The 72,075-nt window shown below is 40.0% G+C and overlaps 2 protein-coding genes across 3 annotated transcripts; one reads left to right on the plus strand and one right to left on the minus strand.

Moving 5' to 3' along the window:
- Positions 1-12,980: 12,980 nt before the first annotated feature.
- On the minus strand, positions 12,981-19,078 carry ATG12 (autophagy related 12). The gene is made up of 4 exons (XM_034774784.1): positions 18,882-19,078; positions 18,341-18,477; positions 13,775-13,837; positions 12,981-13,227 (listed from the first exon to the last, which is right to left on the minus strand). The coding sequence occupies exons 1-4, from the start codon at positions 19,048-19,050 to the stop codon at positions 13,168-13,170; spliced, it is 429 nt and encodes a 142-aa protein (XP_034630675.1). The 5' UTR covers positions 19,051-19,078; the 3' UTR covers positions 12,981-13,167.
- Positions 19,079-19,182: 104 nt separating this feature from the next.
- Positions 19,183-60,191, plus strand: AP3S1 (adaptor related protein complex 3 subunit sigma 1). 2 transcript variants are annotated; one of them, XM_034774783.1, is made up of 7 exons: positions 19,183-19,401; positions 25,872-25,963; positions 30,409-30,520; positions 39,600-39,671; positions 49,112-49,219; positions 52,621-52,662; positions 59,599-59,730. In XM_034774783.1, exons 1-6 carry the CDS (start codon positions 19,333-19,335, stop codon positions 52,654-52,656), a joined length of 489 nt encoding a protein of 162 aa, XP_034630674.1. In that variant the 5' UTR covers positions 19,183-19,332; the 3' UTR covers positions 52,657-52,662; positions 59,599-59,730. The 2 variants fall into 2 exon arrangements, with proteins under 2 accessions (XP_034630674.1, XP_034630672.1); XM_034774781.1 differs by lacking the exon at positions 52,621-52,662 and having other exon boundaries at positions 19,186-19,401; positions 59,599-60,191.
- The last annotated feature ends 11,884 nt before the right edge of the window (positions 60,192-72,075 follow it).

The following is a 72,075-nucleotide window of genomic DNA, read 5'->3' on the forward strand; positions in this document are numbered from 1 at the left end:
GTGGATGCAAATCGACATTGTTGGCCTCCGGGAGCTATCCCAGAGTGCTCCAATGTGACTGCTCTGGACAGCACTTTCAACTCTGATGCACTAGCCAGGTACACAGGAAAAGCCCCAGGAACTTTTGAATTTAATTTCCTGTTTGGTCAGCGTAGCAAGCTTAGCAGCACAGGTGACCATGCAGTCCCCCCAGAATCGCAAGTGAGCTCCAGCATGGAGCGAATGGGAGACACTGGATCTGATTGCTGTATGGGGAGAAGAATCTGTGCAGGCAGAACTCTGATCAAAAAGAAGAAATGCTAATTTATATGCCAAAAATCACACAGGGCATGATGGACAGAGGCTACAACAGCGACACACAGCAGTGCTGCGTGAAAATCAAGGATCTTAGGCAAGCCTACCAAAAGACAAAGGAGGCAAACGGTTGCTCTGGGTCAGAGCCACATACATGCCACTTCTATGATCAGCTGCATGACATTCTGGGGGGGGGGACCCTACCACTACCCCACCACTGTCCATGGACCCCTGCAAGGGGGAAGTCTCATGCAACACGGAGGAGGATTTTGTGGATGAGGAAGAAGGAGGAGGAGGATAAGGAGGAGAATGCGCAGCAGGCAAGCGGTGAATCCGTTCTCCCCAGAAGCCAGGACCTTTTCATTACTCTGGAGCCAATACCCTCCCAAGGCAGGATCCCCGACCCTGAAGGCAGAGAAGGCACCTCTGGTGAGTGCACGTTTGTAACTGCAGTACAGAGTTTAAAAGCAATAGTGTTTAATGGTTGATTTGCTCTGAAGACTTGGGATGCATTCATGGCCAATACAGCTACTGAAAAAATCTGTTAACATGTCTGGGAATGGAGTGGGAATCCTCCACGAATGTCTCCAGGAAGCTCTCCTGGAGGTACTCTGAAAACCTTTGCAGAAGGTTTCTGGGGAGGGCTGCCTTATTTTGTCCTCCACGGTAGGACACTTTACCACACCTAGCAAGTAATCTGGAATCATTGCAGCACAAAGCATGGCAAGGAATGGTCCTGGGTTTTGGTTGCATTCAAGCAACATTAGGTCTATATCTTTCTGTGTTAGCCTCTGGAGAGTGATATCATTCATGGTCACCTGGTTGAAATAGGGGAGCTTTTGTAAGGGAACAGTAAAAGGACCCCATTCATGCTGAGCTGTTTTCGCTTGGCTAAAAGGGATCATCCTTGAGAATAGCCACGCGGCGGGGGGGAGGGATGGAGGGATCATCCCAAATAGCCATGCAGAGGGGTGGGGAGAGGTGTGTGCTGCGTATCCACCTGAAAACCACAGCCCCTCCTTTTAAAGGGCAAACCCAACCCGCATTGCTTGGGAAAGGAGGGCTCTGCAGTTTGAAAACATTCCCACATGTTATGAAGGCATTAGAAGCCAAACCCATGTACCCTTTGGCTTACCATGGCTGCCTGGAAACCGAATTCTGTTGCCCAGCTGTGTGTGATGTGCCACCATACTGGTAGGCACTCAATATAAAAGGCAAAATGCAACCTTGTACCTAAAGCACATGTGCAGTCTGCTGTGAATTGCTTGATTCACTGTGAAAGAGTCTCCCTTTTGTTCTCAGAAATGTATCATCTTAAATTTTACTCTCCCGTTTTATCCCCCCACAGCTGCAAATGTTTCTATGCTCCCCCTATCATCTCCATCCCTGAGGTTATCTCAGATTAGAAGGTGAAAAAAAACACATTTGCGATAACATGATTTCTGAGCTCATGCAGTCCTCCTGCACTGATACAGCACAGCTGAATGCATGGAGGCATTCAGTGGCAGAGGTCAGGAAAGCATTAAGTGAGCACGATGAGAAGAGGCAGGATGCAATGCTGAGGCTAAAGGGAGAGCAAACGGACATGCTCAGGCATCTGGTGGAGCTGCAGGAAAGCAAAGAGCACAGACCACTGCTGCATCCACTGTACAACTGCCTGTCCTCCTTCCCAAGTTCCATATCCTTCTTACTCAGATACCCAAGAACGTGGGAGGAGTGGGGGCACTCCGGGCACCCAGCCACTGCACTCCAGAGGATGGCCTAAGCAACAGAAGGCTGTCATTCAAATAGTGCTTATTGCAGCCACACTATAAATCAGAAATGTGGCCTTGTCCTTCCCTCCACCTCTCCTCCCGCACCCCACTTGAGATACCTTATCAATTATCTCCCTTTTTTTTTAAATTAATAAAGAATGCATGGTTTCAAAATAATAGTGACTTTATTTCCTTTGCCAGCTGGGGATGGTGGTTGGCTTACAGGAAGTTAAAATCAACAAAGGGGGCGGGTTTGCATCAAGGAGAAAAACACACAATTGTCACACCATACCCTAGCTACTCATGAAACTGGTTTTCAAAGCCTCTCTGATGTGCGGCGCACCTAGCTGTGCTCTTCTAATTGCCCTAGTGTCTGGCTGTTCAAAATTGGCAGCCAGGTGATTTGCCTCAACCTCCCACTCTGCCATAAACATCTCCCCCTTACTCTCACAGATATTATAGAGCACACAGCAAGCAGTAATAACAATGGGAATACTGATTGCACTGAGGTCTAACCTAGTCAGCAAACAGTGCCAGCGAGCTTTTAAACGTCCAAAGGCACATTCTACCACCATTCTGCACTTGCTCAGCCTATAGATGAACTGCTCCTTATTGTCCAGGCTGCCTGTGTATGGCTTCATGAGCCATGGGAGCAAGGGGTAGGCTGGGTCCCCAAGGGTAACTATTGGCATTTCAACATCCCCAACAGTAATTTTCTGGTCTGGGAAGTAAATCCCCTTCTTGCAGCTGCTCAAAGAGCCCAGAGTTCCTAAAGATCTGAGTGTCATGCACCTTTCCCGGCCATCCCACGTTGATGTCAATGAAACGTCCCTTGTGATTCACCAGTGCTTGCAGCACCATTGAGAAGTACCCCTTGCAGTTTATGTACCGATTGGCAAGGTGGTCCGGTGCCAAGATAGGGATATGTGTTCCGTCTACCGCCCCACCACAGTTAGGGAACCCCACTGCAGCAAAGCCACCCACTATGACCTGCACATTTCTCAGAATCACTACCCTTGATAGCAGAACGTCAGTGATTGCATTGGCTACTTGAATCACAGCAGTCCCAACAGTAGATTTGCTTACTCCAAAGTGATTCCCAACTGACCGGTAGCACTCAGGCGTTGCAAGTTTCCACAGTGCTATCGCCATTCGCTTCTCAACTGTCAGGGCAGCTCTCATCTTGGTATTCCTGCACTTCAGGGAGAGGGAAAGCAACTCAGAGTTCCAGGAAAGTGGCCTTATGCATGCGAAAGTTTCGCAGCCACTGGGAATCATCCCATACCTGCAACACTCTGTAATCCCACCAGTCTGTGCTTGTTTGCCAGGCTCAGAATCGGCATTCCACTGTATCAACCAGCCCATTGCTGCCATGATGTCCCAACTGCCACAGCCCATGCTTTCAGGAACGTCTGTGTCCATGTCCTCATCACAATCATCCTCACGCTGATGTCTCTTAGACAGGTTCTGCACATATTGCAGTATAATGTGTGAGGTGTTTACAATGCTTGCAACAGCAGCGGTGAGCTGAGCAGGCTTCATGCTTGCCATGCTATGGCGTCTGCATGGGTAACCCAGGAATAAAGGCACAAAATGACTCTCTGCAGTTGCTTTCACTGAGGGAGGGAGGGAGGGGAGACTGATGACATGTACCCAAAACCACCTGCGACAATGTTTTTGCCTCATCAGGTATTGGGATCTTAACCCATAATTCCAATGGGCAGCAGAGACTGCGGGAACTGTGGGATAGCTTTCCACAGTGCACTGCTCTGTGAGTCGATGGTAGCCATGGTAATGAGGATGCACTCCGCCGACTTAATGCGCTTAGTGGGGACATACACAATCTACCGTATCAAATTGATTTCTTAAAATTGTCTTCTATAAAATCGACCCAATTTTGTAGTGTAGACATACCCTCAGGGGAACTGACTCTAAGCTAACCCCAACTGGTCAGGACTGGATTTTCCCGCCTTTGGGCTCTGGACATTCCATCCGTTTTCCCACCCAAATCCCTGAAGGTTCTATCACCTCAGACTTGCTTGGTATTTCTATTTGGAACAGTCCAATTTTTCCCGCCTTAACATCTATAAAAGACTGACCCCCTATGTGGATGCGGGGCTGTCCATCTGAACTGTGCCTGTGCGCGGTGCGGTATGAGTCTCATTGTGGTTCTGACCATATCGATGAGAGTGACACCTATCCCGAAGACTCTGGAGAAGACCTTCAACACTTACCTTATCCTGCTGTTCCATCTCCGGAGGGCTTCTCTTCCATGGAGATCACCATCCATCTGTTGGACTCTTCAGAGTTCCTCCTTGACAGCTTTCCACTAGCCTGATGGTCGTGCTCAGGACCTAAACTACCGCACACAATTGAGCAACTAGATTAAGTAGGAAGAAATCAATCTCTGTTATAAGGTACTTGGCCAAGGGAGGAATTTATCTGGATTTGGGCTTTATGCCCCATTGGAAGTCACTGTCACTATTGTTATTGGTTGTAAACCACAAACACAAACCAATATATTTCCCCCTTCCCTATTAATTGTATTCTTATCCCTAAAACGCATCTCTTTGCTTTCACCTTACTTACCTGTCTCCTCTTCATTATACACCACACCTTTCCCTCTACCACACCTGATTTAGTCTAAGAGTTACACCTTTCCCCCCCTTTAAAGGCAACACCTCTACTGATCATTATTTACCAATAATATCAAGTCTCTATAAATTCACTCAAGATTCTATATATTTGCAAAAGAGGCATAGCCCCTTCTGCCCAGTCAAGCGCAATATGTGAGTTCTTATCAGTTTAAGATAATGTGCCTCAAAGATTCTGGGAATACCACAGAATTCACTGTAAATAAGCAAACAGGTATATACAGTATAAAACATTTTATCAAGCAGATAATAAAAATGAACATATGTAAATAATATGCTACAGAGAATATTTCCTTATAAGTAGATGGTATTCTCCAGTAAGGCTCCAAAGCACTACATCTTACAATGTTGCTGTAATGTTTTGGACCCTTAATGGAGAATACTTTTTTTAAAATAAGGGCTGTACTAATAAAATTGAAAGTGTTTTGATTTACACCACACAAATGTCTGTGCCTTTTATCTCACATAAGGGTCTGCTCTAAATTCCTGTGGATGTCATTTACATAATGTATGATCCATTCGGTGAGAACCAGAAGCAAATGAAGCATGTCAGGGGCTGTTGCAAGCATAATTAAAACTCTACTATTCAGAAATATATAACAAACATCACAAGCATACTCAGTCACATAAGGAAACAATCACGCTATGAAACATATACATCACATAGTGTGTGTTGTACACGCTTCACTAAGTCATGCTATATGTTGAATCATGTATTGCCCATTGAAACAGATACATTCACATTGATATATGCACTGCTGAGCGAAGCAAATTGGAGAGTTGTGATTTTCAGCTCCAGGCCCGCCCCCAGGACTATCCATAGCCATCAGTTTGTGCTCAGTCTGGGGATACATTATCCTGCTGGAAGTATGTGGTAAACCTTAGGTTTTCACTTATGTTTTTTTGTTTAATGAACATTGTGAGAAAACACATTTTTAAATAAGATATTCCACTCTCTCAATTTGCAACAGTTAAATAATGAGAAAATCAAATCTCCCTAAGCCTTCTCTCTAGAATAAAAACAAGGAGTCTGGTGGCACCTTAAAGACTAACAGATTTATTTGGGCATAAGCTTTCGTGGGTAAAAACCTCACTTCTTCGGATGCATCCGAAGTGAGGTTTTTACCCACAAAAGCTTATGCCCAAATAAATCTGTTAGTCTTTAAGGTGCCACCAGACTCCTTGTTGTTTTTGTAGATACAGACTAACATGGCTACCCCCTGATACTTTCTAGAATAGTTAGTGTGTGGTCTTCTATTTGGAGCCCCTCTTCTCTGCTTTGCAATTTTGCTGTTTTAGAAATTAACTTCTTCCTGTGCATTCCACTTCCCAGAGAAGGCAAGGATTATTAGCTCCGATACCAAGCCTAGAGAGTGTCAGATTTTTTCCCCCCATTTTAACTTCCCATATTGATTTTTCATTTTGATGTAGAAGTTGCAACTTTGATCTATTGTTTTGACATTTTTATGCTGCAGCACACCACACCATCTTTCAATACAGATATTTAGCAATTATATATAAAGTTTATTTAGATTAAGTTGACAGTTGTGAATGGGTATTCCGTAAGAGCCTATGAAGCAGGCAAGCTAATGTTAACTCACTTCTACCTGTGTCCAGTAGGTCAAACTCATCTGCTTAATTGATTTACATGGAGATTGCCCCAGGACTGTGGTAAATTTAGCGATGGAAATTATATTACTTTATATTATGTGTACTGTACCTTTAACTACCTAAAGACTATTTACGGACAGGCAGCCATCTCCTGTTCTGGCAGAGGAGAGACACAAACATATTGTGCTCTCTCATGGGGACTTTACTTTTGTTCCTTCTTGGTGGTCTTTGATTAATATAAAAGTCACTTATGCTGAAAGTATATCTTTGTTCTTTGCATATGGAAAAACATACAAAGTTTAACACTGACTAACTTGCAGCTCATGCTGTTATCAAGGCTGATAACTTTGCTAGCCATCCTCATCAATGATCCATGGACAAGGAGCATTCCCTATTTTTTGGGGTCATTTTTCTAGAACCACACTTTAAACAGGGTTGAGAAGATCTTTGCTCAAGTTGGCACTGAGTTGACATTAATACTTATAGACCAGTTGATTCTACACCTCTCTATTAAGAAGGTTGTAATTGAGGCAATTCCAGTTTCATTCAGTACCTCTGATTACCTTGTTTGCTATTCATTTAAATTAGTTTATATTTAATTTAAAAAACTAAATAGTACAACTTAATTTCTTATATAAGAAAATACTTATGGAATATTCATTCATATATTTTGACAAAAGGCAGGTGGCTTTTGGATAAAAGGCAGGTGGCCATACTGATTTTCTTAGGATACAGGAGCTGGTAGAGGATGTATAGGGCTGTTCAGGGAGCTTTAAAAGGTTGACAGGAAATTACTCCTTCACCTAGTCAGAGGGTGGGTAGGTACTGCTTTTATCACTGCTTCTTTTTAAGATGCAAGAGGCTGTAAGGGGCAATCATCAGATGATTGGAATTCCAGTAGCATCAACAAGCTGACAAAGAGGATCTAGACTTCATTAGCTGGAAACTGAAATTATTTAGGAGTTGTAAGGAACAAGTTAGGTCCCTGGAGTCTGCATAGGGAGGAAGCAGTTGCTAGGCACAGAGTGAAATGTAGCATTTCTGTTAATTTGGAAATAATAAGAGGAAATATAAAAATACTTTACACCTTTAATAACACATTCAGAATATACTAAACCAAATGAAGTAGTTTAGATATTTACATCAACATTACCATCTGTGCAGATATAGCTGAAATACTGCACTATCAAATACTATTCCCGTAAGAAGTGACAAGGGGGAAAAATGGTACAGAGACTGTCACAGCAAGGCAAGATCAGATTATATTACCCTGATGCTGTATACCAAGTGAACTTCCATAGTCAGAACTACAGTTTAAAGCAACAAACAAGTTGACTAGGAAACAGTGAAAGTCAAATTTGATTTGACACTTGTCACACTTTTTTAAACTTTTCATAGATTCTAAGATCAGAAGGAACTATTATGATCATTTTGTCTGACTTCCTGCTTCATACATTTCATTCTGTAATTCACCCTATAATTCTACATCAAGCCCATAACTCCTAATTGAGCTGGAGCGTCTTAGAAAGACATTCAGTCTTGACTCAAAAACTTCAAGTGATGGAGAATCCATCACATTCCTAGATAAGTTGTTCCAATGACTAATTACCCTCTTGGCTAAAACTTTACACCTTATTTTTAGTCTGAGTTTGTCTAGTTTCAACTTGTAGCCATTGGATCTGGTTATACTTTTGCCAGATAGTAGTCTGGATTGAAAAGCCTTATATCAGAACCTTTTCCCTATGGACCACAATGAAGTCACCACTTAGCCTTCTCTTGAATAAACTAAATAGAATTTCTTCTCACCGTGAGGCAAGTTTTCCAGACCATTCACGTAGAGCTCTTTTCTGAACTCTGTCCAATTTGTATTTTTAAAGTGTTGACACCAGAACTGAAAACATTATTCCAGTAACTATTTCACTAATGCTACACACAGTAGTAATACCACTTTTTCCTTACTTCTACTCTATATTCCTCTGCTTACACATCCAAGGATCGCACTAGCTATTAACCACCACATCACATTAACAGATTAAGTTCAGTTGATTATTTACTGTGGCCCCAAGTATTTTTTCTGAATTACTGCTTTCCAAAATACAATTCCCCATCCTATAAGTGAGACCTGCATTCTTTGTTCATAATGGTTAGTATGACCTTACACACCTTTGGCTCCCCTTTAGCTGTGTAAAAAACAGCAAACAAAAACATCATGTTGTTCAAGGTTCAAGTGAACCCAGTTTACCAAACAAACCAGATTGTTCTGTAGAATTGAGCTGTCATTATTTACCACTTTGTGTCACTTGAAAATTTTACCAGCAATGATTTTATATGTTCTTGCTGATCACTGATAGAAATATTAAATAGCTTAGACCAAGAACAAATTCCTGGATGTACCCCGCTAGAAACACCCCCTTAGACGCCTCCCTATTTACAATTACTTTTTAATATTTATCGGATATTAAGTTTTTAATTCATTAATAGATCTATGGATTAGGTATAGTGGTATTTATTAATATCAGAATATACATGAGAGAGTCATTTGACTTACACGCATCTATGTATAACATGTAGGTATAGTTACTATATCAATAGTTACCTCTATCAATTCAGCTTTTAATGTCATAAAAAATAGTTTGACAAGATGTACTTGACATAAAACCATCTTGATTGCATCAATTATACTACCATTCTTTCTTTCTTTCTTTCTTTTTTAACTGATTGCATCCCGTATCAGCCTTTCCATGTTTTTGCCTTGGATCGATGTCAAGATAACTGGCCCATAGTTACTATGTAGCCTTTTTTTTTTTTTTAAAGTTTGGCAAGACATTAGCTTTTTCCCAGTCTCTAAAACTTCCCCAATGTTCCAAGATTTGTCAAGAATTAACATTACTCAACAGTTCTTCAGCCAATTTTTTTTAAACTCTTGAATGAAAGCTATCTAGTTCTGTAGATTTAAAAATGTGTAGGTTAACACATTAAATATTAAATTCATATCAGTTTCCAAATTATTTTGTCAGTTTTTCTGATATTTTTAGCCAAAATTTGAGAATAGAAGTAATTTCAGCATACAACCTAGTACTTGTTGGTCCAGATACATGAAACTGCACAGTAATGCCATGACGCCCATAAATTGCTCAGGCAGTCACATGACTATTGTATTTTCCTTCCATGCATTAAATGAACTTGGATTTTGAGAGGCTATATCACCACAGATACAGTTCTAGTTAATATCGTTTATGAAATGTATTTAAATAAGAAAAATGAAAATATGCATATTTTCTCTTACTTCTATTACAGTTTATCTTTTTTTCCCCCACTCATCCTACAACCCAAATGGATTCTAACGTTTTATTTACCCACACTGGTGAACACTCTTGAGAGGTGGAGATTACCCATAGCAAGAAAAGGTGCATAATCAAGCTCCATGTGATTAAGAGCTTTAGGACTGGGCCATGATGTGTAAGATTTCCCTTAATTCCTCACAGATTAAGTCTGCCACCCCATCCTAGTGTGATGTCAATGGTCCCAGTCATCAACCTTCATGGTTTAATTTTATAATAAACCCTATCTAGTTTAAAAATATTTCAGTTTGTCACCTCTCACTCATCACATTTCATGATAAAGAAACTTTATCACTATTCTTATTTCCTTTACCATCTGTTGCCCTAGACTGTACTCCCTCCAATTTAGCTATGTATTTCTTCAGTTATACTGCATTAATTAACTCAGTGTCATTTAAACTATACATAGCTGAGATTATTTTACAATTCATATTTCACCTCTTGACTAGATGCCTGATCTATCAAAATTATCCTGCCATACAGTTACCTCCCGTGTTTCTTAACCACGTCCTTCATTTTAGGCTCATCTGCAAATTGAGATATTACACATTATATTTAAATTGGTTTAGTCAAAGCTATATTTACTGTGGGGTTTCATTCCTTGCCAGATTCCACAGACCACACACTTCTGACTCAGATTCTTCTACCTGCTAGCCATTTATTCACTCACCTTAATAAGCTATGTGATTCACCTTTAGGAAGTTTATACAATAATCCATAATTTCAGACAGACTCAGATAAAGAATTTCCCCTTTTAGGGAGGAGTTGCTATCCTGAATGGTGGCATATGGATCACTGGTAATCTTCAGAGTGCTTTATTGTGGTCAATGGAGAGCTGGCCACTTGACCACTGCTAGAAGCAGCTGAAAAGAGGACCACCAAGAAGCCTCCCGGCTGTACCCTTGAAGCAAAATGCTGGTACATGTGAAGAGCTGTACTGAAAGGAGATTAAAAGACTAGCACTACCTCTCAGTGCCAGAAAGACAGAATAAGAATGAATTCATAGGAGAGGAACCAGAGCGAATAAGGGAATCACCCTAGACCCCACCAGTTAAGAGACAAAAAACTAAACATATTTTTTAGCTAACAAGTGGGGGAAGAAAAGAACAACTGTCTAAGTCTATAAAAAGTGCAAATGCAAGGACAAACAGGAATGATTTAGTGTGGTTTAGTCCTGAGGAAAAGCACATTTTATCTAAATAAATGAGATCTACCTCCTACCGCATCTTGGCAGGGGGTAGACTAGATGATCCTCACAGTCCCTTTTAACCCTATGATTCTAAATTTGAAATAGGACAAAACTGAGCAAATTAATACATATGTTGAATGCAAGGAAACAGACACCTAACAATGAGGTCTATTACCACTGTAAAATAGCCCCCGAGGAAGCAAGAGAAGCCCCATCCCTTGCTTCATTTAAAACTCAAAAGGATAAAACTGATAATGCAGCAAGACGAACAATCCTGCAGTGGTAGGTGGATGGATAAGATGACTTATATCTCTTCCGCCTCTCATTTCTATTCTTTCCTTTTCTGCTTCTCGCATCATTCCACATGTCCATATGCACCACACCAGTAGTTTGATTAATTAAAACAACTGAGATGAACAGGCTCAGTCTAAAACTAATTAGAGAGAGCCAGGGTTGTGGTTTATCTCTTAGCCAACCACATTGCCACATAGAAGCCACAAGCTTGAGAGAAACCTAATCACATGTGTTTAGCAGGCAAAATGGGAATACAAAATCACTTCCAAAATCTATTGAAAAATGTGCAAATCTTTTTATCGTCAAGTACCCTCTAGTGGCTGTTCAAGGTTACAATTGCTTCAGAGCAACCCAATAGTTGGCTCTGAAAGAACAACAGGAATTTATTTTTCTGGTTTTGAATTTTAATCAAAGGGGCACTCATTTAACTATTTTAGAATGTTTTTGTATTTATTGGAAGACGCCATTTCATAAATAAGGAATTATAAACTTGTGTGCATCAGTTTTCTAAAAATATAGTAATTATTACTAAAATAATTCATTTGGAAACAGATTTAGAACACACCTATTCATAATCCTTCAGAATTCTGATTGTCTAAATATAGACAGACACTTAAATACTCAACACATTTGCATAAATTAGAGATGGTTGCAACTTGATTAGCTGAAATCAAAGAATTTTGATTTAGCTTTCAACATGAAAAAAGAAATATCGAGTTTATTAAAACAGCCTAAATAGAACAAAAATTATGCATGCAGAGGTTATAGCCACACTTTTGGGTAGCATATATTAGCAAGCAGCCAAATTTACAATTACATATTAATAGATTAGCAGACTGCGGATAATTCTTTAGTTTTCCTTCATGTTAATAAAAAGGGGAAGTGATTTGGTAGAGGAACCTGATTAAGCCTTTGCCCATCCCCTAAACAGAACTGTTTGGCACACAGGGTAGATGTCAGTGCATGGGTGGGATGAAGACTCAGTATCCTTCTTCCCGTTATTGTGATAGGAAGTCCTTTTCTTTCAGGAGAACCATTTCCTGTGATTACTTTGTGACAGTTATCAAAATATCCCAAAGTGGTGTTCCATTTCTTTTGATGGAACAGTGACAATACAGCAGATGAAGCAGGGGACGAGGAGCATAAGTGGAAGTATGCTTATAGTAGGCTTTAGACATCCAACATTTATTTCCATGAAACTGAAAGAGTCAATAGCTGGGTCACTCTCTTTCTGCTGTTGCTGGTAGGTGAGAGCTGCCAGGGACATTTTTCCAAGTATATTATAGCTTTGGTGAAAATATTAAACAAATAGGAAAAAGGTAAGAAACATGTGTCCTGCTATTGCTAAAGGGAAAAATTAAAAAAAAAAGGTTCAGGAAACGCAGCTGTATCAAATACTCTCATAGCTTAAGGTGTGAGAGAGTATACAGTATGAAAATACTCCTTTTACCTTGTGTACAACTGTTTATATATGTTACTTATGAGACAAACCTATAAAATACTTGCCTGAAGTAAGGCATAAGTGAGACACTACACATTCAAAGTAAAGACTTCACAACAGGTAAGAGATTAAACTGCACATAATAGAGATGAACATTATGTCAGAAGTAAACTGAATCCCCGTGCACAAGTGCAATAAGTACCCTTCCTAATAAAGGAAAGCTATATCCTCAATACAGTATTCAGAGCAATGGAGAGTTATGCAGTTCACAAGACATGAAATAATGTCCTTTCATAAGGAGCTCTGCAGCAGGAAAGATGGCTCTATTCTACGGATGGCACATGCAGTTTTTCCCCCCACACTACAAATGACACAAGGAAGAAAGGCTACTCAGCCACATAATTCTATGTAGCTCTTCTTTTATGCAAGTCATCTGCATCATTTTGTAGATAAATGCACAGAATAAAATAAATTCATAGGCAGTAATATACAATTCTCTTCAGCATGTCCATGGGCATTGTTTCTGAAGATTATCAGAGGCCTTTTCCTTTCTGAAGGCCAGTCCTGGGCATCAATGGCTGCTTACCATTCATCCCCACGCTTGAGATTTGCAGTAATGCAGTACAAGTTTGCCATCACTTCCAAAACACTACAGGGAAAAGAAAAGGGAGTGGAGAAAGAGAAAACATAAGAACATAAGAAAGGCCGTACCGGGTCAGACCAAAGGTCCATCTAGCCCAGTATCCTGTCTACCGACAGTGGCCAATGCCAGGTGCCCCAGAGGGAGTGAACCTAACAGGCAATGATCAAGTGATCTCTCTCCTGTCATCCATCTCCGTCCTCTGACAGACAGAGGCTAGGGACACCATTCCTTACCCGTCGTGGCGAATAGCCATTAATGGACTTAACCACCATGAATTTATCCAGTTCTCTTTTAAGAAAAGCAACAAGGGGTTAGATTACCAATGAAGCAGTCCATTCATGAATTAAACTATTACTATTGGACAAACGCATCATGAAACAGTGTCGCCTGTTAACACATTTCATGCAATGTTATCCATGATGTTACAGAAATTCATGATGTTACCACTTTGGGCATGGGCAGGCATATAGCAGATTTAAAAAGGCAGACAAGGGTACAGACAGTTTCTACTAAACAAATATTAAGAAAGTACAACACTCAAAACTAAAGTCACCTCATAGAGTGTCCCGACTTCCTGGTCTGGAGAAGGAGCAAAGGACTGATTCACATATATAAACTGTGAGGGAAGAAAACAGAAGGTGAAAAAATCTGCCTGGTGAGTTATCTTCCTATCTACGAGGAGCACCTCTTTGACCCTATGGCCCTGTCAGGGATGGGGTGAAGGTTACCTTCTGTTCACAGTATTTACCTCTCTTTACACCTTCAAAGTTCTGCACAGAGCCACCATCATTTATAGAGAGAGGTACTGCATGGAACCTAGAAATTCTGTTCTTTAACTGGCCAACTGGGTCTTTGTTGAAATAATGTGAGACAACCTCGCTTCCCCAGGTCTGAGCATGCTACGCCATTCGTACTAGGACCTGCAATCAAGCACTTGTCTTGCACACTGCCATCAAGCCCATGGTCTAGTCCTCGCTCTTTTGCTTTGAATATCCAACACCAAGACCTCCTGTCTACTGCAAAATTTTCTTGCATCGAACATACCCATGGAAACTTATCTAGGGGTGAAAGTAACATACAAGTCTTACTGGTACTTTCAGGGCCTTGGAGGGGAAGGGGCTGGAGGGGGGTAAGCCTCCCCAAGCCAGCCAGCCCTTCTGCGCTGCCCAGTCTGCAACGCCCGGGGCTCTGGCGGTGATTTAAAGGACCTGGGGCTCCGGCTGCTGCCAGGGTAGCAGCAGCCGGGAGCCCCGAGCCCTTGTAAATTGCCAGGCCCCGGGGCAGCTGCCTATTTTGCCCCCCCCCCCCCTTCCCTCTCTAGTGAAGGCCTGTTAAATTGACAGCAGAATGCCCTCCGGTCAACTTCAGTACTCCACCTCTCCGAGAAGAGTAAGGTAAGTTGACAGGCAAGAGTAAGGTAAGTCTCCCGTCGACACAGCACAGTGAAGACACCGCGGTAAGTTGACCTAAGCTACATCGACTCCATTTACGTTATTCACGTAGCTGGAGTAGCATAATTTAGGTTGACTTATCCCACTAGTGTAGACAAGACCTAAGTACTGAAAACTTCTAAGGGTACATCTACACTACCTGCCGGATCAGCGGGTAGTGATCGATCTATAAGGGATCGATTTATAATGTCTAGTGTAGACGATAAATCGATCCCTGATCGCTCGGCCGTCGACTCCTGTACTCCACCACGGCGAGAGGCGGAAGCGGAGTTGACGGGGGAGCGGCAGCAGTCGACCCTGTGCTGTGAGGACGCGAGGTAAGTCGATCTAAGATACGCAGCTTCAAGCTACGAGAATAGCGTAGCTGAAGTCGATGTATCTTAGGTCGATTTCCCCCCCCAGTGTAGACCAGGCCTAAGAATATTAAAAGAAAACCAGGAACTGGCCTCCAGGGGAACAAGAGTGTCTGAGACTGATGGTAAGACCATAGATGTATGTATCTATATTATTACACTGGTCTACAATTTTTGAGAAGTCGTCTGCTTCAGAGATAAAATGTGCTATTTATTATGTATTTTGATGTGCTGAATTCAAATATGACAACTAAAACAACTGATTGGCTACTGTTTCTAAGATATTTAAGTTTTTACATTTTATGTCTATGTATATTGTGTAGATAGTAGAGTTTTAATCATAAATTGTAAACCTAGGTCTTTTCATGTGTTTATGGTTGCTTTACATATTTCACCTGTCCTGTTTATGTAACACTTTAAAAATCAGCAAAAGGGTTATATAAATAAAATTTATTATGAAACAAAAGGCAAAAAACTATTATGTACACAGTTTAGTCCTATTCAATGTCTACTCGGCGCTTCTTGGCTTGTCTCTTGTATTCATTAAACGGAGCATCTCTTGTCACTGTCCAGCAATAGTCTGCAAGCATTGATGGGCTCCATTTGCCCTGATGGCGTTTCTCCATTGTTGCAATGTCCTGGTGAAATCACTCGTCGTGCTCGTCGCTCACTGCTCCGCAGTTCGCTGGGAAAAAAAATCTAGATGAGAGTGCAAAAAATGTATCTTTAGTGATATGTTGCAACCAAGGCATTTGTATGCCTTGAGGAGGTTTTCCACCAACAACCTGTAGTTGTCTGCCTTGTTGTTTCCAAGAAAATGTATTGCCACTAACTGGAAGGCTTTCCATGCTATCTTTTCCTTGCCACGCAGTGCATGGTCAAATGCATCATCTCGAAGAAGTTCACGAATCTGAGGACCAACAAAGACACCTTCCTTTATCTTAGCTTCACTTAACCTTGGAAATTTTCCATGGAGGTACTTGAAAGCTGCTTGTGTTTTGTCAATGGCCTTGACAAAGTTCTTCATCAGACCCAGCTTGATGTGTAAGGATGGTAACAAAATCTTCCTTAATTCAACAAGTGGTGGATGCTGAACACTTTTCCTCCCAGGCTCCAATGACTGTCAGAGTGGCCAATCTTTCTTGATGTAGTGGGAATCTCTTGCACGACTATCCCATTCACAGAGAAAACAGCAGTACTTTGTGTATCCAGTCTGCAGACCAAGCAAGAGAGCAACAACCTTCAAATCGCCACAAAGCTGCCACTGATGTTGGTCATAGTTTATGCACCTCAAAAGCTGTTTCATGTTGTCATAGGTTTCCTTCATATGGACTGCATGACCAACTGGAATTGATGGCAAAACATTGCCATTATGCAGTAAAATAGCTTTAAGACTCATCTTTGATGAATCAATTAACAGTCTCCACTCATCTGGATCGTGAACGATGTTGAGGGCTGCCATCACACCATCAATGTTGTTGCAGGCTACAAGATCACCTTCCATGAAGAAGAATGGGACAAGATCCTTTTGACGGTCACGGAACATGGAAACCCTAACATCACCTGCCAGGAGATTCCACTGCTGTAGTCTGGAACCCAACAGCTCTGCCTTGCTCTTGGGTAGTTCCAAATCCCTGACAAGGTCATTCAGTTCACCTTGTGTTATGAGGTGTGGTTCAGAGGAGGATGGGAGAAAATGTGGATCCTGTGACATTGATAGTTCAGGACCAGAAGTTTCATCCTCTTCCTCGTCTGACTCAAGTGAGAATGATTCTGGTGCATCAGGAACCGGCAGTCCTTCTCCGTAGGGTACTGGGCGTATAGCTGATGGACTGTTTTGACAATGCACAGTCCACTTTTTCTTCTTTGACACACCTTTCCTAACTGGAGGCACCATGCAGAAGTAACAATTGCTGGTATGATCTGGTGGCTCTCTCCAAACCATTGGCACTGCAAAAGGCATAGATTTCCTTTTCCTGTTCAACCACTGGTGAAGATTTGTTGCACAAGTGTTGCAGCATATGTGTGGGGCCCACCTCTTGTCCTGATCTCCAATTTTGCAGCCAAAATACAGGTGATAGGCTTTCTTAACCATAGTGGTTATACTGCGCTTTTGTGATGCAAAAGTCACTTCACCACAAACATAGCAGAAGTTATCTGCACTGTTCACACAAGTACGAGGCATCTCTGCTCACTTTGGCTAAACAGAAATGTGTCCCTTTGCAAAATCAAACACTGACAAATAAGAGAGCACGACACTGTATGATTTCCAGAGCTGATATAGGGCAATTTGTTCAGCAGAGTGATGTAAGCTTCGTTGTGATTGCCTCATCGATGACTTCTAGGAATAACATGATGCAATTCATATCATGTATGATGCAATACCAGCTTCAGATTGCATCACTCATTGTTTTGCCTAAAAAGCAAATACTGTCCAAACCCAGACATAGATTTATTCATAGATCCAGTCAAAGATGTATTTTAGTCATTTCTGGTTTAAATTGAGATCCCTTCCCTTTATAACTCACTTATCCTCCGCCATTCCCAAGTCAAGGGTTGTATATACTGACCCAATAGCACATCTTGAAAACTAGTGCCAGTCAACAATTTTAAGCATCATTTTCGTTCTCAGTGACCCAGAATTAGTGAAGTTTGACTACATTTATTTCAGAAGCATTTTGGCTGTAGAGCAGTGTTATTTATCACTTGTATTACCATAGTGCCTAGGAGCCCTGGGACCTCGGTGTGCTAGGCACTATACAAATACATAAGGAAATGCAATAGCTTTTATTTAATAGGAGGTTTTTGAGATATTTTTCCTGTATGCACTACACAATGTGTGTTTTCCTTATGTTTTATTATATATGTATTCCACTTCCTGTTAGACAGCCGAGTTTGTGCTTAGCATAGTTAGGCTAACCTCACAGCTATGTCAATGGAAAAATGCTTCTGGTAAGGTAGCTAACTTTGTTTTTGGAACTGGTGTTCCTACACTGATGGGAAAAAAACTCTTCTCTAGTGCAGGCTGTGTCTACACTCAGCTATCATTGCTATGCCAGTATAGGCTCCATAGTCAGCAAGTACAACAAGCCCCTTTTGTTCTTAAGTACCCTGTGGAGAGTTACCTCATCACCATACAAAGCAACTTACACAATTAAGAAGCAGGCAACATGATGCCATCACTGATCGCAGCCTTGCCAGCTCCACACGTCCCGCACTTCATCACCTAACTGCTATCCCCTTTTTCACCCTGACACCAAGCAGCCCTAGGACCTGCCGCTTCTTTCCCCAGCTTAGAGGATACAGGTCACGTACCAGCTGCTCCGAGGCCACCAGCTTGAGGAACTTTTTGATGAAGTCAACGAGCCCCTGGATGGTGCGGGTCCTCTCCACGGTCCACTTCTTGGTCTTCATGATCGGCGTGTCCCCCACAGCCTTCAGCAGGACGTCAACTAGGGCGACAGCAGAGACTGAGCGCGGTGGAGGGGGCGCGAAGGAAACCAGCCGCTGCGCACCTGGGCAGAGGCAGGAGCCCCGCCCCAAGCCATAGGCAGCCCGCCTCAGAGACAGCTCAGCAGCTACAGCCCCAGCCCCGCCCAACCCTTCGTGCCGGGAGAAGCTATTAGCCGCTGTCCTACCCGCGGCCGGGAGATACCAACGCGCCCGTACAACAGGCCTGGAGCATTTCCTCCCCTCCCCCGCCGCACACGATCTTATCCTCTGCCTTTTCCTAATTGGTTAAGCTAGCTGAAGTAGGCGGCTCACTCTTTCCCCCGATTGGCCAAAGCACCTGGCAATCAGAGCGATCGACCGTTCTCACCCCGCCCCCCAGGGCAATAATTCCTTTTCCTATTACTTTTCTTCTTGGAGTCCTCGGCAGGTTCCTCGGTCACCAGGGAGCCGGCTGAAGGGGGAGCCGGCTCGGCAACCCCCACCACAGCTCCCCTATCCGGGGGCTCTTCTCCACACTCGTTTCGGCTACCGTCCTGAGGAGAGAGAGGTAGCTGCTCCTCCACTTCCGCCATACTGCTTACGGGCAAGTAAGGGCGGACGTGACGTGAACCATATTAACTCCTGGCAGTGGCCACTGAGAGCACGTGACCGTAGGGTACTACTCCTGGCGGATGTTGACACTCTCAATGAGCTGCACCACCTTGTCGGGTGACTCCGTGTCACGTGGGTAGCGGGAACGGTTCCGTTTCCGCTCTGGGCGCGAATAGCGGGGGAGCTGCTGCTAGTGTGAAGGGGGAGGGGCAGAGCTCGCAGTGACCCGGCCGGCTGGAGCGGCCACCTCCCGCCGCCTCACCATGATCAAAGCGATTCTCATCTTCAACAACCACGGCAAACCCCGGCTCTCCAAGTTCTACCAGCGCTATGTACGGGGGGCGAGCGGGCGGGGCCAGGCCTGGGCCCAGCGGTTATGTACGATGGGGTCTCTCTCTGAGGTGGTCCCGCACTAGGGGAGCGGCCAGTCCTGGGCATCAGGGGGGCTGTTGAGAGACGGGGTGGAGATGGGGATACGGGCAGTAGCGAGGAGAGGGAAGGGCAGGGTAGTGGATTTGTGCCTCGGACTGCCTCCCCCATCAGGGTGTAGCCCCTGCTCTGTGGGACGGTGCAGTTATTAGCCGGCAGGCCTGTGGGAGCGCAGCTCAGAGGTGACCCCTTGTCACTCTGCCCCCTTCCCAGCACCTGCTGGTCTGAGCTATGGGTCTAGGCGGCTCTTGTGCAGGGTGGCTGATGCAGGCTCCCTGTAGGCTGGGTGCGACTTCTCACTGGTAGGTAGTTGGATATTGGAGGGTCTTGGTGTCAGCAGGCATTAATGTGCTCTGGGTCTCTTTGGGGTTGGTGGCCCATGCCTGACTTTAGGGCTTGTCTGCACTAGGAAGTCTTAGGCCTTGGCTACACTTACCCGCTAGTTCGACGGCTGGAAATCGAACTTCTGGGTTCGACTTATCGCGTCTAGTCTGGACGTGATAAGTCGAACCCGGAAGTGCTCGCCGTCGACTGCGGTACTCCAGCTCGCCGAGAGGAGTACCGCGGAGTCGACGGGGGAGCCTGCCTGCCGAGTGTGGACCAAGGTAAGTTCGAACTAAGGTACTTCGAACTTCAGCTACGTTATTCACGTAGCTGAAGTTGCGTACCTTAGTTCGAATTAGGGGGGTAGTGTAGACCAAGCCTTATTGCTTAAACTGTGTGGGTATAATTAAAGCAGTAATTCCTCTAGTGTAGATGCAGTTAAACTGGTATAAAAGTGCTTATACAGGTATAGTTTATTCTGTATTCGGAAGGGAAATAAATTTTACCAGTTTTAGGCATCTTTGTACTGTTGTAACTGCATCCATAGTGAGCTTAAAATAGTATCAATATAATAATACAAATCACATCCCTATCTGGCATACCCATAGTGTAGTCCAGAGCTTAAAACTGTATCTACAATACAGTAGTTGATTATGGCAGTGTAAATTAGCCGAAGTCATGTGTGACCAATACTGAGCTCCCAGTAACACTGATTGATACTGACTATGTGATAAGCTGGGACGATTTTCCAGTACATTGATTAGATGCAGACCTGGACCTGAGCTAAATATCCAATTCTGACCACCTTTTAATTTTTTTGGGGGGTTGGGGTCTAATTCATTTCCAAATTTGGTAACTCGGGATCGCTTATAATTTGGGGTAAAAGGCAATGTTCCCTCTAATTTTTTACATCCATGTGCTGAATGAATTTTGTAATGTGCACTAATATGGAGATGATGTGTGGTGGGGGTGGGGCCAAGGGGTTTGGAGTGTAGGAGGAAGCTCGGGGTGGGGAGTGGTGAGGGCTCCGGCGGGGTGTGCGGGCTTGAGTGGGGCTAGAGGTGTGGGCTCTGGGGTGGGGCTGGGGACGAGGGGTTTGGGTGCAGGAGGGTGCTCAGGTCTAGGGCAGAGGGTTGGGCTTAGGGTGCAGGGGGGTGAGGGCTCTGGCTGTGGGGGTGGGCTCTGGGGTGGGGCCAGAGATGAGGGGTTTGGGGTGCAGACTGCCCTGGGGCTGTGATGGAGAGAGAGGTGTTGGACAGACAGAGGATGGACACTGATAATAGGTTTTGTGTTAAGGTTTTTCGTGGAACTGTGGGTTTCTAATATTTCAGACATTAAAACAGTAGTCTTAAATACTCATTTAAAATAGTTATGTCTGTGTAATGTGTTTGAATCGTAATTCTTTTAAAAATTTAAAATTAATTTAAAAATCATGATGGGTGATAACGTGGTTTATACTGTTTTCTTCTGATATGCCATACTGTCTTAAAATTAAAGGTGCGATGTAGAGACGTTATATGTTCTTCTTTGAAATATAAGAAAATATATTCAAATCAATTACTTTTCCCAAAGTACTTTTTTAACCTAATTGATTCAGAGCTGACCAAATTTATAAAGAGAGAGAGCTCAGCCATTTGCTGTTCCTTTTTGCACACCATCCCAAAATATTGCACCAGCCTGTATATGAAATAATACTGAGCAGCTTATGTCCAGTACTGTTAAATAATTATTCTAAACCAAGTGGGTTTTTTTGAGAGATGACTTTACAAAAAAAAAAAAAAAAAAAAGACGCTTTCAAGCTTTCCCTCCCGCCCCCACTGACAATTTTGTTTGACCAAAAATCATTCATACGCTACTTCTGTCGTAAGTAGTTCAATTTCAAAACAAAATTTATTTTAAAGGTGAAGGAATGTAGAATTCTGACTTCCAATAAAAGTGATTTACAGCTTTAACTGTGGAGTCATTACTGCAGATTCATACTAATTGTCTAAAATATTGAAAAAAGAATTAAAATCTTAGATAATATGCTTTGGAGAGTTCTTTTACGCTCCTTTCTGTATCTCTTGTGCAGCATTATGTGCCTCTTTAGTGACCGAGATGCTAGCATTGAGAAGGTGAGAAAAAGGCTTAAGGCCTTTGGTAGCGGTCAGTCAGCAAATTTTTTTTCTGTAAACTCCTATAGTATTAGAAAAGTGATGATTCTCATACAAAGGAAAAAAAATAAATGAACAGCAGCAGATGCACATATATTTTTTTAATCTGTGAGAAAGTGAATTTCTTACCAGCTGAAAGTGAAGTTTGTGCAAAATTCTATGTAAATATGTGCTTTGGAGTCAGACATTACCACCGCAGACTTGATCGGGGAATTAACAAAAGAGTTAACCCAGGATAAAACTAAAGGATAAGCTTTTAAGCTGTGTGCTGTATTTCCGAGCTGTGGAGTTACCATTGGATGTAGAGAAATACACAAGAACATTGTTGTCTTTAGCAAAATTACATAAATATAGATATTAAAAGTACACCTCTACCCCGATATAATGCGGCCTGATATAACATGAATTTGGCTATAATGCGGTAAAGCAGTGCTCCAGGGGGCGGGCTGTGCACTCTGGCAGATCAAAGCGAGTTCGATATAATACGGTTTCACCTATAATGCAGTAAGATTTTTTTTGGCTCCCGAGGACAGTGTTATATCGGGGTAGAGGTGTAGTACCAATTGAAAGAATTTCACTTTTGACATCTATAGCTAGTCAGTCAAATACACAAAGGTTGCATTGTTCAGAATTATATAACTTCATAAGTTTTACTGTTAAAAATATGTTTTATCAAGGACATACCTTTGCAGAAATGACGACTATGGCTCATTGGGTTGCACTTCCAGTGTTTAATAAACGAGTACATTGCTGTCAGAAAACCATTCTCTCTGAGTGAGAGAATTTCATCCCCTACCCTGGAAAAGAGAAGCTGGCGAAACTATAACATGGGTCAAGAAACCCACTACCTCTTCTTAGCACCTATCATCCAGCAAACTGATTATCTTGATTTATCATTTCAAAATTAAAATGTATGTGAAGAGTTTCAGGCTGGCTATGTCTGTAAGACTTTAATTTCATTTTTTGTGTGTGTGAATCTTTCTTTCCTTTTCCCAATTTCAAATGGGGGATTTCAGAAATTTCAGGGAAGAGATTTTTTTGTTTTCTTTTATCTGTCAATCTTATGGTGATTGTTACTTGGATTGGTAGCAGAAATGGACTTGAATATAGGAAACTCTTACTAAAATGAAGCAATTCACTTCTATTTTCTCTTTCCTATCCTAAGATTTATTTCATCGCTGATTTTTGTGTGTGTGTGTATGTCTCCTTGCTATTGTCCAGACCTGATGCAGCTGCAGCAGTGCTGGGAAAAGTAGGGGGATGGTTTTGTGGTTGCCCACCTTTTTCTGAGCTGCATTTGTCCAAAGAATTGAAGGACAGTGGGGTTGCTCCCACTTGACATGGACTTGTTGCTGTCCCATCCTGTTAAGTAGGATTATTTTGCCTGAGGAGCAGTAAAATTGTGGGAGCATTTAAAAGATTCACAATTCCAATAATCTTGCAGCAACTGTAAAACACTAATTACTTTGATCCATAGTTTAGTGACAGTAGAATTTACGGTAGACTCTCAGAGTTACGAACACTTTGGGAATGGAGGTTGTTCGTAACTCTGACAAAATGTTATGGTTGTTCTTTCAAAAGTTTACAACTGAACATCAACTTAATACAGTTTTGAAACTTTAGTATGCAGAAGAAAAATGCTACTTTCACTATTTTTTTAGTAGTTTACTTTTAACACTACTGTACTGTATTTGCTTTTTTTGGGTCTCTGCTGCTGCCTGATTGTGTATTTCCAGTTCCAAATGAGGTGTGTGGTTGACTGGTCAGTTCATATCTCTGGTGTTCATAACTCAGGTTGTACTGTAGTTACTGTTACTTTGAATAAATGTGTGTGTGATCACTGCTTTGTTTACAGTTTCTTTCTACAGATCTACAACTCGTATAGTATGCCCTAGGCACTGTGATAAGTCTTTTTTTGTTTATGTTAGTTTACCTAACAACATGTCCACAATATATTATTTAATTTTGGCCCAGAATGTAGCCACACTGTGCTTGAAATTGGGGTGAGCTGCACTGTGCAAATCCAGCTTTCCTTGTCTACACTAGTGTTTTGCACCATTACAGTAACAGCTGTCACTGGAATTAGGACGAAAAACCACAGTTCAGTAGAACAACAGGTTCTTTGTCTGGGTGAAAAATTACAGATATATGAATGAAACTAAGCAATTTAAATGAAAATATTTTCCAAAGTGCAAGTCCTCTACAGTTTAAAACCAGACACTTCTGAATTGTGCTAGAAAACTGCCCTTTCCTAAAGTCTTGTGAAGGCGGAGGGTATGTCTACATAGCAAAGAAGAACCTGTGGTTGGCCTGTGCTAGCCGACTCAGGCTCAAGCTGTGAGGCTGTTTCATTGCTGTGTAGACTTCCAGGTTTGGGATGGAACCTGAGTTCTGGGACCCTCCCACCCTGCAGGGCTCTAGAGCCCAGGCTCCAGCCTGAGCCCAGAAGTCTACACAGCAATGAAACCGCCCAAGCTCCGTGAGCCCAAGTCGGCTGTCATGGGCCAGCTGCAGGTTTTTCTTTGCTGTGTACAGATACGCTGGGAGGAGGAGGAGAACTTTACATTTTGGGTAATTGTGACTTTAATTGAATGGAGTGTTATGACAGAAATATGTTCTGCATACAATTGTGGGTGATGCCTGCAATTTCTCCCTGTTTCTTGAACTCCATATTTGAGAACTTGTAATATGGTGCAATTTCAGAGGAAACTTCTAGTATTTAGTGAGCCTAATTTATATTTAGGACATGGACTGACTGTTATGTTGCTAAGCAGTAAGAAAGATTTTTCTTAAATGAAGTAATACAGCTTCTGTGTTTGAGGGGTGGGGGACTATCTGAAATTCTAAAAGCTCAGCTATGCTAAGAAATGTAAAAGAAAAAGAACATGAAGGTTGCATGTTAATTTGAAGAATAGCCTCCCTCCCCACCCACTGCCAGTAACATAATTATGGAACTTAATGGCTATGTATCATTGATTTCCCCAGCTTCACTTGAATTTAAAAGCTACCTGGTGCATTGAATACGTACTTCATAATAGCTACTGGAAAATGCTCATTAGTTACCAATCTGACTTCCAGTGCTTGTATTTTAAGTCTCTTTAATTACACACTTTTCCCCCCTTCTAAAGGGCAGAACAATTTGTGTGTTCTGGTCAGTAAAAGTTAGGATTGCATTCTTAAAGGATTTTGCAGATTTAGGTCTAAATGGAACAAAACCCAATTCTGGAGACAAACCTCTCTTGTCTCTGCTAGTGAAGGTATCTGATGCACTGCACTGAGTATAATGTGTCATCTTTTGTCAAGCTTATAAAATATGACACTGATAGATTCCAAGGCAGAAGGGACCAGGTGCTCATCTAGTCTGACTTCCTGTATACACAGGCATCAATATATAGTTTTAAAACTGGTTTAAGAGCATCAATCAGGGGGTTGCATTGCTTTAACTAAAAACATAGATTCAGTTAAACTGGTGCAAATTTGTTTGTAGACAAGATCTAAAATGAAAAATAACGTTCTGTTCAGTCTACAGTACAGTTATCAGAGATGTTTCTGGGGATAGTTCTACTCAAAATAACTCATCCTAAAGGTTTATGTTAAATCAGTGTAGGGTTTTTGAGAGCAGTAAAACTTTTTTACTGTTGCAACTTGTTTAACAGTTTTGTTCAATCTAGTTTAGAAAAATTTCGCTATATTGCTTAATGACAGACCTCAAAGATAATGAAATAGTGTTACAAGAAATTGAGGGTATGGACTTCGGGTGACTGATTAGAAGGCAGCAAAGTCGATTGTCTTGTTAGTGCCATTAGTAAAATGGAGTGCAAACTATATGAGCTATAAATATAAATTACTTTAACTAATCCACTTTAGTCTGATAGTAAAATACATTTTTTTCACAGAGTGAAGATACACAGCAACAAATTATCAGAGAAACTTTCCATTTGGTATCCAAACGTGATGAAAATGTTTGTAATTTCCTGGAAGGAGGCTTGTAAGTATTAGAATTTTCTGTTAAATTTTAGTATTAATGAATAGCAAAGGATGTCACAAAAACCTTCAAGAGTACCATATTTTAGAGCAGTAATTTAGTTAAAATTTCTTTCTAAATATTTCTAATACACCCATAAGAAAGGCCATACACCAGTCTCCATTGTATCTTGGTACTAAATACACTGTTACAGTTATAGCTATAACTATCTTCTGTTATAAAGTGTTCTCCAACTTTAACAAAATATTTCTTCTAGGGCTTTGTCTATTGTACAGCTGTAACTGAATTAGGCGATATGGTTACAACACACCTGTCCCTGATCCAGAGACAATACAGAAAAAAAATATATAGAAGCCAAGATGGAACCTAAGTATATTCCCAAAGCCCAGCTAAAGCCTTGAGGTCAACCTAAGAGACTGTTTCCACTACACCGGGGGGGCCAGCCTGAGCCTGAGAAGGAGCCAGAATTTACCAATGTACATTGCCAAAGAGCCACAGTAATACGTCAGCAGCCCCCCTATCAGCTCCCTCCGTTCCCAGCACCTCCCACCCACCGGCAGCCCCGCTGATCAGTGCCTCCTTCTCCCTCCCCACACCTCCTGATCAGCTGTTTCGTGGCATGCAGGAGGCTCTGCCGGGGGGAGGAGCGAGGGCATGGCAGGCTCGGGTGGGGGTGGGAAGGAGTAGAGTGGGGGCAGGGCCTGTGGCAGAGCCAGGGGTTGAGCAGTGAGCACACCCCCTTCCCCTCCCCGGCACACTGGAAAGTTAGCGCCTGTAGCTCCATCCCCGGAGTGGATGCCTATACAAGGAGCCGCAGGTTTGCCACCCCTGCACTATACCATTGCGAAACTTGAAATCAGTGACAGCTCTTCTACTGGGTACTTAGGCCTGAGCGCCTAATATTTGGATGCTGTGTGAGGGTTCCTGGCCTAAAGATTCCAATGGCTTTCTGCCAGAGTCCAAGTTTGCTGTTCTGTAGAGCAGTGGTTTTCAAACTTTTTTTTTCTGGGGACCCGGTTGAAGAAAACTGTTGATGCCCGCGACGCAACGGAGCTGGAGGATGAGGGGTTTGGGGTGTGGGAGGGGCTCAGGGCTGTGGCAGAGAGTTGGGGTGCTGGGGTGAGGGCTGCGGATTGGATCCGGGAATGAAGGGTTCAGGGTGTGGGAGGGGGCTCTGGGCTGTGGTAGGGGGCTGGGTTGTGGGAGAGGATCAGGGGTCTGGGCCGGGGTTTGGGGTGCAGGAGCGGCTCCGGTTTGGGGGGGGTCAAGGCTGGGGCAGGGGGTTGGGGTGCAGGAGGGGGTGAGGGCTCTAGGCTGCGGGTGCAGGCTTTGGGGGTTCGGGGATGAGGGGTTTGGACTGCAAAAGGGGTTCCGGGTTCGGGGGCCCCTCAGGGCTGGGGCAGAGGGTTGGGGTGCAGGAGTGGGTCAGGGCTCTAGGCTGGGAATGCAGGGCTCTGGATTGAGGCCGGGGATGAGGGGTTTGGGGTGCAGGAAAGGCTCCAGGTTTCGGGGGGCTCAGGGCAGGGGATTGGGGCACAGACTTGCCTCCGGCGGCTCCCGGTCAGCCGCGCAGCTGGGGTGCTAAGGCAGGCTTCCTGCCTGTCCTGGCACCACAGACCGCGCTGCGCCCCGGAAGCGGCCAGCAGTAGTCTGGCTCCTAGGCGGAGGCACGCAAGTGGCTTTGTGCAGCTCTTGCCTGCAGGCAGTGCTCCCCCCCAGTTCCCATTGGGAACAGTGCTCCCCCCTAGTTCCCATTGGGAACAGTGCTCAGGGTCGGGGCAGCGCACGTAGCCTCGTTGCCCACCTGCCTAGAAGCCGGACCCGCTGCTGGCTGCTTCTGGGGCGCAGCGTGGTGTCGGAAAAGGTAGGCACTAGCCTACCTTAGCTGGGCAGCACCACCGATGGGACTTTTAATGTCCTGGTCGGCAATGCTGACCAGAGCAAGGTGACAAAGTACCTGACATACTGTGACTCAGTATTGGGTCATGACCCACTGTTTGAAAAACAGTGCTGTAGAGCAAGTCTGGACTAAGAAAAATGATTGTTTTAAAAACTGTGTTAGCAAACACATTTTTAAAAGTGGGTCTTTTGCACAGTGTAGACAGCAAGTTGCATTTGCTGGCCATGGTCAACCCTAGGCTTCCCCCATCTAGCAGGTTTTTAAACATGACTTGCCCTGTCTACACTAGGTACAAAATCTTGTATACAGTGTGTTTAGCTACTGTGTTTCAAAACATGGCTGTTTTTCCTAGTTTAATTGTGCCCTCTGAGCCTGGTGTTTAAATAAGGCATATTTGTTTGACCTTTGGTTAAAACTGTGGAGTGTTTTCCTCTGGTGTATTGGGGTGGCTGATAGGGAGGCAGATATTTTTGATGACAGGTGTTGTCAGTGCTGAAATAGTGTTCGGATTTTTAAGGTAAAATTTTTTCAAGGTAAAAATGTCAGGTTTTTTTTACCCCTTGTGATCTTAAAGCATGTTTATTGTGAGTTCTCACACATTAACAGCAGGGCAGAAGTGATGAAATAAAAGAACCATTCATTAAATTTTAGTAATTGAAATCATATAGGTATTAACAAAAACACAATTTTTGGGAAAAGCGGTCATGATTGACGTTGTTTTAGCTGCCATGATGATTTTGGTCTCTTTGTAGACCACTTTTGACACTTAACACGAGTTAACTAGCTGCATTCCTCTATGGGGGGAGCCTAGGGTTGACTAAAGCCGGTAAACGTGTTAAAAGCTGTGTTTATACTTGGAGCACAATCATGGTCAAAGTTACCAACCATGACCTGTTTTCCTAGTCAAGAGAAGGCCTAACATTTTGACTAACAGTCCTTTCTCCTCTTAATTATTCCACTTTTGCTCTCTTCACTCTTGGAAGTATCATTGCAATAGTTCTCCAGTTAGCATAGTCTTCCAGGCTGGACAGAAACTGAATTTCCAATGTTTAAAAAAAAAAAAAACCCACAAAGTAAAAGCTCACCCTTTCAGGCATTTTTTATACATCATAAGGAAGCGTCCCCCGTCCCCCCCAAAGTGTGGGGGTGGGTGGCACAAGCTCAACTTTTGTTTCCCTTCTTCAAGTCCCCATTTGATATAGCTCTTCACAGCAGGGACTGTTTTCCTGTATCTCTATAGAGCAATTTGCACATTTTGGGGATTCTAGCAATAAGTGTGAAACAACTTCACATGCACTGCAATATCTAGTTAATTATCATAAATTAAGGACATAGCATCAACCTTTACTTTGCATTTTTGTTTTTGTTTTGCTTGCAAATTACAAAAACGCTGTACGTTTTTTGTTTAGCTGTTTGGGAGAAGGGGACTTGTATTTTCAAGCATTAATGTGAAGCTGTGTGGAAAGTGCAGGTGTTCTAAAGATTCTTAATAGTTTTAATTTACAAATAAAGAATAGAAAATTAGAGGGATCATTTCTTTGTGCAGATTTTTGATCCATTAGACTCTGGTGATTTCTTCTGTAAATCCTGCTTAGGAGTGGTTTTTAATGGCTTTTCCCCCAATGTGCAGAATCATCCGCTTAATACCTGTATATCCATGTGCCACAAAATGTTTTCATTTTATACTTGAGCCATGTTGTTGCTTAAGATAGAATTTTTAGCCACCTAAAGAAGAGAGATGCATGCCTTGTGATATTTGCAGTTAAAAGTTTCTCTCAGGGGGACGCTACAGAGGATGGGCTGAAGCATATCACCGTTGATTCACTTAAAATAACTCTTCCTTTTGTAGTTCACTAACTTGATGGTTAAGGAGAAGTATAAAGAATTTAAATTTCTGCATCTCTTTTAATATTGTAATACAACCAGTTGGGTGCAGTGCACTCAGACTTTCTGTAATGTCAAATATTCTGTAGCACAACTGCTGTATTTATTCAGTTTATCACTAAGACCATAAATTTGGTTTAAGTGAATAGTAGTGCAATACATGTGTACTAATTATTAACTTCAATGCATGTGTACTTAAATTTTTTCAACTCCTCTCAATGGCTCCCCTGAGTGGGACTAGGAAAGATGCTTGAAGCATGTGACCCCCTTCTAAGTAATATTCCTTACTGTCTGCACAGTGCCTGCTAGAATGTCACGAAGTGAAACTTGCACACATCTTAGTGGAAGTGTGTCCTTATTGATCTGTTTGCCATAGTCCTGATGCGTAGGTGCATTTATTGGTGTGCTTACTACTGTCTATGAGGATATTTACTAACAGTAATTACAATTCAGAGTTAAGGTGTCATGTTGGTTTGTTTTTTTCAAAAGCACTTTTACATTAAATTATGAGGTTCTCTATTATACTGTTAATGGCTGAAGTATTTTCAACATATACTTATTTCATGATGTAATTTAACCTGTATCCTGAAAAGTTTATAATTTGCTGTAAATGAGTTTTTGCTCATCTTGTCTTGACACTGACCTAGCTTATCTCTTCATTTAGACTAATAGGTGGATCTGATAACAAACTAATCTACCGGCACTATGCCACGTTGTACTTTGTCTTCTGTGTGGATTCTTCAGAAAGTGAACTTGGCATTTTAGACCTAATACAAGTAAGTGTTGCTTATAAAGGAAATTCCATATTTTTAAAGATACTTGGTGTTTCTGCCTTCAGGCTTACCTTTTTCTGAATTGCTTGAAAATAAAGATGACTTCCATTACAGTATAAAGTACAACATACTTGTGTTAAACGTTGTACAGTTTCCTACCATTACTAGAGAAAGTTCTTTTTTCCCCCAAGTTAATGTTTAGGTAAGAAAACAGTTCATTTGACAGATAATGAGCCTAAATTATAATCTGCCATATTTTGTTGCAGTTTTGCAGAGAATTGGGGTCTAGTTTTGGTAACAGATTCATTCAGTTCAAATGGCTGTTTTCCTGGATTTTTGTTTCCTCTTTGCTCACTTTGGCATTTTGTAGTGTCTGAACTGTGTAAGCTATTGGATACCACGTACAATGAATCATCTTTTCACAGCTGTTTGCTCTACAGAGTAGAGTTTCTTTGTTTTGTAGCATAGCTTCTTACTCAAATGTGTTAAAATATTTACAAAGTGAGAAGAGCAGCACATTAATATTTAATGTAACTTCTCATGTATTTCTGAATATTCACTTTATCTACAAAACATACATCTTCATTCTTAATTAGGAACAATAGGATTAGAAAAGACCACTTGACTTATCCGGTCTGATCCCTTGCATTTTGCAGGACCACTTATGCAATTCCAACTGATTTCTTTCTTGCTAAGCTCTAATATGTACAATGATGATGTTCAGCAACCTCCCAATAATTCCACTATCCAATGGCATTGTCTAGCCTGTGTTTCCTTTTTGTATCTTCAGGACAATGGCTTTATGCATATTAAAGCCTTTAGGTAGGTCTGCAACCATCATAAAATATCAACATTAAATCTTTGTTCTCAAACTTCTTCATAGGTTGAAGTACTTCTTGTGATAGAGGTGCTTTTGCCATTTCATCTCCCAATACCAATCTGACATCTTCCGTGTGGAAGCTCTACTGCTTGGAAACATAAACAAATTAGGACTGTGAAGGAAACAATATATTTATAAACGTTTTTTAGGTCACTTTTAGCGGATCAGCGTGTTCCATGGATATTAATCTTTGACTTTCACTCAGAGGATATACTGTACATGTTTGTCCAGGTTCCAGTCTCTGCCTCAAAGGAGTCTCATGTCAGGACATACCAGTGAAACCTTTCACCTTAATAATTTAGACATTTTAGTGTTATGAATTTTACACTTCTTGTATACAATCATTTTTAAGGCTCTATTCACATTGTTTAAAGGCTTTGTATCAGTGTTTGTGATTAACTAGAAAAGGGAGAGTTCTATGCGTTCGCATCATTATCACTGGGTATGTAAAGTCTACAGGGTTAAATGTGAGTTATTCTTAAATCTCCCTTGAAGTGTTACAAGAGGAAATCAAGGCCTTGGTTCAGTTTTTTCTCTGAGTTTATGATATTATAACCACAGTAAGTAAAATGAAACTAGAACCTTGGCAAACAGCGAGCCATGGTAGTGTGAAGGAGAGTCACATCAAACTTTCAAAAGAATCTAACTAATTTGGGTGTCAAGTCCTTTTGACTTGACTTTCAGTGAGACTTAAGCTTCTAAGTCAGTTCAGCACTTTTGAAAATTTTACCCTTTATGTATACTTATGACTTCTAAGACTCACTTCCCCATGAAGTACCCAAAAAGAGGTTTGAGATCTCAGTGGTTACAAGCTGTACAGAGCTTTGCAAGTTGCATTTGTGCAATCAGGCAGTTTTATGGGAGGCATAATGCAGTTTGGTCTGAAAGATGGATTTCTTAATTTCTTAATGTCAAGTTGTTATGACCGTAGATGCATGTGATTTACCTCGTTCTGCGTGGATGCAAGTATTGCAGTCTTTAGAGGCACTAAACTTAGAGGTCCTGGGACAACAGATGACTGTAATCTTTAACAAGTCTGGGGTCCAAAAAGCCTAATGTTAATTCAAACAGGCATGTGAGATACAAGGTAGAACTGGATGGGAAATGATTTTCCTGTTCTGGAAGAACTTTTGAGATTTCAGAAAATTTTCGTGTCTCAACTTGGGACAAAAAGTCTCTCAAATTTTCACAAACTGGAAATCCAGGGAAAAATTCAGATTGGGTCAGTTGAAACATTTGATAACTTCAAAACATTTCACTTAAATTTTGAACTGAAATTCAGGGGACATATCAGCAATTTCAAAACTTCTTTCAACCTTTTTTTGTCACAGGATGTTCAAATCTGCTGCAGGATAGGGTTGGTTCTGATGATTTCAACAAATAGGCATTTTCTAATGAAAATGTTTAGTTGAAAAATTCCTGACTGGCTCTAGTACGAGGTCAGCCCTTTTAGTTTAGGTTAGAGCTGGGCAGAAATCCAAAAAACTTCCTTCTGGTTGATTAAATTGAAAACTTAAAAAAATCCACTGTAGTTAAGGTCCATTTCACAGATTTGCCTGAAAACTGACAAATTTGTGCTTTGGCTGACCACCAGAGGGAATGATTTCCACAGTCTGACCCCCCCCTCTTATGTACTGGCAACTGGAAATTCTCAAAAGAATTTGTTAACTTTTGTAGCACTTCAAGTACAGTAGTGCCCAGATATCAGTACCCAAGTCCTGTTCTGCAGCACCTGGCACAAACATAAGAAGAGATGGACCCTGTTAGAAAGAGCTTGTGATCAAAAAGACTGTCAGCAAAAGCATCTCAGCTGACTTGAGCAGTTTTTAATAGTGCACAGGGAATGATATGGTCCCTAAAGCGTCCACCTCCTAAACCATATAAGGTTTTACAGAGTAAAACAGATACTTCCGATTGCACCCAGAAGCAGAGGGGGAAGTCAGTGTAGTTTATGTAGAACAAGTGTAATTAGGGTGACCAGAGGGCAAGTGTGAATAATCGGGACGGTGGTGGAGGGGAATAGGTGCCTATATAAGAAAAAGCCCCCCAAATCGGGACTGTCCCTATAAAATAGGGACATCTGGTCACCCTAAGTGTAATGTGCTCATGCTGACCAGCTCCACTAGGTGGATTGTTATACTAAGCACTATTAGAGCTTCCAAGTTTTATTCAAAGTCAGCCCCATGTGTGGTGGTGCTGCATGTATTTATTGCTATAACTACTAATGTCCAACCATCTAAGTATTAAATGTGTGGATGATTGTCCCATGCATCTATCAGAGATCTCCTTGAGCCAGCTGTTTGGATGATGACATTACAGCTTGTACTGCAATGCAAACACTTTCACAGGTGGACTGGCTTCATCTTTCTTGAGGTTTGCTAGTGCTCTTTAGATCTGGTGACACACCAAAACCTGAGTTAAGAAAACCTAAAGTAGGTCTGTTGACACCAAATACAAACAGGACTTTCTAGATCTGAAGTAGACATTCCATAATATTTCTTATATAGATTTATCGTTTTATAGTATCTGTTTTAGATGCATTTGATTGGTTATCTGTTTTTTTTCAGCTGTTAATGCTGTAATAGAATGTGAGTATTTAATGCAAGAGGAGAAAGGATGGTCTTGTGGCTAAAACACTGGACTTCAGAGATCTGGGTTCAGTTCCCTTCTCTGCCATGGACTTCCTGTGTGATCTTGGGCAAGGCATTTAGTCGTTCTGTCCCTCAGTTCCCAGTCCCTGCTTGTGTATTGTCCTTTTTCTCTCACTTTTTGTCTGTGTAGAATGGAAGCTCTTCAGGGCAAGGACTGTGTTGGTATGTTGCTGAGCACAGTGGGCCATGATGCTGACAATGGACTCTTAATTTGTCTTACCAGAACACTAAGAACAAGCTGATGTTTTGATTACTTATGCTATATTTAGTATTATATATTTAGGTTTATTAATATTTGAGTAAAATTTAAAACAAAATATAAAATACAGCTTTATTGTAATAGTTCATGTAATTCTAAAAGTAAAGCACAAGGGGGTGCTAGAAATTCACTTTGGATCAATATTAGTTATGGAAAACACACTATTTCTACATCTCTAGTCACCAGGACTTGGCTTGAGATTTATTTGACTCCAGAATTCATTTTTAATTCTCAGTTCTGTGACTCATGTTGTTTCTGCATTGTTGCTCAACCTTTTTTATGAAGTTGCTTTGTGAAAGTCAGTAGGTAGCCAGCAATTCCTTGGATGTCAGTTTCATGATTAATTTAATGTCCTGTAGTTAGTCTCAGCTGCAGTGGTATCCCTATAGTACATTTGAACTAGTTTTTCCCTTAAGGAGAAAGAAGCCCCAGGTTCTTATGACCCATAAGTACTACCACATCTGAAGCAATTACTGCCTTGTTTGAGATCTGTGCGCTTTTATCTCTTGGTGCACATGTTGGACTCTAAAATAAATTTTGTGCTGTAAGCATGTTGGCTCTTATTTTATCCACTGATGCATTTATTCTGAGACTTAAAAATAAAACTTAATTTTAATTAACCTCCCTTATTATAACTTCTATTGTAGAGTAATACTTTTTAAAATCAGTATGACATAAAAGGTTATAAACCTGTTTACAGTCTGATTCTGGGTTTCTGCCCTACCAGTGTCACACATAATCCCAGCTGTCACCAGTAGAAGACTGAGACATTTCAAATATTTATTAATAGAAATCTTGTGAAAATTCCAGCTGTGGGGCTCTGCAAAAGTAATAGTTTTCTCTTAATTTACCAGTGTATTTAGTGCTTAATGATCATGCTATGTAGACAGAGGTCTTTGGGCTTCGGTGGTTATCTTCCAAAACTTTCCTGTATTGTCTTAGATAACTAATTATGCTACTTTGATATTTGCATTAATTAATTTTTTTTTAAGAGCAGCCACTGAAGTTATGGATCTAAGGCTGTTGTGAGGAGAGGTCCTAATTGTTGGGATAATTTAAGAGTGAAATACTGTTCAGTTGCTCCTTTCCTATTCCCCTGTCTGTGAATATAAAAATTGCTACTGATGACACTTCTCTTCTTGTGCCTTATTTTAAAATGTCATTTTGTATAAAGGAACATTTTTCAAGGCACTAAATGAGTGTCTTAATGTCAGAATTTATAAATATCTTGTTGTCTGTGCTATGGAAAACTGTGCTTTTCCCCACCCCCAACTTCTAAACATAAATAACACCAGGATAACTGTTCCTCTAGATAGAGGATACACTTCTTTTTTATTTTCTCCTTGTGGCTAAATGCTAGACAAAACTACCCTTATATATACAACCCCCTTGAGGCGCACACAAGTTAAGAGAATTTCCCCTGGGAAGTCAGTTGGCTTCTCTGAGCCACATTATAAACATTGTTTAAGTAGTTTAACATATGAACTAATCATTTGTAAACTTGCCGTGTTTCTAGAAGACATTTTGTGTCTTAACAGTTAACTATATGAAGAAAATTAGTAACCCCAACAAGATGCCTCTTTTCTTCATGCTTAAAAAGTGCTATTCAATTAAATGTAAGATATTTATTTGTAAGGTTAATTGTCATAGTAACTCTTGTATTGAATCCATTTAAGAAATAACACAGGTCTAGATCCACAAAGAGGCATAGACACCTAAACCTTTAGGCACCATTGAAATCTTCAACCCCTGCTCGCTGCCATCTAACCCTGTAGTTGCCTAAATTCATTAGGCATCTACTTTGCAGTGGTGGGCATGCACAGTCCTGATGCCCTGAGCTACTTAGCACCTTAGCTCATACCTAAGTCCTAATGGAATTCTCAAACTAGGCCTTCCCCTACCTATCTTACCCGGGGGACCTATTCTGAGCATGCTTACTGGATCAGGCCCTGCATAAAAGATAGCCGGGAACTAGGTAGTTGGGAGTTGCGTGTGCATCCATTATACCCAATATTGCAGTGGTTAGAGCATTCACTTGTAGAGTGACCAGATGTCCCGATTTTATAGGGACAGTCCCGATTTTTGGGTCTTTTTCTTATATAGGCTCCTATAACCCCACACCCCCATCCTGATTTTTCACATTTGCTGTCTGGTCACCCTACTCGGTATGTGGTTTGAATCTCTACTCTGCCTGATTTAGAGCAAGGGACTTGAACCCTGGACTTTAACATCCCAAGTGAGTGCCCTATTCACCAGACTATTGGATACAGTATGGTATATCTCTGTCTCTCCTGTTGAAGCTGTTTCACTTTGCATAAATAATAATGTATCTGAGCAGGGACTTGAACCTGATTCTCCATTCCCTAGGGTAGTGCCCTAACCACTTGGCTATAGAGTCAGTCAATCCCTCACCCTCTGCCCATACCAGGAGGTTTCACAGTTGAGAGGTTCTCTGAGCTGGAGTTAGGAACCTAACTACGTTTGAGGAGAAGGGCCTAAGCCCTGCCCCGGTTCAGCATTTTCTACTGGCTAGCTTAGGCAGCTCCCTGCTCAGTTTTTGGCTTTTGTGAATCCCTTTCTTAGGTGCCTAACTCCCCACTCAGTGCATGGGGAGCCTGGTCTTCAACTCCTCTTTGTGGAGTTAGTTCCAGTATTTTTTGCTTAAATTCAGTGCTGGTACTAAATAATGGTACTTCTGTAACTCCACTAGACAGAAAATTGGTTTTGATTTTAAAATGGAAATTAATAGTAACATGTTATGAGTAAAAGACCTTTTTGAAAATTTCATGCATGCCCTTAGCATTTGTGTTGAAGTGGTAAATTTCCCATTGATTTTCAATGGGGTAGGGTTGGAACTTATGAAAATCCCCCCTCGTCCCCACCCCCTTTCTGGCTGAGTAGGAAAATTGGTTAGGGACATGGAAGATTTCCTTATTGGACTGGGCTCAAATAAGCTCAAAATTGAAATTTTATGTGGTGTGATCTCCTATCCCAAATCAGAAAGGCATGTCTGGCTTGCACAGTAATTAACAGGCCTTTGTAAATAATGAGGAGGACTTGCAATGATAAAAAATGAAACCTTGTGCATTGTATTTAAAGCAAACTGTTAATAACTGATTTGGCTTTATATATATATATATATATATATATAATATATATATTTTATATATATACACAAAAAATCAGGCGTTTGACCTTAATCCTTTTTTTTATTTATGTGCAGATTATTTTATTTATTGTATTCCTGTAGAGCCTAGGAGTCCTAGTCATCACTGTGCTAGGTGCAGAACATACACACAACAAAAAGGCATCCCTGGCCCATAAAGCGTGTGTTCTAAGTCTAAGACAGAGGCAACAGATGGGTATACAGCTGGAAACAATGAGACCGTGTTGGTCAGCATGATAGAGAGTGGTCTCAGCACATTAGCGGCTTAACTGTTGTCAAATTTTTTATAGGCATCATAGCAAAGATGGGTAATCAGGCAACCTTGCAGATGTTTATGGGAAGCACTTCCCAAGCATGAGAAACAGCATGGGAGAAAGCACAATGTTTGTTTGAAAATTTCAGAAATTTCAGTGGAGGCTGGCATGGGCCAGTTGGATATAAGTGTCAACAGCTCAGTAGTGACTGAGAGACGATAGACTGTGAAGTGCTTTGAAAGTTAATACAAGCAGCATATGTTTGATGCGATAAAGAAGGGGGAGCCAGTGCATGGATGTAAAGAGAAGTGCAACTTGGTCAAATCAATGGGCTAAGAAAATGATCCATTCAGCAGCATATTAAATGGATATGAGTGGGGCAAGATTACATTTGTCAAGGCCAGATAAAAGGAACTTGCAGTAATTGCAACATGGTATGATGAGAGCCTGGCTGAAAATTTTATTTGTATAGATGGAGAGGAAAGTCTGTATCTTAAGATGTTTTGCAGAAAGAATCTGCAAGACTTAGACATAAAGAGAGGTTCACTTTGAAGATGACACCCAGGTTATGGGCCTAAGTGACCTTCAGGATGGTGGTGTTGTCTAATGATTGAGAAAGAAGGTAACGGGAAAGGTATGGGGGAAGATTAAGATCCACTTTAGCTGTGTTGAGCTTGAGCTGACAGCAAGACATACACAAGGAGATGTCGGAGAGACCAGCTGAGATTTTAGTTTGGACAGAAGGAGACAGGTCTTGAGCAGAGAGGTGGGTCTATGAGTCCTCAGCAGAGATGTGGTAATTGAATTTGTGTTTGCAGATGAAATTACCCAGAGATAAGATGCAAAGGGAGAAGAGAAGGGGAGCTAGGACAGAGCCTTCTGGAACCCTCACAGATGAGGATGGAGAACAAGTTCTTAGCTTAGGTTAGGACATAGTCATTAGAAAATTTGGCAAGAGTGATTTCAGTGGAGTACTGGGGCTGAAACCAGTCTGTTATGGATTTGAAGGAGAGGCACTTCAGACAATAGTTATAGACAGCTCATTCCATGCTTTTAGAGTTGAAAGGGAGAAGGGAAATGGGCAGCAGTTGAAGAAGCAAGTGGCATCAAGCGTGTTTTATTTAGGAGGGGAGAGTCTAAGTCATGCTTGTATTATGGGGGTGGGAGGAAGAACCAAAGGAACATGAGAGGTTAAGGAGAAGAATAAGGGAGGGGATGAAATGATGGGATGGGGTCACTGGGGCAAATGGAGGGGATGGAGCAGGAAATTAAATGAGAAACTTCTGCCTCTGTGACGGGAGGAGGAGGAGAGAGTTGGAGGAGGGGAAGAGAAAGCAAGCCAAGGGAAGTGGGAGGGTCGCATCACATTTTAACAATTTTCTCTTGGAAGACAATGGCAAGATTCTGTGAGAGAAGTGGAAGCAGGCTGGGGCCCTCAGGAGCTACTGGAATACAAATAATTAATTGGTAAAAATAAACAGCTGAAATTCATTTTTACTGGATAGTTGGCATCCCAGTAAAATTAGAAGAAACGGTTCAGATCACAACTACATAAAATTGCAGTATAGATGTTCTTGGAGTATTCTTTCAATGTGTGAATATTCTTTAACTTTTGTATGTGTGTAATCCCTTGGCCACATTGCAGAGTTGTATTAAAAGCTGTCTTACTTCACATACTCTTTTTCCTGGGGCCTGCCGGCATACAGGATCCCAATAATAGTGTTAACCACACATGTTTTTCAGATACACTAGGCCTTGTAAAATCTACATGATCTCTATTTTCCTATATGTGCCACATTTGAAGTTCATAAATAATGAAATGTTTGAGTTGCTCTTAAACCTTGACCTTTTGCTTTGTTTTTTCTTCCACAGGTATTCGTGGAAACACTAGACAAATGTTTTGAAAATGTCTGTGAACTGGATTTAATTTTCCATGTAGACAAGGTACTGTGGTGAGCTACTATAATACCAGTTGAACCAAACATTCTTCTTGATAAGAAACATTTGGTCCTGAATCTGACAGAGTGGATAACAATCCTATCCTTGGTGGTGGTGAAATCTTGTCAGTTTCTATCAAGTTATTTTTAAAGTGCAAAAAGTGTGCTGGAACATGTCTTTAAGAATGAAAAATGAAATTCATTAGTACATTTACTTAGGAAGTGCCTGCAATGTAACTGTGTATATAAATGCAAAATCAGAGACACCAGAAGATTGTTTTTCTGATGAGGGAAGCTGATGGTTCCAAGAAATATTTTTGTCCAGGTTTCTTTTTTTTAATTATATGTTACTCTTAATTGACATTAGTTTTGGATTTTAGCATTCCAAATCCAGCAATTGCCTTTCACATATTTTATTATGAACATCACTCAGAAATGGAGTTAGCATACTTGGGGTAGGACGGATTCTGTACTGAACCCCAAATAGATATTAATATCTTCTTTTGTGTATAAATCGGAGGTTCTGTGAGAACTCACAGCTAGATGCTATAATTGACTTATTGGTCTGCTATACGGACATGCTGTTACTAATGCAATCTATCATTTACAAGGACACTGTCAACTTCTGACTACAAGTAATATCTAAAATGACGATAGTTTACAGAGACTGGAGGAAAATAGTTATTCCCCTCAATTTTTTCATTGTGTTTACTTTGTGCATATATCTGCTCTTTGTGTGCAGTCATTTCCCCCTCTTTGTGGGAGTTTTTCACATCTCAACAGAGCAAGAAAAACATAAAAGGGAAATGTGAAAGTGATGCAGCAAAAACTGGAAAGGGGAAGAAGGGCAAGTGTACTACCTGAAACTCATGTTTTGAAGCTGAATAGATGATTGCAAGTTGACTGCACCTTCTTAAAGAAAGAATGCTTACTTGTTGACACTGATCACTGAAAATTTCAATAGATTTGTATTGGTGTTTGAACTGATACCATATCCTGAAAAGTTCATTAAAATTTCACAGTAATAAATTAATTGTGCTTTCCCCATCCCCAAAAGAGAAGTTGGTTTTGCTCCTAAAATTAATTTGTTTGATTATGCTGATAATATTGAGATTGCAAACAGTGATAGACAAATATTTTATTATAACCTTGTGGGTTTCTCTTTATGACAAAACATTTTTTTCATCAAATAAAGTAACTCAATCTAGACAGAATCCACTAGTGGCTTAGGCCAATATTTTCAAACCTGCAGCCTAAAATTAGGCCCTTAATTCCATAGTTAAGCAAAAGTTGACTGATTTCCCCTCCTCCTCCCCCCACCCCCCTGTGAAAAATCAGGTCACTTCTACTATGTGGTCTAATTTAAGGCCTGCAGGTTTGAAAATACTGGCATTAATCTCTACAGTTGTTTGACTGTATTGTGACCATTTGCAATGAACAAGGTTACCAGGATTATGACCATCTCATTTGAGCTACTCTTAATTTTTTTTTTTCAGTATGTTTGTAACTGATCCATAAAGCCGTATTAAAGGAACTGGCACATGAAATTACAAATCCAATAGCAAGGATTTTTAATGAATCTGTAAACAGATTGACTGGAGAATTGCTAATATAGTTCCTATTTTTAAGAAAGGGGGTAAAAACGTGATCCAGGATCCTAAACTACAGGCTTGTTAGTTTGTATACAAGGTCTTGGAACAAATTTTGAAAGAGAAAGTATTTAAAGACATAGAGGTTAATGGTAATTGAAATAAAATACAACATGGTTTTACAAAAAGGCAGGTCATGCTAGACCAACCTGATATCTTCCTTTGAGACGATAACTGATTTTTTTTTTTTTTTAGACAAAGGAAATGCAGTAGATCTAATCTACCTGGATTTCTGCATGGCATTTGATACAGTTCCACATGGGAAATTATTAGTTAAATTGGAGAAGATAGGGATTAATATGAGAATTTAAAGGTGGATAAGGAATGTGTTAAAGGGGAGACTACTGTGTTAATACTGAAAGGTGAACTGTCAAGCTGGAGGGAGGTTACTAGTGGAGTTCCTCAGGGATCGGTATTGGAACCAATCTTATTTAACATTTTTTATTACTGACATTGGCACAAAAAGTGGGAGTGTGCTAATCAACTTTTGCAGATGACATAGAGTTGGGCAGTATTGCCAATACGAAGGAGGACCAGAATATCATAGAAGAAGATCTTGTAAACTGGAGGAATAGAAATGGGATGAAATTTAACAGTGCAAAGTGCAAGGTCATGCATTCAGGGACTAAGAACAAGAATTTTTGCTATCAGCTGGAGACTTATCCGTTGGAAGCGACAGAGGAGAAGGAAGTCCTGTGTGTATTGGTTGATCGCAGGATGATTGAGCCACCAATGTGATGTGGCCGTGAAAAAGGCTAATGCAGTCCTAGGATGTATCAGGCGAGGTATTTCCAGTGGAGACATAGAAGTATTACTACCATTATACAAGGCAGTGCTGAGATCTCATCTTCAATAGTGTGTGCAATTCTAGTCTCCCATATTTAAGAAAGATGAATTCACACTGATACAGGGTGCAGAGAAGGGCTACTAGAATTATTCGAGGAATGGAAAACCTCCCTTATGATAGCAGGCTCAAAGAGCTTGGCTTGTTTAGCCTAACAAAAAGGTGGCTATGGGGAGATATGATTGCTCTCTGTAAATAGATCAGAGTAATAAATACCAGGGAGGGAGAGGAGTTATTTAAGATAAGCGCCAATAAGGAGACACGAACAAATGGATATAAACGGCCATCAATAAATTTAGGCTCTAAATTAGGCGAACGTTCTAACCATCAGAGGAGTGAAGTTCTTGAACAGCCTCCTAAGAGGACAAAAAACCTAACTGGCTTCAAGACTGAGCTTGATAAACATATGGAGAGGATGGTATGATGGAACTGCCTACAATGGCATGTGGCCCATAGGCGACTGCCAGTAGCAGAAATCCCCAGTGGCTGGAGATGGGACACTAGATGGGGAGAGCTCTGAGTTATTACAGAGAATTCTTTCCTAGGTCTGCCTAGCGGATCTTGCACAAATGCTCGGGATCTAACTGATTGCCATATTTGGGGTCAGGAAGGAATTTTTGGCAGAGACCCTGGGTTTTTTTCGCCATCTTCTGCAAGTGGCCTGTGCCTCATGTTGCAGGTTTAAACTAGTGCAAATGGTGAATTCTCTGTAACTTGAAGCCTTTAAACCATGATGTGAAGACTTCAGTAACTCAGCCAGAGGCTAGGGGTCTATTACAGGAGTTGGGTGGATGAGGTTCTGTGGCCTGCAATGTGCAGGAGGTTAGACTAGATGTTCAGTTGCTCCTTTCTGACCTTACAGTGTATGAGTTTGAGACTCATTTTAAACTGTAACTTGGGATCCAGAGCTTCTGTCTAGATGTACATAAAGTCTATTCAGCCATTTGTAATGTATGAATCTTAAGCTATGTCACTACAAATGCTGCAGCTTTGCCACTGTAGTGTAGATGCTTACTACATCAACAAAGGGTTTTTTCCATTGATGATGTAATTAATCCACCTTTCCGAGAGATAGTAGCTAGGTTGAAAGAAGAATTCTGCCAGAGCAAAGTGGAAATATTTTTCCAAAGCTGGATTTGTATGTGGCATTTATGCTAGTGTTGACTGATTTCTCTCTTTTTTTTGTTTTTTAAGTTTGATTTTTAAAATAACAGACTCTGACACATGGCAGGCAAGATGGGGACAGTAATATTTGTAAAGAGAAAATACAATAATGCAAATCTACAAGTGGCAATTGAAAGTGGTAACATAAGGTCCTCAGTGAAGGATGAAAGAAATACTCCATCATTTATTTCTTCATTGTATAAGATTGATCTGATAATTTTACTCCTTACACATTGAGAAAAAGGAGCCAGATTACCATTTACACCCACCATATTGTGTGTGTATGTACATATAGAAACCAGAAAAGTAGTGAGAAAGTCTCATGGAATTTCATAAAAATCTGATATATAAACTACTTTTGCTTATTAAATGTTAAACAATGAAAAAATATAGTTTTTATGCATAAACTATATTTTAGTTTATTCAGGCTATAATTTGAAGACCTTACAGTTTTAAACTTTCATCTTACAATTATTGTGCATATTTTTAAAATTAAGGACCTTCTGCATCCTTGTTTGGACAGCTCTTTCCTCCCACAATTGGCATATCTGATGTGAGATAGGGTGAGAAAGGAATGTAAGCTTGTCTGCAAGGTATTTTATGATCGTAACTCTGCAAAAGAACCTTAGTTTTTTGGTTTAATGAGGCATGATTGAAGTTTACATGCTGCAGGGGGTCTGCCTACTGTTGAGATAAAAACACATTCATCATGTACTGTCTCCTCCTCCAAGGCTAACCAAATCCAACATTGCTCTTATTGACTCTCACACTATACCTCCTCAGTCGTCTTAGCCTTAGCTCTAGGAACTTTAGCATTTTTTTGAGTGAGGCCTTCGTTAGTAATGAATATGCTACGATTTCCCCATAATGTTATTTGCCTTTATGAAAATGACTACCGCTTACTTTTTGGTGCAAAAACATTGTTCAGAGCTATTTTTGTGACTGAGAAATTTTCACTTTTTGAGCAATGGCCAACAGTGTCTTGATTCAAAAAACCCTTTCCATCTGAATGAAATTGAGTTGCTTGAAAAAGATTAATTTTCATTCCCAATTGATCCTATTTAGTAAAGTGACGTGTTATGTGGGGGGAGAGGGAAGGGGAAAGAGGAGTCCCATTTGTGTGTGTGTGAGAGAGAGAAATCAGTTTTTGCAAATTTTCAACAAAATGTTAAACATCTAATTTTCTGGTATAAACCTTTTTAGTCATGTGCTTCTCTTACTGAAATTGTGCATTTATATAGTGCAATAAACTATTTCCTGTCTAAGTGAATAAAACTACTTGGAGGGGCGGGGGGGGGGGGGTCTGGTCTGTTTCTTCCTTCCGCTTTAATTAGTTTGAATGATCTAGATAATGTATTAAAGCCAAAATAATACTCCCCCTCCTTTTAATTCTGAATTTGGAAGGTGTTGAATTAATCTAGGTACAAGCCAATATTGGAGGAGTGACAACTCCTTTGCTCCATCCTTAGTTTACTCTTTCCAGGCCAGTTCTGCTGGCTGTGTTATAAGCCATATGTACAGTGTGCACATCCTTTCTAGGGGAATAAGGATTTTTTTAATCATTCCCCTTAATGTTTGATAGTCTGACTCTTAAAACTCTGCAACAGAAACACGTGTGAGGGAAGAGAGCTGTTCATTCTTCTCTGAATGTGTTTACCATGTTTCAATTGAAATAGACTAACAAACTGTCAGAGTAGCAACTTTTTCAGAACTGTTCTTTAGACTGTCCCTTCAAAGTTGTAGCACAAAAACAGGAATTGTTGTTGTGGTTCTTTTTAGATCAGTGCATAAGCTCCTCACACTTTGCTATTTCATGATACTTTGTTTCTATTTGCTTCTTTCTTTGATCTGTCGCCATAACTGGGAAATGTTACAAATAGCCAAAATGTTTTTGAAAGAAACATGCTTTGATGTGCCAAATTGCTTTCAGATCACACTCTTTAACTCTCTGCAAATGTTATCAAATGTTGGTTGTCTTACAGTTACTATGGGGTTGAAATACTGCACATTACTAAATATATGGCCAAGATTAATTTGCGTATGGAAAGTATTTTTCCTGAAACAAGGACATAAGCATAGACTACATGTGAATCAATGTGGATAACTCAAAGAATTGTTGATGTAGTAATAGTGGGAAGATTCCACAATTTAGGGCTCAGAGATTTAAATGTTTTTCATCAACAGTTTCATCTTCAAAATTGCTTTTATTTTTGAACTATCAAGATGATTTTGTTGGCAATTTTACTCTTTTTGAAACTGCCTCCTACATCTTTGCAGCTACATGTATGGTAAATGTTTTAAATACATATTCTGGAATGTTTTCACCAGGTGAATTTTCTAAATTGAAGCAAAGAAAAGCAATGAATAGGTCAGGCTTTTCCCCCCACTGGGTCTTCCCTCGTTTTTTAAACATCCCACGTAGTTATAGTTTTTATGGTTCAAGTTCACTGAACCTACATCTGTTGTATTACTTATCCACTTCTGAGAATGTAATTAAATTTTCACAAGCACTTGGAATATCTTTGTCTTAAGTTGGGGAAGAGAGTAGGCCACACTACTTAGATGGTTTGTTACACCCACTTAAACTGTGTTTCAGACAGTACCTTGAAAATGCTTACTGGAGAGGCACAAAATTATTTGATTTATAATACCTGGGACAATCTGAAAATTCAGACTCTCTTGGGAATTAGCAGTGTTAACGGTAAATAAGTATACTTTTTTAAAAAAGTGAAAATTATTAGTAAATGTAGCAATGTAGCAGTTGCAGACCACAAAAGTTTAATTTTCTGTATGAGTCTTTTTGAAGGATATCGTGTTGGGAAATGTAACTTTTGATCTAGAAGTTGTTAAAGCATCTGCAATAGACAATTTTCTCTTAAGTACGTGTTTCACATAAATGAATGACTTCAGGAAACAAATGCCATAAGATGAATTTAAAGGTGAACAGAGTACAGCAATGGCACTGAACTTAATTTTGATAGATTTATTTCCATAAGTTTTCATTTCTAAAGAAGCTTGATCAGTTTTCCATTTAATTATCACCCAAACCGACTCTTGCAAAGTAATGGTTTGGCAGTCTCTCAAGAAGAAAAGAGTTACCTTGAATCCAGTAGTAAACTATTTTGTGGGGTTAGGAGGGCAAGAACAATCTTTAGTCAGATATGTTCTAGGATTAGACTGAACATCTAAAGTCTGCAGGCGTAGTTGTAGCTGTTTCAGTCCCAGGATATTAGAGAGAAAATATGCTTCAGGAAGAAAATTGACTATGAAATCCTTAACAAACATCAGTTCCACCATAATCTCTCCACTGCCGAGAGGACGGCCATACAGTCCCTGAAATCTAATTGCTAATGATCAAACTAGCAGACAAAGGGGATGCCATTGTAGTCCTCAACTGTGAGGACTATATTAACAAGGCCAGCTGACTACTCTCCAGCACAATCTATGATAAAGAACTCCAAGACGACCCCACACCACAGTTTACCCAGGAGATTAAGGATATCCTCAAAACCTTCCCCAGACAACACCAAGAGAGAGTCTACAAACTCATCCCCCACAAACCCATTCAAGAGATCTACGTGCTTCCCAAGATACCCAAACAAGGGAACCTGGATAAATCCATTATATCTGGCTATGACACTTTTACTAATGGAATATCAGGGTTCATAGAAACTGACCTCAAATCACTCACCCCACAAAGGGCCAGCTTTCTCCTCCACAAACTCAGCAATATTAACCTCGGTAAGAACATCATCCTTGCCACCATGGATGTCATTTGCCTATACACAATGATGGCATAATTTTCTGCCTCAAATATTTACAAGACAATGGACAATCCTCATATCTAGCTCCAAATACATTGCCAAACTCATCCATTTCATCCTCACTCATGACCATTTTATATACAACATAAAATAACTTTTAATTTTTTTTTTCAAACCATGGGAACAGCCATGGGTACTAGGGTGGTTCCCCAATATGCCAACCTCTTCATGGACCTCCTTGAAGAAGATATTCTGCACTAATGCACCATGAAACCAATAATATATGTGAAATACATCACTGATATGTAAACTCCCTCATAGATTTCTACCACAACATCAACAACCATCATTCATCCATTAAACTCTCTCTGGAACACTCCCACACTAGCATCAACTTCCTGGACACCACAGTTGACTTCAGCAGTAGAGCCCTGTAGACAACTGTATACAAAAATCCCACAGAACACAATGCCTACCTTCATGGATGCAGTGGCCACCCCAAGCACACCAAGAAATCTGTGATGCCACAGAGTGAGCTCCAAGGAGATGTGCTCCAGGATGTACATCTTGGCACATTTAGGGCTGCCTTTGCCTGACAGGGACACTCCACCAAAGAAGTGGATCATGTCATGGAATGGGCCACCCAAATGCCCTGAGAGAGCCTGCTTCAATACAGAGATAAGACCCCCTCTCACCACATGTCCCTGGTTGTCGCCTACCACCCCATACTGGAGCCCATGCTGGGTATCCTCTAATAGTTACAACCCTTATTCAATGGGTACCCCATCCTGTGGGAGGCCTTTCCTGAACTCCCACTTCTGACCTTGAGGCAGCCCCCTGGCCTCTCCGCATTCATCATCAAAAGCAAGCTCCCCACAGACTGGGACACATCAATTCAAAGTAGCTTCAGGTCCTGTCAGAACAACAGATACAAAACCTGCAGACATATCTCCACTGCTGCGATGATTGGCACCCCCCCACACACAGCACACCTTCCACAGCTCCTACTTGTGTTTGGCAGCACGTGATATGCCTCATCCAGTCCATTGAATGCCCCAGAAACCAGACAATCATTGCGTGCTTGAGCGTACTCACACAGGAAAATGATAAAAGACAAAAAACAACTTGTCACCTGTGGGCAAACTTCTCACAAAGCGATCACTCTGTCTGACCTATCAGTCCTCATCTTCAAAGGAAATGTGCACAACACTATCAAAAGACAAGCCTGGAAGTTTAAATTCATTACTAGACTCTAAAAATCATGTACTGAACAGAGACTCTGGATTTATGGCTTACTACAATAATCTGTAACCCACGAACCCCCCTCTTTTTGTTTTATGACTGCAGAGGAGTTAAAGGGCCACTTCACCTTGAATGGTCCTTTACAATGTGTGCTAACTACTTATGCTAAACAATCTGTTCCACCTTGCATTTTGCTCTTTTGCTTTCCAGACGTGAAGAAGAGCTCTGTGTGGCTCTAAATCTTCTCTTTCTCACCAACAGAAGTTGATCCAATAAAAGATATTAACTCAAACTCCTTGTCTAGCTGAAGTCTACTTCCCTTAATCCTGCCTGGTTTGTTACGGAATGAAAGTTATCTGGTTCTTTTGGCTTAAACTGATTTCTTTTTTATTTCATACCAAAGAACTGCCTGTCCAAGGTGCTTATTGCTCTTATGTATGTTTCTGAGCAATGTTTTTAATCCCATAAATGCTCCCATCTTAAAAATGTTAGTGTACCTGGTATTAATTGGCACCCTTGTTGGCAGTCTCTGCAGAAAAGACTAAAAAGGGAATGGAGACTAGTGTTCCCACTTATTCCAGTGTTAATCGTCAAACAGGCAGTGCTGACAATCTTGCTGTGTGGACTTTGGACTCATCAACTTTTTCTGAAACCTAAAATTTTAAAAGGCTGTTTAGATATTACCCAGAAATATAAATTTTCTGTAAGTAGTGTAGTTGGCACTTTGACACTCAGACAGTATTTTGCTGATTTAAAATACATCTTCTTTTGTGATCTTTCTTAGGTCCATAATATTCTGGCTGAAATGGTCATGGGTGGAATGGTTTTGGAGACCAACATGAATGAAATTGTCACTCAAATTGATGCACAAAATAAATTGGAGAAATCTGAGGTAAGGCTGAGAGACTCTATAATGAGCTTTAACTTAAAGCATGATCATAATATCTGCATGATATGCAACCTTTGCTGTTTGTCCTTCAATACCATCCTATATACAGCTGCTTGCTTATAGTGCTAAAAATTTACAATGCACATTTAGTATGTGATACATTTCATCTTCTGTGATAATTGCATAGAATAGTAGCTAATTATTCTTTTGTTACCTTTATCAAACAAAGCCACATCTGCCATTGGTATCAGTGTGCACTGATAGTCCTTTAAATTTCTTTCTCTCAAGACCTCTGGCTTCTTGGAGTTTTTTTCTTCATGATGGAACCCAATACTGGCTGTAGAACTTAAGGGAAAAAATATATATACCTGTCTCCTAACAAGCTTGTAAAGTGTTAAATAAGTGGTAGTGTATTTGGTGTCATAGTAATACTGCAACATAAAATGATAAACTGGGGTGGAAGTGTGAGAGTAATTATGCATTTAAAGCCCAATCCTGGTCCCATTTAACAGATGGGAGTTCTGCCATTATTTGCAGTAATAAGAGCTTGTCTACATGAACAATTAAACTGCAGAACCTTGGATCTGAAGCTACCCCACACAACCCTGCCATAGTCTCACTATTTGTGCGCATTTGTGCATCTAACAGTTTGTTAGAGCACTTTGAACTAGTCCCATTTCAAAGAGGAATATAGATTAAAGCGCAGTAATGAACTGTTCAGGCATGTCAGCAGGCCACACATGGACAGTGAGACTGCAGTAGGCAAGTGCGGGGTAGATTCTACTATTCAGTTTGCCACAGTCTTAACTGTTCATGCAGAAAAAACCTAAGATTTGGTCTTCAGTGTATCTTCAAATAGGAAGACTGCATTCTGTATGTAAAATGGCCAGATAAATTTGAGTAGGCAGATGTGCCCAAATTTAAACTTAATGGATATCACCAATTCACTGACAGGATATAACTGTAGTTTAAATAAAGTCAATGCCAAGTGTTAAATTCTGCAGAACCTGATATCTAATTGGCTTAGTTTAGTACTGCTGAATTTAATTTGCAGTGCGGAGAATGCTAGAAGTAATATAACTGTGACATCAAATGTTATGATCTTTCTATATTGTGTCACTTGCAGTGTAAACCAGTAAACCAGCAATATGTTAGCTAAACCTCCTTGGCTGATCCGTGTTTGTGAGAGGCGATAATCCTGCGTCTGACCAATTTATCATTTTCTGGAAGCTCATTGCTATTGTTCAAATTGGGAAAACACTGCAAATTTAATAGTTTCCATTTAAACAAATATTTTTATTACATCTACCAAATTAAGTGAGAAATGAGATCTGAAGCTATGTTATGTCCAGCCATTTATATTGTTATTCCTAATTCGTAATATGGCATAGCAGCCCTTTCAGTCTGTCTGTCTGCCTGTGATTTTCCATTTTGCACCACTTCTTAGTCACTTCAAGAAGCAGCACAGCACTGACTGTGAGAAACACACAAATTGACAATGATATGATACTGTTTATGCCAGTGTATGCCCAGACTGAATAAATGATAATATTTTAATAAGATGCCCAAGATGCCTGTTTAACTTTCTGACAAAGTATTGATCTTGGAGGTAAATGTTTGCTTACCCCCCCCCCCTTATAAAATAAGGTAAGATCTATCTGAGTAACTTGTTTACATATTTTTCTATGATGGGTACAGCAAGACAGTAACCTAAGGTGTAAGAGGCATAATTTCTTAAGATTACTATGCCGTGGTGTTTGAAGAACTTCTTTAAGATCTGCCTAAAAACACTAGTTAAGGTATTTATTTACTAACTTGTTAATTCTGTTGCTAAATCAGCTAGAGAACAGTCTTTTGATTACTCACCTCAAATCTGTCAGTTGAGTGCAGTGAGCCCTATTAATTATTATTTCCCACTACCTCATCTGCAAGTTAACTACCTTTTTCTTAATATGATGCCTGAAATACAAAGCTAATTGCTAGAAAAATACAAACAAGTAATTAATTTGGCTCATAGGAAGTTTGGCTCCATATATCAGCCACATAGCAATTTTGCCTGTTGTATAGAGCAATGAATTATAGAAGGTAAATTTATAGTAGTAGTAAATTGAAATACTTGGTGACTGGGATGGAGTGGATAGCTTCACAATCTGCTCTTCATGAATGCAGATTTTGAGTACAGTTACTGTTTCTTTTTCAGCTCTGACAGTTAATGTAATATTATGATACTCTAGAGTCCATGGTGAATGTTTACTCAGTTAATTCATTAGTCATTTGTTACATGTATACCTAATCTTCATTTATTCCCAGATCACAATTTCTTCTTCTTTGTCCTTTTTGACTAAAGTTACTGTGTCTCAGCTCATTTTCCCAAAGGTGAACTGACAAGATACAAACCTTAAATTGAAGACTTTTAGAAATCAGTGGATCTTGTCATTTTGATAACCTATGATTGAAACAATATTAGAAATAAATGAACAAGAGCTCTCCAGAGGCTGTTTTCAATAGGATCTGTACTTCATACTCATAAGATTACCAAGGCTTCCAAACACTTTACAGCTCTTGACTTTAGTATGGTTCCTATCTATTAGAAATGCTTGGATCCATAAAAGTAATTGTATGAAGAATGAGCTGCTTTTCCTTTTGCAGCTAAAATGGCAAATTGCACTAAATCTATTTAGCCTACATCTTCAGAAATTACTACATTTCACTTAAATTTTAATATAAAGTGGAGTGGATAGGTGTGGTATATTTTGGGTTCAGTTTCAATAGACCAAAATGCAAGATGATTATATGTAGACTTTGTTTGCCTTACTGTTGTATGTCATAAACATTTGAACAGTTAAGCTGTTAACAATTTTTAATTGGACTTCAGTTGAAATTTAACATGAAGAATTAAACATCTGTTTATTGCATTCACAAATGTAAGTAACAAATTCCTTTGTCAAACCAAAGGCTGCTTACCCAGGGTCCTTGGCAGAATAGTAGCGCGTTGCATTGTTGTGATGGAGTCCCAGGTTTGATTTATGGCTCTACTCTTTTGTCACCTGGACTATGAGAATATGAGTATGGTACTGAGGCAATATGCCCCTTTCTGGAGGGAGGGGAAATGTGTCCCATGTGCTTCATCACTGATACATGTGACTAAGGAGCAGCACTGTTGGTCCCTGAATGGATTCCTGGTCAATCCCTCTGAATCAAAAACATGACTGTGATTTGGGATTAAGGGAGGGAAGGTTGGGAAAAGATCATTGGGATGCTATCAGGTCCACAGCTAAAACTGGCTACTTGTGTTCTATTTGGTGTGTTCAGCTGGGTGTGAATTTAGTCTTACTTTTAAGTCGGACCTCATTTTTCAAAACCACCTGATCTTTTCTAGCTCTTTCCATTCTTCTCTCTTACAGACCTTTATCTTTCAGTCTCCCAGACAGGACAGGTAGACACAGGTATTGCTGACTTTGAGAAAAAAATGTATTTTTAACAAAAAGGGAAAGCAAAATGATGTCAAAGGCAATAAATTATTTAGGCCAGACTCAAAAATTGTGTGTTAATATACCCATGCCAGTCCTTGTAGCCTACTTTTTGTGCTAGTTTCTTCTTATAGTTCCCTCATCTTTTATTGGCCGTAGTGTATTTTACTAGCTTGTCATTTACTTCATATGTTCTTTATTTTAATGTTTTTTCTTCCTACATTGTAGAATTTAACTTTGGGTTTTTTATGTCAGCATTTAAATAAGAAAAATTATGGATATTTTTGGAATTTAAAAATATGAATCTGAATAACAGTTGAGCACGCACATAGCTGACATTATTAGTGCAGTGTCACATGATTGAAAAACTTAAACTCTAAGTGTGTGGTCAGGAACATTCTGCCCATGAGAGCCTTAGAATAGTTAGTGTTAGCTCTAATGGTACAGCTTCCAAACTCAGTATTTCAAATTAAAAATCAGAATCTTTATGCTCTTGTATTGGAGTGAAATTTTAGAACAGGTTGCAGATAAACAACAAAGCATATTTGTTTTAAAAGTTTGATCCCAAGTAAATACTGAATAATCCATAGACTTTAAAATTATCGCCCTGAAATGTAAAGGTGACCTACAGATGTTATAATTGGCTTTTTAAGGTTGACATTATTGTGCTGAATGTCACTAACAAACAGGGTCAAAGGATAGTCGGCACATAATGAACTTCAACTGTATATTTTTCTCCTTTTGCAAGTGCTGATGTCCAGAGCAATTGTGGATCATTTGCTCCTTCTTTAGGAGACACCCTGGAATTTTCACAGGGAGTCTTGTGGAGCAACAGCCAGTGATCCAAGACTGATATGAACAAAATAATTTGGAAATGGACGAGGGAGTGTACATTTTAAGTTCAGAATGTGCCGACTGCCCCTTTGACTCTGGTTATTTGAAACATTAAGTACAACACAGTAATTTGAATGTCAGTGTGCATTAGTTGTAGACTACCTTTGAAATGAAATATTCTTTAAAAAAAAATCAGCTCCACTTATTTTTTTTTTTTACTTTTGTAATTGGAATTTCAAATCCATTGGGTTGTAAATAATTTTGTTATTCTCTTTTAAGAGACTTTTTATTGGATAAAGAATAGACTATGCAAGTAGTATATCTTCCCATTTTAAAAAGCAGATTTAACAAGTATAGCTTATCTAAAGTCAGGTTTTACTATTCTTCATTTTAAAGGCTTAGTGTAAAAATATTTTATATGATAAGAACATGTTTTACTTGAATTTGAAACTTCTTGTATTATATGAAGGAAGTAATCCAAACAAATTACCACCCTCATTTCTGCCTCCTCAAGTCACTGAAAATAAGACGTATTTCACTATGTAAGAAAGAGGAGCTAATTTTTCAATAGTTTTTAGCATATTGCTACTTTTTTTGTTTTCTGTTGTGTTCACATGTTCTGTTTTTTATTTTTGGGTCTGGCAATTTAAAGAAAAAAACCAATCAAACAAAAAATCATTCCCATCCATTACTATCTTTGTGATTCAAGTGCTTGAAATTTCTAAGAGTATGTCTAAGTCTTCTATCTGTTTGGCCTCATTTTGATATACCTTCAGACTTCATTTTGTTTTTTCTCTAATTCTGTTCATTTATCTAACCTCATGAGCAGAGAACATGATCATTACTTTATATTCTGTACTGCATCCTTTCATCCTATTCATAACCCTGCTGCTTTGAAATCATACTTCTTCTGGGAGGAGGAGTTGATATAAAACACTAGCAGCAGTGATATCAAGTACATTCCAATACATATGGAAAAGACCAGTTTCTCTAGCAGGGTTTCAGCCTTCATTAATTCATTTTCAAGTAAGCTGCATATTTGTGTACCTCCTTTTTACTAACAGCTAGCTTCTTGTGGAGCTGTTGGGAGGGCAGCCTAAATATTTATCCATTTGTCTAGTAAGAAGCGTACATGAATATTACCTAAACTTGCAAAAGCACCAGTAATCTGTTCCTGTATACTTGAGATCTTTTTAAAAATGCGAATAAAATCAACATTTCTAGGGTTATCTTCATGTAACACATTATCCCAGGATTATCAGGAAAGAATATTGTGACATATAACTACCATATTAACAAAATAATGACCTCAAATTATACTTAACATATTTAGAATTTAAGTGAATTGAAATTTCTCATTTGATAAATAGAAGAACATTTTCTATTTGTGCTACTCAACGGAATGTGCTAGCTTTGATCTTAAGCAAAACAGTCATATTATTTAAAGTTTCTTATGTGGCATTGATAATTCATGTTGAAGCCACAAGCCTTTAAGTATACTATCAGGTTTACAAACATTCTTGCAGTGGCTGTGAATAAAACATTAACATATCAGGTGTTTCAGGATTAGTGTACAACGTTTTTTAACAGTGAAATGGAGAATACAAAGCAGCTAGGGGGAAAATATGGTGTTTGGTTCATTGTAATAACAGCTATATGCAAGTTCATACCGTACTTCTAAAACTTCATGAACATGCTTGAGAAATTTCATTTTCACTTGCTTAGATCATTTTGCTTGCTGTGAACCTTCATAATTCACTGCATGATCAAGGCTTGACACTTAGTTTTTTAAAGTTTTATAATTTTTCCTTCGCCACCCTAACTTTTCTGCTAAAGTATTGAATAATAAAAGTAGTTGAAAGCTATACTGTGCAATATTACAGTAACTACTTTCTCATCAGGTACCTGCAGCAAACCTTTTATGAACAAATTGAATTTGAAGTATTTCTTGTGATTCCTCTTTTCTTTTATAAATTAAATTTACTCTTGGTAGCAGGAATTACAGAAAAATAGCAGAATTGATCACCAGTTTACTACTCGACATACTAAACATTGATAAGTCTGCTGATGCATTCAATATATAATAACCTAATACAAACACAAACTACTTTTACTGTGGATTACTTTTTTTTGTTACTGTAATACCTTTAGTCAGATGTTTTTTAGACCTCTTCATCTAAAAATCTGTTCAGTGTCTTAGAAGTACTGTATGACTTTGTCTTGTGCTTATAAAATTGTGAGAATGGTTGTGCTAAAAGGGCATTGCAGTATGTAAATGCTACATATGTCAAATCACAAAACCATTTAATAAAGAGGAGGACTTTAGGAGAAAAGGGTATGGTGGCTTGAGAATGTCTACGCTCCAGTGTATGAAGATGAATCCTTATCTTTTACTCTGGAAACTGTTTGCCCCTTTTCTGCCTGCAAGTGAATCTGAAATGCCATCGGCCTTCTATGAAGGATATTCTTTGATTTTAAGCCAAAATCATCATAGATGAAGTTTAGTTAAGTGGTTTTTTATTTATTTATTTATTTATTTATTTATTTTTATTTTTTGGGTGTCAGTCATGGTATTTTAAATAATTCTCAATTGTGTCTTCATTTTCTTGGGGTGGGAGTCAGGGACTGTAAGTCTGTGTAAAGAGGATAGCTACAGGTAGGTAAAAATAATGACCAGTTACGTTCAAGTTTTTATTTGTCCATTCAAAAAAGAAAAATGATCCTTCATTAAATTAGGGTAAGTTTTTGCCTGAACCCTAATCTGCAGTAAATTAGGGTACGGGATCTCCATCCTAGTCACCTAGAAAGACATTTGTGTTTTAAATTGCCACCCATGTCTGTCTATGTGGACCACGTGCATTATTTATAGTACTTTGCTGGTTTCCCATTGTTTAAGTTTTAAATTGTATAATTCATTGCTTTTGTTGCTGCTTTAACAGTATTTACATCTTCTGTATGGAAAACAGTTTACATTGTCCTATTCTTGGAATCCGCAAAGGATTTTTCTCCTGTGATTGAATATTGTATTTAAAAGTGAGAGAAATCAAGTTAGAGGAGGAAATTCACATTTTTTTGGTATCTTATAAAACTTTCTGAACAGTTATTTGTGTATTAATACAGATGTTTCAAGACTCTCAAATCCAAAAGGAGGTTTTAAAATCAATTTCTTGTTGCATTATATTATTGCATTATATATTTTTTTTAAAGGTGAACCACAAAAAAAGTAGTGCTGTGCTTGGCAGAGCTCTTTTATGATGTATAAAGTGAGCCTCAAGTTTTTTTTTAAATTTCTATTTGTGAGTTTTTATATTAGTAATACTAGGTTCTGACTTCCTCTTTCATGGAGTTGAGATGATGGTGACAGTTTTCCAGCTACAAGAGGGAAGTCAGGATCCAGTACTTCTGATATTCTTTTTAAGTGAGGTTCTGTACTGTGCCTCAGCCCATGAAGTGGCTTCAAGCTTTCCCAGTTCTGTGGTACTTCATGCTCCCCAGACAGCCATGGTGGGGGTGGGGCACTGTTTAAGTTACAGCAGCATGGCCTGGCTGCCTGGGTGCTGAAGCACTGCCCGGAATCTCTAGTGTTGCAGTGCCACCCCTGATATGCCCTTCTCATCCCTGGAATGCCTCTTATGCCAGTGTTTGAGGGGTCCTCAGAAGACAGACTCACAGCTGTCTGCCTCAGCCCTGCTCCTCCTGTGGCTGGATCTGAAACTTTAAGAGCCCATTTGCACTGCACTAACCCTTCCATGGCACATAAAAAGTCCAGAGAAGTAGTGAGGATTTCATCTTATGTTTTTCTGGCTCTTTTGTATAAAAACAAAATTGTATAGGGTTGGGGAAAATCTTAGATCAACTTTAGTCCTTGTAAAGGAGCAGTAGAAATTAAAAATACTGTTCCACTTTGTACTCCGTCTTTAAATCTGGATATTGCTTAGCAATATCTAATGAATTGTTGCATATCTGTGGGGTTTTTGTTCACCGCAAGCTGATACCACAGATGTCACATGCGCCTTAGCCCAATTACTGTAAATACTACAAACTTTATTTTTAAACCATTATACATTACATGTAGACACTGTACTTTGAGCAGTAATTAATTACAGAAAATGCTGTTATGAGCAAGTATGAGTCAGATGTCTCCAGAAGACCACCATTCTTTTTTGCCATGTTGCTTACTCAGAATTCAGGGTCCTTACCAGTTTATAATAAAACCTTAGATACCTTCCATCTCTGAAGGCTTAATCTTTTGTTTATTGGAATAGCTTTTACATTTTTTTTTTCTTGCCGTTTGTTTATATTAGTTGCATTACTTAAGTCCCCCAAGTATAAATATTATACAGGAATATTGCTGTCTAAGACCATTAGTTTTGAGAATTGCCTAGGTAAACTTTAATTTTAAAAAATTGCTAATGTATTAAGCACTATGGTAAGCCTCAGTAGACACATTTTTAATGTTCTTAATTTAGAGAATATTAAATTTAAATTTCTATCTTTCCAAATACCTTTTGCTTTTTAAAACCATTTTGTAGACTTTTTAAAAAAAGTAATATCAGTGAGAGCAGCCAGCAGTTTGTCTAACTCTCTAGCTGCTTTTGGGTCTCTTTCTTGTGTTGTAAATCTGAAATACAGACACAGGTAATTCTTCGTATGTTTCAGCAAGACAGTCAGTCTTGTTTTCACATTCTACATCTGACCATACATGTGCAATGAGTTGTTTTATTAAGGGGAAACGTTTTGGTCTTTAAAATAAGTTTTAGCTTTTCTGTACACTAGATTTGATTCTAGTTTCTATCGTTAAATAACTCTTTATGCTTTTCAGTTAGGAACATCTGTATTTAGAAACTAATAATGGGGAGAGGTTCTCTGTATCCCATTGGGCTCTGAGTTGGAAATTGTTTAATCAGTTATCTACTACAAATCCTTGTTTTCAGGGGATATAACTTGTCACTTGGCCATACAAAAAAATCTACATGGTAATAATGCTTGGCATAGAAAGACTTAACTCATGAACATTTCCCCCCCCCCACCCCTTAAATATTAAAGGGGAAAAAATCAGCTTCTTTAGTAAGTGGGCAGAAGAAAATCAAATGATTCATGCTTTGTTTTGCATTCCATTGAAAATGTTAGGCCCAGCTTTTCAGAATTGCATGCACATAATTACTGTGATTGTGTGCAGTTGTAGTACTGGAATGTACACATTTTTGTTGGTGGTGGTGCAGTTCTAAAAATATGTGCCTTTGATCCTAAATTATATATTTTTCAAAGTCATTGCTTTTTAAAAGAAATACTAGAATAAATCATTAGAAAACCAGCTACTGTACAAACACGTTTAAAATAGAGCTGTATGGGTTTTTTGCACCTCATACAGATTTGGGATCAGATCATTAGTTTGCTGTAAATTGGCGTAGCTGCATAGAAGTTTGCAGAGCTACGTCAGTTTACACCAGCTGGGGGTCTAGTCCCTGGTACATAGGCAGCAACTTTGTCTAAATGGCAGTACTAGAATAAAATCAGTTGTAAAATGTTTTTATTTTACAGATGTATTAATGAGTGGTTTTAATTGATTAAAGACTAGAGCAGAGGAAATTAACACAAAATAAAATTGTTTAATGTTTGACTTGATGCAAGCCAATAAAATTAAGCTATGACTGTTAATGTCCCGGTATTCTTAGGAATTGCAGGGGTCTCAAATGAATGATTTGAGATTATGTATCATGTAAGTGGCTTTAGGATCAGTACAAGTTAAAGACTGTATGTTAGCTTCAGCTATATCTGTGTGGTGGTTTTACAACCTACATATTACTTAGCTTGGTTTCCTCTGGTCCTTCCCTACTCCCATATACTTTTCATCAAATTGACACAGCGTGTTTCCATAATATTTTAGACTTCATGTGAACTGTTTTCTCTTTCTGGCTTAGTATTTCCAAATAACCCATTTCATTCCAACCCAAACTACCATCTGGTCTTTCTAATCTCGTAACCATGGGAACAATTTAAATGTTAGTGTTGTCTGTCTGTCTATACCACTTGTAGGCTTCACCTGTGTTGTATTTTTTTCTTTACTTCTGTATACAGGCTGGTTTAGCAGGAGCCCCAGCCCGGGCTGTGTCAGCTGTAAAGAATATGAATCTTCCAGAGATCCCAAGAAATATTAATATTGGTGACATCAGTATAAAAGTGCCAAACCTGCCCTCTTTTAAATAAAATGGCTACTACAGGTAAAATCAAGGAAAAATGTAATTGAGGTTTATCAAACAAAGAAATTTATAACTTTTGTTATTTGGATAAAAAGTAAAGGTACTGCATAGAAATTCTGTGTAAAATCTGTATGTGAAGTTGAATGTTGCTTTTGTCTTGTGCAATGATTTTAAAGGAAATGGGTAGTTCCTGTGTGACTTCTAAATTACATTCCTATGCCCTTGTAAGGCATAACACTGTCTTGGCTGCTGCAGTATTTTGGAAAAGTATTTAAGATATTCTTTACTTTACATAACCTATAATGTTAAGTCTTTTTGTATATCCACTAAGGTCTATGATTAGTGCAGCATTCCTTAACTACTTCTGCTGTTTGTCATGATTATTTAAGATCCAAGTGTGTATGTTGCATGAAAACGTTAAACTGTCTTTTGTTTTTGTTTAAATAAAGTCATAATTAACTGGATTTCTAATCACGTTTTTGTCTGAAATCTACTCTTAGCAACAAATCACTTGCTTCCTATTTGTTGAGCAAAGTGTGTGTATAAAAAAAATTGTGTTAGTGTTAATGTATTATTTTGGTGTCCAGATGTTGAAAGAATTATACTAAAATATTGTATGAATGTTCTGGAACTATGAACTTCACACAAAGATTATTCAAGATTGTTTTGAAGAAAAAATTTGCCTCTATTAAAAATGGGTAGATATGTGTAGACTTCTGTTTACACAAAGATGTTTTCAAAAGTGGCATTTGTGTGTTCTAAATTCTGAAAATCTTTTCCTGTTGACCTGCGTGTGCTGAATAATAAAGGATGGTGGCATAGTGGATTGTGCTTCTGGGAGGGTCTTATAGTCGTGCAAGAGGGGGAAGAGAAGAAGGTTATGAGAGTAGTGGGCAGCTGGGAACACAGGGTCTAGGAAGGGGTTGCTCTTTAAGGGAGAAAAATGGAAAACTAGAGGTAAACTGGGCAGCCAAAAGGGAATATCATGCTGGTGTACTGCTGGCATGGAAGGGCATGGTGTGGTGGGAAGGAAGCTGGTTAAAAAAACCTGGCAGTTAGGATAAAATGTTTAAGGAAAGTGAGGGGAGGGAAAATACCTAGCCCAAAGACTGCTTTATTAGATTCAAGAACTGATGAGCTAGCCTCATGTTAAATTTTTGAAAGGACCAAGGTTTCAAATATTAGTTTGATTTCCATGAGTTAAAATATAAAGTGTATCAGCAATTCAACAGAATAGTCATGGAAATTTTAACAAATTATAGTACTTAAACTGTTATAATGATATGTTCACAGTCTGAGTTGAATTCAGCTCTATCTGCAAACAGCTTTTATTCACTCATCTCTTGAAGAGCATGGTGTGGTGTCCATATTTGCTATCAAAAGTACATATCTGTGAAATTTCAAATTTATTTCTGAATCATTGTCTGCCAAGACCAGATGTAATGTTTCTAGTGTAGCGTGCATGCTTCTGCAATGAAATTCCAAAGAGCTGTAAATATAACAACTTTAATAGTTTGGATGCAGAAAAATAGCATGTTAATTAAATCTGCAGGTTAAATGTGGGGAGAGAAGGGTTGAATTAGATATGTAGACAGATATAAAACAAGATAAGTTAAAAACATGACTAGGAAATAACACAATGAGATTCAGCTACAAAAATGCAAATTTATATAACTAGGATATAATAATCAGAAACAGATATTCAGTTGGCTTGAGATCCATGGAAAGCAGTAATGTTTTAAAGGCCTGTGGGTGGTAATGGGCAGGAAATTGGTATGCCGTTGAATTTGCAATGTGATAAGGTAGCCAGGAAAAAAAAAAGTCAAAAACAAATTATGGGACAGATTATCAGAGGGCGTAAATTGTCGTAGTTCCAGTGGAAGGAGGGAGTCGCCATTAGAACTATGACAATTTACATCAGCTAAGAATCTGCCTCTTTGATTTTGGGCTGGGTCCACTGATGCATTCCTTCATGGATCACAGAAGTAAAAGTACTGCTCTGTGTAGCACTGGAAAGACTGCGTCTAGAATAAAGCATGTAAGGGAAAACTGCAAAGAATGAGGGAAATATCTACTATGAGAAGGTGCACTGTCACAGGCATTCCACATATTTTGTCTTATTACTAGTAAGCACTGGGCCAAAGGTTTAGAGTTCTTCTGACTAGTAACCAAAGTGTTGCATTTGTTTTGTTCAGTGTATTTTTTAGCATAGGGCCAGTGAGAATATTTACTGATTGTTTGTTCTGTCCCTAACTTCATAATAATATCTTTATATTTCTTTTACGTTAATTTGACCAAATCTGCTGTTTTAAAGGAGCTATGTTTCAGGGCCAAAATCCAGCCTTTGTTTCCAGGGATTCAGAAGTTCTACAGACACTGGGAAAGGGGCCATTCTTGTGTGCAACGGTGTTGGGGGGCGGGGGGTGGGAGCCTTGTGGTGGGGGTGGCATACAACCCAATGCCTTAGGTGTCCTATGGTAGGGATGAGTTCAGGGCTAGGGTTCCACCATCTTGGAGACGCTTGTATCTTCAGGCCCTCGGTGCACATGGGGGTTGCTGAACCTAATTCAGCTGGAGACAGTCTGGCCTGACCACCCGGGGTGGATGCTGGATCAAGGATCTTAGTAGTAGTACATCTGAGTCACTGAATTATTTGTTTTTCATATAGATTCACTGACCCTTTCCTATTGAACCACAGGCACTTCTGGCGTCTATCTTCTATTCTCCTTTGTGAACATAAGAAATAATTCAGGGAGTATTTCAGTAATGGTACATATCCTATTCTGTTGCTAAATTATTATTGTCATATCATGGAGTCTGTGTTTGCATCTACGCAGGTTTCTGTTCTCCATTATAGGCAGAGTTAGTAGCAATGCCCATAATTAATGTGAACACTCTTCATTATAAGTTTCTATTTTCAGTTGTTTATAACATTGCCAGAATTTAAGCAATTGAGGTGAAACTTCCCATGTTTTTATTTATTATTTGTATTATGGAAGTGCCTAAGGACCAGCTGAGAACAGGGTCACATTGTGCTAGGCCAGTGGTTCTCAAACTTTTGTACTGGTGACCCTTTTCACAAAGCAAGGCTCTGAGTGTGACCCTCCCCCTTGTAAATTAAAAACACTTTTTAATATATTTAACACCATTATAAATGCTGGAGGCAAAGCGGGGTTTGGGATGGAGGCTAACCGCTCAAGACCTCCCTCCCCCCCCGTAATAACCTCGCAACCCCCGGAGGGATCCAGACCCTCAGGTTGAGAACCCCTGTGCTAGGCAGTGTACAAATAGAGTAACACAGTCCCTGCCTAAAGAGCCTAAAGTCTTAATAGACAAGACAGACATGGGGTTGGGAAAATGGATAGAACTGAGAAGCAGAGTGAACTGAGGGATGATTTGCAAATAATGTGGTGTTGGCACAATTTAAAAAAAAAAAAGACCTCTGCAGTGGGTTCTTGTTAGGAGAGTGGGTTAGCGAAGCTGACAGACAAAGCAAGGGACAGAAGGGAGAGCATAAGGAGATACGGGCAGTGTTAAAAAGGGAGGGAAGAATGGAGGGGGAGCACATGGCAGATGGAATGAGGCTGAGGTGAACAAGACTGAGCTAGGGGACAGACCAGTCAGCACAAGGGAGAGAATGGCCAGATTCAAACTGTAGAAAGTAGTCTGATATCTGCATTTGACAGTCCCTGCAATGGTAGTAACTACTGAGGATGCTCCTTGCCTTTACTCCTGCAGACTTGAGTTTCTCTTGCCCCAGGGCTGTGTCCTCCCTCTAATCTCTTAATTCACTGTGAATTTTTTTGGGACATTTCCATGAAAATGATTTAGCCATTTCTAAGGATGAGGGTAGGGAAGAATAGGTGGTAAAACTGCTGCTGCTGACGGTAGCTCTGGCTTTAGACCTGGGTGCCCAGGCAGCAGCCTTCCTCTCTGGCTGCCCAGCTCTGAAGGCAGCGCCCCTGCCAGCAGCAGGGCAGAAGTAAGAGTAGCAATCCCACAACCCCCATATGTTCCCCTGTGATAGCCTTGTGACCTTCTTCTGCCCCCTCCCCCCTCCCGACTGACTCTTGTGTTGGGACCCCCATGTTACAACACCTTGAAATTTCAGATGTAAAGATCTGAAAATATGAAATTGACTAATTTAAAAAAACCCTGACCATGAAACTGATAGGGCCCTACTCGTGTCTCCTGCTTACCACTGATCTGCCTGTAAGCCAGCAGTCCCCAAACTTTTGAAGGTCTCGCCTCCTCTTCATTTGCACATCGGTCTGAGGACAGCTCGAGAAGATTTTCTTGCTGACTGACAGGTTACTGCTGCTAACATCCTGACAAAATAAATGAGTTTCTGACCCAGTTGAGCTGAGTTATGTTGAATGTTGGGGAAATATGACTTGAAATCAGACGGCAAGTGGGCTAAATGATCTACTGTTATTTCTTTAATTTTGCTCTGCTCAGTTTCCCCTGTGCAGACAGCAGTGACAGGCATGAAGCAGTGGAAAACAGGTAAAGTGTTTGTCTCCATATTTGTGGACTCCCATAATTCAGTTTTCATGATAAAAGCATTCACTTTGTCATAGCGATTTAGAATGTTAGTGCCACGGCCTTGTATGGACAAATTTAGATCATTCAGCTAAATATATCCATGAGGGAGGCCAGTTAAGCTAACCGCACAGTATTGTTAAACACAGAGGCAAGAGGTTAATGAATGATCAAGAAGAAATGTGAACTTCTGTGTGTAATTCAAACAGTCTGTCAAGTCCTTTCCCTTTTGAAAGCCAGCAAACCTTTATGTGAAGCAACAGTTGCTGATGTTCTGACCCCATCTCTTCACAAAGAATGTGAAACAGGCGAGCATTGAGTGGCCTGGACTTGATTAAAGACGACAATTTTGACGGACTCATCTAAAACTTCATGGCGCTCAGAACTCATTTTTTGAAGCAAGTGCCTAGAGGGTATGATACAGTGCACCCACTGCAAGGAAGGATTTTCTTTCCTGATCCTAGCTACAAGTCCATTCACTCTCCCGGTCATTGCAGCAGCCCTGTCAGTGCAGATGAACTTGCATAAAATCCAACTCAAATGGTGTTCAGAAAAAAAAAAAGTCAGTTAGTTTAAAAATGGCCCTTCTGGTTGTGTTTGCCCTTATACTTTTACAAAACAATATGTGCTTGTTGACATCACTGGTTGCTTACATTTGATACCGTGAAATCAGCTGAGCTTCTCCACTAATGTCTGTGGACTCCTCAAACTGAAGGACAAATGTTTTTGCCATTTGGTTTCTCTGCAAGTTGAGAGAGAATATCCTCAGCCATTTTTTTTCAGTTCTACAACACAGTGTCATTAGATAAAGGTACTTTATTGAGAATATCAGTTGTTTTTTATCAAGTGTGTTTTTTGCAACACCACAGTAGCAGACAGAATCAGATCTTCTACAGTTGTGTACAGTTTGATTTTGCTACAAGAAAGGAGACAGCGTACAAAGCTTCAAGTGCTTTTGTAAAAATAGTGAAGCTTTTTTCCATTTTAAGCTGGCAATTCTGGAACTCAGAAGGATTTATTTGAAAAAATTCTACTGGCTTCCACATGCACAAGGTGTTTTGGCTTCAAATGTCGTTGCAAACGCTCCAGCTTCATACTGTTGTTTGATAGTTTCTCTGCAAAGGAAACACAAATCTTGAGGTGGATTGCTATTTGTAGATGTGAATCAAAAAGCAATATATTCCTCGCAGAACTGACAATGTTTTTTTTTTTTCCCCAGTCATTTCAACTTCTTACAATTTTCAGTGTTACCACTATCACTGCTTCCAGCTCCTCGTTTTAAAAATCTATCAATTTTTACACGCAACCGCATACACACCCTAACAACTATACCTCATTAACGTGCTTGCACACATCAGTAAATGACATAAATTGCATGTCTAATAGTTCATATATGCATGTTATGTTACCATATAATATAGTATATAGAGCAGTATAAACAAGTTATTGTATGAAATTTTAGTTTGTACTAATTTCGTTAGTGTTTTTTATGTAGCCTGTTACAAAACTAGGCAAATATCTAGATGAGTTGATGTACTTCCTGGAAGACCTCTGCGTACCCCCAGGGGTACGTGTATCCCTGGTGGAGAACCACTGCTCTAAACTGACCTGTACATTGCAGGCCACAGAATCACACTCCTCCATTCCTGGAATAGGCCCATAATCTATGGCTGAGTTACTAAAATCCTCAAATTATAGTTTAAAGACTTCAGGTTACAGAGAATCCACCATTTACACTAGTTCAAACCAACAAGTGACCCAACCCATGCTGCAGACGAAGGCAAAAAATCCCCAGGGTTTCTGCCAATCTGACCTGGTGGAAAATTCCTTCCAGTTAGACCCTGAGGATGTCGGTGAGACCCACTGGCCAGACACCTGGGAAAGAATTCACTGTAGTAACTCAGAGCCTTCCCTGTCTAGTGTTCTGTCTCTGGCCATTGGCGATATTGGCTACTAGCAGTCGCAGAGGTGCCACATGCCATTGAGGCAATCTCATCATACCATTCCCTTCATCAACGTATCAAACTCCGTCTTGAAACCAATTAGGCTTTTTCCCACTACTGCTCCCCTGGGAAGGCTGTTCCAGAACTTCACTCCTCTGAGGGTTAGAAATCTTCTTCTAATTTCAAGCCTAAACTTGGCCAGTTTGTTGTAAGGGGGCTGAAATAAGATTGCATGGGCTACCTTAATTTGGGCATTTCCCAAATTTGGAGTGCTTTATTTTGCAATCAGTATATAATTTTAGCATCATATTATAAATGTTATAATTTCACTCTATTTTCCTTTGAATCTTTCCATATTTGGATATCTTTGTGTATTCAGTTGCCTTTCAGGGTTTGTACCTTTCTGTTACACACTTTAGCTAATGGCATTTGTCACATTGTTACATTAAATGGATACAAAATCAAAAGGCTAAACTAGTCTAAATCTGTTATACATGATGACTTTCCCCTGTCAGTGCTAGTATGTGAGCAGTTTTTCTTTTTTGCTTGGATGATGGTTTATAAATAAAATGCTAATATCTTCAGATGACTAATCTATACATCTGTAAATGTGAGGGAAAAAATTACTGGCACAGCGTTGAAGTTCTAGTACCAAAGTCACTAAGAAAGTAATGATTAGGCCTTCCAAAGAAGTCATGGTCATGTGCTGCAGTGACGTAAAAAGAGGATTTTGCAACTGATTAACTTCACTTTTTTTCTGTGATCAAGCTTCCTAAGCTTTCCAATGAAGAAAAGTTTGCCTCTCCTGCCATCCTATTTTCTGTAGCAGATAACTTTATCAAAGAAATCTAACCCAAGAGGAGGTTTCCATCCCAGTTCAGTTTTATAGCTGATTTCTGCAAACAAACAAAACCCTTAATATGCTTAATCATTTATAGAACACGCACTTCCTTGTTTCTGTTTCTAGCAGTGCATGAATTATTTGAAAGCAAAATAAATTAACCTCTGAAAACTATGCTTTCCTAAGACCATAAAAAAAGCCAGACTGGGTCAGATCAATAGTTCATTTAGCCCAATATCCTGTCTTCTAACAGTGACCAATGGCAGGTGCCCCAGAGAGAACGAACCTAACAGGTAATCATCAAGTGATCCATCCCTTGTTGCCCATTAATAATTCCCAACAATCTGTTAGCTTTTTTTCCTTTTTTGAGTAGTGTCCCTATGCATGCTCCACTGTAGGTGTATCTGCACATCTAATCAAAGATTTTAGGTAGCAGTGTCCATTCGGCTCACACTTGGGTGGATAGCCTGGGAGCTGTTGCCAAACTGAAGGGTAGTACGTTGTACAGGTATTGGTAATGGCCCAACATGAAACTCAGGTATTTTCTGTGCCTTTACCAGCCCAGCCCTGAAGGTTGAGAGCAGTGATTATGCTCCCAAGAGGAACCATGTGGAATTTGATTTCCCTTTAGAATCTGTTAAATTTGTAGAATTCTAGAAAAGAACTCAGGCCACAGCCTCTCTTAGTAGTAGGAAAATTCCAGGAATTAAATTTGCGTTCTCAAACAGGCTCCACCCCACTTCTGTGGCTTCCCTTTTCAACAAGTTTCTGGTGAGAAGGATCTTTCAGCCAGAGTGAACTTTGACCAGACTATTACTTCCTGCATGGCATCGGCTTGTCTTTTTGAGCTCTTTCTAAAAAGAGCTTATAGATATCACAGCCTTTTATTGAAATGGCCTTCTTCCTGCCCCTCCCCAGCAGTTACAATTCCTGTCAAAAGTGGGGTGGTTAGCAGGGCAAGAAGATAACCCAAACCCACAGTTTTACGAGGTGGGTTTCTCACTGGATGTGACAGTTTGGGAAGGGCCCCTGGTTATCTAAACGCAGGAGGAAAATGTATGGAACTTTAGATTTTGTTTGTTTCTAAGACTATCAACCAATTATCCAATCCAGTAAAGAAGTATTTACAGAACTTCATCTACTACTCTTGCAGTGGAAAAAGGGAGGGAATTTGTTCTGTGACTGCTCCAGCAGACTGTCTTGGAATGGCCATATGTGTCTACTACTACACAAAAATGGTTCCATGGTTATGTGGCTAGACACCCAGCACTGCCATGGGACTCTGTGGCAGTGGTGGTTCGAAGAAGGTTATATTTTTATATTGGACTTGTTCCTGATGAGCAGAGAGATAAGGCTCCCTTTATTTGCCTTTACCAGGATACCACTTTCAAAATGTTGGATAAAGTGACCACATTTTAGAAAATCTTTAAATGGCCAGTAAAACCCAACCGGTTAGTGTAATTTAAATCAGATAGACTTCTTAATTCACAAGTGGTTTGCATCAATACATATGATATGGCAAATATATTTAAGTCTGCAGTCAGAATCTTAAGGATGTTGTGCTGTGTGGCTTTCTTAATGGAAGACAAAATTATGGTAATATTAATTGATCCAGAAAATGTAGTACTTAATACAGCTACACCCAGTTCCATTTTCCCCTTCAAAAATCCTTTGTGGTGCAGCATGGTTATCACTGTCTAGTCTTTATATGTCACCTGACAGCATGGTATCATCTCTTATAGAGTTCTTAGTTCTAAGCCTGAGCAGGGTACAAATGAAAATGAGTTTGTTGGCCTTGTCCTAGTTTCAACCCATTTAAAACATTTGGCATAATTCAGGACCATCTGTGTACAATCCATTATGTGAATACTACCATTGCTTTACCATTCTTATTACACAGGCAAAACCAATCTGTGTTATAAGTAGGGCATTCCCATATCCTAACTGGTTTCCCTAACACAGCTGTAATTGTAATGGAGATATTTCCTAATGAGTTTAAGCAGATACTGGACTGTGATGTAGTGCACCAAAGTGGGAGTCCTGAGATCTGGGTTCTGCCCTTGCATATTTTATTGACTTACAATGTGACTGTGGGAAAGTCCATTAACCTGTTCATATAATGGAGGTAATAACAATTACCTGCCTTTGAGATCTTTATCGTGTTAAGAGATTTGGAGAGACTCCTGTTTTCATATCAAATATTACATCACACGCTTAGGCTAGACTGGTGCCTTCAAATATTGTATCCATGCTAGGACTTTTATTACAGTTCATTTGCTACCAAAGGAAACAACTCTTGAAAATAAGAAAGCAAACTGGAAAATGGAGTTTGCTCATAATAGTCAAAAGAAGAATGGACTAAATCTATTTCCAGTATTTAGGTGGTTTCTTTCTGTAACAAGTTTTGCAACTCAGAGAATAGTTATCATTGGTTCACTTTCAAACTGGGAGGATGTATGTAGTAGGGTCTTCCAGGAGTCTGTCCTGGAGCCAGTACCATTCAGTATTTTCATTAATGACCTGGATAATGGAGTGAATGACAACAAGCCGGGAGATGTTGCAAGCATTTTGGAGAACAGGATTAGAATTTAAAATGCACTTGATAAATTGGAGAACTGGTCTGAAATCAAAATAAAATTCAATGAAGATAAATGCAAAGTACTAGGGAAGGAGAAATCAAATGCACAAATACAGAATAGGAAATAACTGGCTAAGTAGTACTACTGCTGAAAAGCATCTGGGGATGGTAGTGGATCACAAATCGAATGTGAGTCAATGTGATGAAGCGGCAAAAAAAGAGGCTAATATTCTGGGATGAATTAACAGGAATGTTATATATAAGAGAGAAGTGGTAATTGTTCTGCTGTACTTGGTCCTGGTGAGACTTCAGCTGGAGTATTGTGTCCAGTTTGGGGCACCATGCTTTAAGACAAATTGGAGTGTCCAGAGGAGAGCAACAAAAATGATAAAAGATTTAGAAGACCTGACGTGTGAAGAAAGGTTGTTTTGGCTGCAAAACTGAAACTAATATAAAAGTGAGGTTTTGCACTGGGGAGGTGGGAGAGGAGAGCACAAAGACCCCTGAACACTTAAAAGGACAGGACATCACAGTGACAAAACCCTTCTGCATCTCACCTCCTCATTATTTCAATTATGGCTAATATTACAAGAAAATACTTGTCTCCTGCACAAGTCAGTCTTGGTCATGCCTAATATTTTATCATAGGTTTTGGAAATGTCCCAATTTTACAGAGTGGTGGAATGAAATTAAGAAACGAAAGAGTGCCCATACCAAAAATTCAACTCGTAATTCTTTTAAACGTCCTGCTTAATATAGACTTAGTTGAATTGTTTGGATAGAACACACAACAACTGATTCGTAATCTGTTATTCTGGGCCAGGAAAGCTTTTCCATGTGAGTGAATAAACAGCATGGATCCTATGAAGCAGCTGTGGAGGAGACAGAGAGGGGATGCATTCTCAAGAGAAAATATTCACATATTTATATAGATGAACTACAATGCATGATCCTTATGTAAACACACACACTATCCACATGAAGGATATATTCTGGTTATTTTTAATTTCCTCCTACTCAGTGCTTCAAAGACTGAGATCCTCCTCCTGGATAAAACATCCTTTGTGTGCCATGTGACACTCTGTTATTACTTTCGTTAAGTTGGGTCTCAGTTCAAGAGATCTTAGGAAATCCAGATTTAGCAATGACCCTTTCTTCTCCCATCTCCGTATACAAGTTTGCCTACCTCAATATTGCTAGAATTCATCCATATCCTTGACTTTTCTGTTTCAGAACTTTAATTATTTCCTGCCTTGCCTACTGCAGTTCCTTCTTTTATTGTCTTCCTAAATTCCCTGTCTAAACATCAGGAGGTCTAGAATCCTACAGGTAGTCCATGTTCCTTCTTCTTGGAATAAGCACATAATACCCTCATTCTTTGTCACCTTTACTGGTTTCTTGTTCACTTCTATCAAATTCAAAACTGTTTTATTTTCAGAACTCCCCCTAGACTTGCATAATATTATTGTAATATAGAGCAACCTGCCTGGAGTGCCCTACAGTGGCAGGCTCTGGTAGAATAGGTACATCTGCCTCAGTTTCCCCTCTCAATCGCACCAAGGACACTTGGACATTTTCTCTTGACTCAATAATACCCTCCTTGGGGCCAGTTTCTGACAAAAACATAGTCCAAACAGTACACAACACAAATCACAGACCTAGACCATGTATCACACCCAGTATGTAAGGTCCTTAAACTGCCATATCCTCTGGTCCATTGACATAGCACATACCACACTCTCATGTCTTCCAGCATACCTGGGATGATCTTCGGTTCACTCCAGTCCTAGAGCCATCCCAGCTCTTCCACTTAGAGTGTGACCCTGCTCTTCTGAGCGGGAACCCTCACAGTTTCTCTGGTGGGAGCTCATGCTAATCAGGGGGGCATCTTTCACGCTCACTGCCCGTCAGCCTTCTCCAGCCTTCTGGCTCCAGCGAGGAGACAACAGTGGGTAAGCTCCTCCACTGCTCCCCTGCCTGCAGCCCTCTTCTTTGGCTTTCTGGCTAGGGGAAGTCAGCCAGAAAAATCCCTCTTGCTGCTCTCCTGCCTTAATCCTCCCCCTGGGAACCACCTATGGCTTCCTTCAGGGACCTCCTGCAGTCTCCTGGCTCTGGCAGCTCTCAAGCGCCGATCTCTCACTCCCTGGCAGTTCTCTCCTGCTCCTTTACCTGACTGACTTTTAGGCTGGGTCTACACTACCCGCCTGAATCGGTGGGTAGAAATCGACCTCTCGGGGATCGATTTATCGCGTCCCATCGGGACGTGACAATCGATCCCCGAATCGACGCTCTTACTCCACCAGCGGAGGTGGGAGTAAGCGCCATCGACGGGAAACCACAGAGGTTGATTTTGCCGCCGTCCCTACAGCGGGGTAAGTCGGCTGCGATACGTCGAATTCAGCTATGCTATTTGCGTAGCTGAATTTGCGTATCTTAAATCGACCCCCCTCT

Source organism: Trachemys scripta, chromosome 6 (assembly GCF_013100865.1).
Source record: "Trachemys scripta elegans isolate TJP31775 chromosome 6, CAS_Tse_1.0, whole genome shotgun sequence".
Lineage (NCBI taxonomy): Eukaryota > Metazoa > Chordata > Testudines > Emydidae > Trachemys > Trachemys scripta.

What these genes read in the sequence shown, in the direction of transcription:
- ATG12 (XM_034774784.1), bottom strand. Translation starts at nt 19,050, where the DNA reads ATGGCGGAAGTGGAGGAGCAGCTACCTCTCTCTCCTCAGGACGGTAGC. An exon ending in CGAGGACTCCAAGAAGAAAA is followed by an intron (nt 18,478 to 18,881) that starts GTAATAGGAAAA and finishes CTGTCGCCCTAG; the next exon opens with TTGACGTCCTGCTGAAGGCT. An exon ending in AAGTCGGGACACTCTATGAG is followed by an intron (nt 13,228 to 13,774) that starts GTGACTTTAGTT and finishes TTTTCCCTGTAG; the next exon opens with TGTTTTGGAAGTGATGGCAA.
- AP3S1 (XM_034774781.1), top strand. Translation starts at nt 19,333, where the DNA reads ATGATCAAAGCGATTCTCATCTTCAACAACCACGGCAAACCCCGGCTC. An exon ending in CCAAGTTCTACCAGCGCTAT is followed by an intron (nt 19,402 to 25,871) that starts GTACGGGGGGCG and finishes TTTTTTTCACAG; the next exon opens with AGTGAAGATACACAGCAACA. An exon ending in TAATTTTCCATGTAGACAAG is followed by an intron (nt 39,672 to 49,111) that starts GTACTGTGGTGA and finishes GATCTTTCTTAG; the next exon opens with GTCCATAATATTCTGGCTGA.